General features: G+C 36.5%; 1 long non-coding RNA gene across 1 annotated transcript; it reads left to right on the top strand.

Annotated features, from left to right (window-relative positions):
• Positions 1-26,995: 26,995 nt before the first annotated feature.
• Positions 26,996-37,577, top strand: LOC135153678 (uncharacterized). The gene is made up of 4 exons (XR_010293182.1): positions 26,996-27,195; positions 29,438-29,562; positions 29,985-32,736; positions 37,486-37,577. It is a non-coding gene; the product is annotated as an uncharacterized LOC135153678 (long non-coding RNA).
• The last annotated feature ends 23,371 nt before the right edge of the window (positions 37,578-60,948 follow it).

Raw genomic sequence — 60,948 nt, forward strand, 5'->3', positions numbered from 1 at the left:
CTTATTTTCCAGGTCCGCTCGCTTGGGAACTTCTACAAACTCAATTCTCATTGGTCCACTCCATTTTTCATTTCCCTCCGTCTGTGGCGCAATCGATAAAATCTCGACTAGCAAAGCCGAAGACTTGCTTTGCTTTCACAGGCAGATTTTGATGCCACTTTGTAACCGTGGAAATTAAATCATAATCCACAATTTAATGTCAACGTTCAATCATTGATCTGCCATTTACACGCTACCCGTCAGAGGGCGTAACCATCGATAATTCACTGCTTTATTTCAAATCCTTAATGATATATCACTATATAACTTAACACCTCCAATTTCTTCCTTTGATATTATTTAATTCCAATAACATTCACCGGAATGACTCAACAAACCATAATAGTTGGTTCCCAGTGAATTTGTTCAGTGCATTGCCTGCGATTGTTCGACACCCTCATTACAATCTAAATTGTTTATTTAACTCATGATGTATGTAAACGTCTCACTCCTTCTAACAATAGACAAAATACCCCCATTCAAGTGCAACTTATGTCCACAAAGTACAATATACTTCTTCCCACTTCTCTCTATTGCGTTAACGTATATGGATACGCTGAAAATTAATGCTCGAGTCGAAGGATAGCATACTTTAATCTGGGTAGAATCACTTTTCTTTCTATAACATAATGGCAATTTGGGGTGTCAGTAACCTTTTTCGCGAAACCTTTCCATATTTCATAACATTCTTGCAAAAAAGTAAACGCTGAATACTTCGGTTACACATTTGTGTAAATTTCAATGTCTGAATAAAGGAAGAGGAAAATTGAGAAGAAAAGGGAAATAGACTCATGGAAGATAGAACATCGGAAACAGAGATAGAAAGAGAACTGGACTTGTTGGAAGAAAAATAAGTGAGTGGACAATATAGAGATGACGAGTTTTAGAATGTAAAGTGTTATAAAGGAATGAACAGAGAGAGTGAGAAGACAGAGAGAGAGAGAAAGAAAGAGTGCATGTGGTGTAAAATGAATAGAGGAGTGACCTATATCCTTTCATATTGAAGAGGAGTCAGGTTACCCGATTACCTGATGAAGAGGATACAGGTGTATAACTCACAAGTATTCCAACCATGCTACATTTTTAGCTTCCACCTTCCCGCCAACGGTTTCCATGGTGATAAAGACCATGATTGTGATCCTTGAAACCATTCAAAGCCAGTCGTATGAGGTCAAGAAATCTCAATACTCGGATAATGAAATAATATGACATGTGATTAGATATATCACACCGCAGAAATAAACCATTCAAGTTAGAAATTGGGCAATATATTCGCCAATTATGGACCTTGGATTTACAAATTATCTGTCCGCGAAATCCGAAATGCCATTTTATAAATCTGATTACGAAGATTTCGCGGTTTGGTTTCAGTGTAGAATATGAAGAAAGTTCACGTGACCCCATGACATGAATTATTAGTGATTTTTCTCACCAACAATATCTTGTGTCTAAAGGGATGGGAATTTCATTTACTACAGGGATGGCAGACAAGACTAAAATCTGTATTGGGGTCTGTGACGTCACCCTAAAATTATTTTATATTTCAAATTATGTGTATATGAGGGAGCATAGCGACAGAGCAACAAATTGATACTCATAATATTTGTTGTTTTCAAAGTGGCATTTTGATCATCTCCCTCTGGAAAAATATGATCATGCAAGTTTTTTTTTCTGCCAGAGACTGTATAAAATGAGACTTTTCAAGGGAAGGATTTAGCATTTTGATTTAGTCAGGTTTGTGACACCACCACCATCTTAAAAATAAATTTTGCTGGAAGAAGAGATTTAGTTGCTTGGCTACAAGAAGAAAGCTGTATAAAATCGTGAAAGTAAAAATTGTTTAGCACATATACTGCATATCTAACAGTGTTACTACACTTAATTCTGTGGCTGATTTTGAAACTTAGGTTGGGAGGGGGTATGAGCGCGAATAGCAGATTGCATTACACAAACACTTTTTGCCTCCACCCCCCAGTGGCGTAGCTACGGGGGGGGGGGCATGGGGGGGCACGTGCCCCCCTGAGATTTGGTGTGCCCCCCAGGTGCCCCCCCCCCCCCTGAAAAAAATTGGCGGGCCAAAAAAAAGGGAGAAAGAAGAAAAGAAAAAGAAGGGCAAAGACAGAAGGAAAAAAATAAGAGGAAAATAAGAGGAAGACGAGTGAATAAAATAATTTTTGGGGAAGACTTGTAAAAAAAATATTTCATGTTACTAAATAAAATTTTCTCTCACGCTTCGCGCTCGATATGATTCATATTTTGCTCAATAGGCTGATATGGAGCTTAAAAAATATCAAGTTTTGAAGTCAATGTACAAAACATATTTCAGCTCAGACATCGAGCTTTCAGTATTTTTTTCATTTACAAATTTAATGCACTCTGTAAAAAGTCTGTTAATATGGTCTACATATCAACATTTTAAGCTCACGCTGCATGCGTGGTCGCATTATTTGATTTGCCAAGTTCCTATTGTCTTTGTGTATTCCATAAAGTTTTCAAAATATCAATTTTCAGATGTGACTGTCAAAACTTATGCCTATTTAGCGCTGCGCGCTCGCATTTTGATTGGTGAGTACTTTATATCAATTCTATATAAGCAAACAAAACCCACAGGCCTTTTCATTACATTTTATTTTTTTAAATTCAGCTCGCGATTTTCGCTCGCATTAATGGTTAAAAATGTATTAACCATTGTAATGCGTATTCATAATTTAAAAATGCTTAAAATTTCTAGTTTTCAAGCCTTAAAACCAACAACTTCCACACTGTCATACGCATATTAGATTAACAAATAAGAAAATATCGTTTTCATGAAATTCCTATTAACTAATTTGGGTCTTTTCAGAATGGAATATCGACAAGCTTAGGAATAATAGGAAGATAGTCATTTTCATATGACAAAATCTCCTTAGGAAGTACCGGTCCTTTGTTAAAACAATAACAAAAATATCAGCTTGCGCTTCGCGCTCGCATCATTCATTAAGTGTGATCCACATCCACTTCTCAATTTTCCTACACAGTACTTGAAATAGTGTCTAAATTAACCTTTTTCAGATTGTAATATCAAATGTTTTCAGCTCCTCTTGCATTATTGATCTTCATGATTAAAAAGATGTATTCAGAATGCCCAGATTCTAGGTCTAAATCTAGAAATAAAACGCGCGCACGCATGTTTATTGAGACAGCCTTCATGTTCTTTATTTAAAATATGATTAAATTATCCAGTTGCAGATCAGAATATAAATAGATGTCAGCTCGCGCTTCACGCTCGCATTATTAATGATACCCAATTAACCATATCCTATTCATGATTTACAAAATATGAATAGAGTGTCCCGCTTTTAGGTCTACTAGTATCTCAATTTTCTTCAGGCGCTCGCATTAATTGTTTAATTGCATACCTATCCAATTTATGATTACAGAAAGTGCTTAGAATGTCCTTTTTTTTTAGGTTGGAATGACAAAAAGTTTTAGCTCGAGCTTCGCGCTCCCATTATTGAAATATGCACCGTATTTGTGGGTAGCTGTAAACAGTCCTTAACAGGTCCCTTTCCGATCATGCTAGAACATTTATTAAAAATTGTTCTGCTAGCGCTTGGCGTTCGCAGTAATTATCAAGTTACATACGCATCTTGTTCAGGGTCACAAACATTGCCCAGAATGTTAAATTTTCAGGACAAAATACATGAAAGATAAAAAAAAATTCGCTCGCGCTTCGCGCTCGCACTTTTTTATATTGGGCTTATGAGATTATTTCATATTTATGTTGTTTTATAAGAATAAAGCTAAGAAGCGACTGATCAGGGAAAATATAGGTGAAGATAATTTTGGGCCCCTCCCCTATTGGCGAAAGTCGGATCCGCCCTTGTGACACATACATTAAAAAAATGTGCCCCCCTGAAAAAGCAAGGACCCCCCAGTGCCCCCCCAGGAAAAAAATCCTAGCTACGCCACTGCCACCCATCCTCATCTTATGCATTCTACACGGAAATCTCCGTATTAATTATGTCATTTTGTTATCATTTTCGACTGGCATATTTTTCAAAGAAATACGAATCGTTATGGGAATAGTAATAACCCATCTTTTCCTTTGGCGACAATATATTATTTTCGGCACTGAGAACCCTTTCTTGCTCGTCAGAATGTGTATATTTCCAAACAAAGGCGATAAAATGTTCGTGCCCCAACGGTGAAATTCTGATGCACCTCTGTCTACGACCTCCATGCACCCCCCCCCCTAAAATAAGGAACAGTCATAATTTCCCTCCCCCAACATCTCTCACTGTCTCTCTCATAATTTTGCTCAAAATTAATGCTTATCACTCCAAATGTAGTCATGCATGAATGTTGTCATAATTCCCTTCCAAAATTGAATGAAAAGCGCTTTGTTCTTTAAATTTAGGTGCGAGTCCGAACCCCCGTTGATTATACCATGGACCTATTACAATAATAGGTAATAATAGGTCCATGATTATACACTACAAGGAAAAAATATTTTAGGTACAATAGGACGATCGGACTATAGCCTAAGGACTATTATATCACTGAATAAACTAGCATTAGATTAACGTGATTAAAGGTTTTTTCGACTGTTTCAAAAGGAAATCTGAAGACTAATGTAAATTACGACTTTCATCTTGTTTTTCCTTTTACAAAAAATAAATAAAAAACAAGGATTTAATAAAAGTTAATTGATATAAGGGAAGCACCCCCCCCCCAAAAAAAAAAGTTGACTTAACTGAAATCAAACAATCATAATGCTGAAAATTTCATCTACACCGAATGTGAAATACGAAAGTTATGATATTTTTCAGTTTTGCTTAAGTTTACAAATCAGTTAAGTGCACATCGTGATCAGTCTGCAAATGAGGAAATCGATTACGTCGGCCACCCACTATTTATTTTGCCACCATTATGTAAAATAAATTTACCCTAATTATCACATGAAATAAAGTATAATAATAAGTCCTTGAATAGTAGGGATCATCATATTTGCAACCTTTTATGATTGAATGAAGTAATTTCTTATTATGAAATCTGCAAAACTTGAAATACTGTACAATTCAAACAATAAAACACAAAAGAATTGGTGAATGTTGGACATTATCAAATCTCTCATTTTCATAATGATATGAAATAAAATACAAAAATTAATAATTTTCTTGTTTGGCATCCAATTTGATATTTTCAGTGCTATGCTTGTTGGGTTTTTCCGTATCCACTTTTTAATGCATGCAAAGTAAAAATTTATGAGGTATAAAACCTTTGTCCGAAACAATTAATATACAGATACCATTTTGACAACAGAATAAGTTATGTTTTTGAAGTGGTTTTAAACATGAATAAATACCAACATAACCGGACAGAAATGGATGGGCCTATTTCAAATTCTTCCTCCATAATTAGATGATTTAATGTAACTACTGTGTTTCTAAATCAATACCACACTTATATTATGATGTTCATATTTTATCATATAATCATTTTTAAGCAAGATAGCAATTTAAAAAAAAAAACAATTTCTGCTCTTTAATTAAAATTCATAAAATTATATGAAAGAGATAAACATTCATAAACAGGTTCCGTGTTTATCTTTTTTTCTTTGCAAAAGGGGATCAAAATTACGATTGCCATGATGACAATAGGAGGCATACAGATCAAGTTATATTTACGACTCTGCATCATTGCCTTTGTTATTAGTATCGTTAAACGTTATTATTATTATTATTAATATTATTATCATTATTATCATTATTATTATTAGTAGTAGTATAGTTGTATCATCATTATTATCATTATTATTAGTAGTAGTAGTATAGTTGTAGTAGTAGTACTACTACTACTACTATACTAGTAGTCATGGTAGTAGTAGTAGTAGTATATAATAGTAGTAGTATCATTATTATTATTATTATCATTATTAGTATTATTATTATTATGTAATTGGTACCTATTATCTTGAAGTATTGTAATTATTGATCGTTTTTTATATTTTTAATGTTACGTAGATCATGAAAAAAAAACTTAGTAATGAGAAAAAAAGGAAACGTGGCTAATTTGAGATGGCATTATTCGCTGTATGCTGATGGGTAAAGTTCTCTGCTCGGGTTAGGATTCAGTCACGTGTATGATAAATTTAGGACTTGAAAAATTATAAGTTTAAAAAATCTAGCTTTATAATTTAGACCTAACTGGGGTAGCATACTTTTGAGTTTTTATGAAGAATATCTGGTTAGCGAAATGGTTAGGACCTATCTGTTTTTTTTCTTCTTTTTTTTATGGGGAGGGGGGGGGGAGGTTTGTCAAATAATTGTGATGACCTTATCTTTCTTGTCAGAGAATTTTGTGAAGAAAAATTAAACTTGATTTAGCATGATAAATTTAGGATAATTTGGCATGATTCTGATTTTTAGCTGTGAAATTACTATAGGGTATCGGACTAGAGATCTTTGATTCCCATTTATGCATATTTTTTTCCATCGTAACTTGGCCCCGGGACTTGGCCCTCGTGCAGAGAATTTACTATTTCAGAGAATCAGTAGAAGACACCATGACAAAAGGTAAATGAACTATTCAAAATGTTGTTGCCAACTTTATTCAAGCATTATTTCTCAATATGTTTTGTCAAAGTATTTCAAAAAGGGTTTTTACCAGTTTTTTATTACAATACGGCACCTTTAAAGGCCGACAGTTTACAAGAATTCTCACATGTACAAAGGGATTTTGTTGCTGAGCTCTTTGCGTTGTGACGTTAACGATTGGAGCAAAAGGATTCTTTACACCAACTAGAAGGAACAATCCATCAGTATTTGCATATTTGTAAACCACAATCAAATAAAATAAACATGCTCCCGTTTTTCTGTCTCACAGTCCGTAATGCAGAGAACAACTGCATGGAATGTCTTTCTCGTTCCTCCCATCCCTTACCAATCTCCCTTCCTCCCCCCCCCCCCTCGCCCTCTCTCTCTTCCCATCTCTCTCTCTATCTCTCTCTCTCTCTATCTCTCTCTCTATCTTTCTCTCCATGTAGTCTCATTCACGCTATCTTCCTACCTCCCCCTCTTCCCTGTAGTTTTATTCCCTTCTTTAAAAAATAAAATGTTTTATATTACAGGAACGTTAATCACTGACCTAGGAAGAACAGAGCCATTATATCAATGGCTCTGAATAGAGTAATCCATCCGTATATTTTTAAGTGTTTATTTATTTTTATTCAATCTTTTATCTTGTGAAGTGTATTTTGTTGTGATTTTTATACGGTAATTAAAACCAAATCTAAATCTCTCTTGAACCACAAGAGAAGAACCATGAACATCATGAACATGGTGAGGATACCCCCCCCCCCCCCGTATGACCCCAGTTTATCTTCGGCCATGGTCTAGTCTTAGAATTTCTTACTAAAAAATACTCTGGTCTATAACTCTGTGCTGAAATAATAATGGAAACCCGAAAATGCCAAAATTTGTTATTGTTCCCTTTTTTCAATTATTCATTTTTTCCGAGGAAAAATTTGACAAGCAAAAAAAAAAGAAAAAGGTTTTTAACAACAAATTAATTATATTTCGTCCCCGGAAAAAAAGGTCTTCACTTTAAAAAGGGGGCACACTTCTGTTTTTATGGCATTTTTACATTACAAATTTTAATTTTGCTTTTCAAAAGGGGGGCACGGGCCGGCTGTGCCCCCCCCCCCCCCCTCTTGGATCCGCCAGTGTCTGCGCCTATGTGTAATATGTAATATGGCGCAATATAAATGCTATGGATCATCATCAAATAAATCATGGTGACCACTTTGTCGTGTATTTACATTATGAACTTTAGAAATTTCTTTGAAAACATTTTTAAAACAATCGGCTGATAAATCATTAAGACTTTTATGAATGATTATGCACCTTAAATATTCTACTCTTTTGTAAAAGGTCAAGTCCACCCCTGAAAATTGTAATTGAATAGATACATAAAAATCAAACAAGCATAACGCTGAGAATTTCATCAAAATCGGATGTAAATTAAGAAAGTTATGACATTTTTAATTTTCGCTTATTTTTCACAAAACAGTTATATGCACAACTCAATGAGAGATTCGATGATGTAACATGTTCCTCACTCACTATTTCTTTTATGTTTCATTTTTTAAAAAGATTTTGCAATGGAGACCAACTTGACTTCACCATAAATTGTTAAAATAATGGTAATTCCACAAGTTCAGGGAGGAACACAATTTTATTTCACATGACAATGAAGCTATAAATAAAAATTTTCATATTTCATTTAAAAAAAAAGAAGAAATAGTGAGTTGGTAACGTCATCAGTTTTCCCATTTGCATACCGACCAGGATGTGCATATAACTGTTTTGCGAAATTAAGCGAAACTTTAAAATGTCATAACTTTCTTATTTTACATCGATTTTTTATGAAATGTTTGGTGTTAATGCTCGTTGGATTTTTCTCCTTTTATTCAAATCAAGTTTTTGAAGGGGTGGACATCTTAAACGAGTAAACAATTCATTAGAGGGGAATTTGCTGTCCTCTTTTGCAATTTAGTAAATTTATCAATAGGACCTAAATATCTATTCCCCCAATTTTCACAACAGTAATCCATTTTGTGTTTGAATGAGACATGAATATAATGATTTCATTGATGCTTTATCATTTTATGGTTTGAGTCTTCTGAACATGGCAAGTCCTGCAAATACTTTCTACATACTTAGTCTACATGATTAAACACAAAGACATATAAAACTATTACACTTTTCAATATTAATACTTTCACACTTTATAGAAATTGAAAAATCTTTTAATACGTTAAGTCTTTTTTTACTTCCAGTGATCATATACACAACAAAAAAAGTAAGTCCCCCCTAAATCAAATTGCTGTAACTTTTGAACGGAATTATTTTGAGATATGATATTCCGTAGGTGGTTTTCTATACTCATTAAGCAAATCTTGGGGAAAACTAAGATTGATCGGTTGAGTCATGCATGAGTAATTAAAGATTGAATTAAAAATGACCATTTTTGAAAGTCACAAGAGTCGTTTTTCAGATTGTGCAAATACAAAGTTGGGCAAATGTTGTCTTTAGGTGAATTTTATGGTGTTATGCTGTTTTACTATCCATCATTTAGCCACTCCACACACAATTTTGATATCATATGTTCATGGTTGAGTGAGCACAAGGTATTGCAGGGGCCGCGGAAGCGGGGGGGGGGGGGGCTGGGTGGGGAGCTTATTTTCCCCCCCTCCACTTTTTTCCAAAAGCATGTACAAAAATGTAAAAATGACCATACGATTGTGATTTTTTGCATGGTCAGCCCCCCCCCCCCCCCCTACTTTGTAAACCCTTTCCCGGCCCCAGCCCGGCCCCAGTACTGTGATGTATCATCATAGGGGTTTATGGTAGTATCCTCTACAACTTGTTAGATCATGTTAACATTTGAAAATGTTGGTGGCTCCCCCGATTATAGGCCCCTCCCCCATTTTAAAATTCTGGACCCACCACTGATTTATCCATAAATTAAACTGATCATGAGAAATTGTTAGGAAAAGAATACATTTATGCAGTATAAAGAGTATTCATTCCTAAGTTTTCGAATGTGCTCGCTCAACCATGAAAATGTTTAAAGTTCGGAAAGTGTGTGGTGATAGAAATGATGGATGATAAAAACAATAGCAATTAAAGTCTTATTTGAAACCGAATTTGCCCCCAATATTCACTTTATTACCCTTTAAAATGAGTCTGTGACATTGAAAATACAAATTTTCCCACTTTGATGCGTGCTCACTCATCCATAAATTAACAAATCGATTTCATTTTTGCACAGAATTCTGCCCATAGGTTGATAAACATTACTGCCAAATGACATTGCTAAAGACAGCCATGAAAAAAAGTTCCACCATATTGAATAAGGGGTTACTTATTCTTAAACATGTGCACCCATAATGTACACAAGTCTATGAGAGACGAAGTCAAAATTTTAACAAATATGAAATGAGGGTTTGTTTCATGGACGGTTTTTGTTACTTCTGCCAATAATTATTTCATGAAACTTCGTACATGGCTTCAGAGTAACACTATCCAAAAGGCGCGCACACCAAAATAACCATTCGATACGACACAGAGTGGGGCCAAGGCCTTGAACTTTCTTCTCATTTGCATAATATTCGAATATTGTGTGCTCACTGATGCATTAAACATCGGGATTTTCATAAAAATCAAATCAAATGAACTATGCAAGGAGGTTTGTGACAGATATCCATAGTTACAAATTGCATTTTTTCCAATAACGTAAAAAAGAGCTAATCGCATTCCACATGTTCATAAGCGTGGATATTTAATTAAACGCCTTTGAATCATTGAAGCATGTTAATTGGTCATGAACATAACGAAAAAGTTGAGAAAAGATCATTTTCAGTTCCCAAAATGAACCAATACTTGCCTATGATATTTGAAAATCGTATTTTTTGTTTTTAATAAATGTTCATTGAACCGTGAAACGATGAATATTGTTGAAGAAACTCTTCCAAATATAACTCATCATATTCTATCATTTTTATTGATATAAATGTGTAAAAAATCCAATTATAGCAAATTTGGACTTGTGTTTATTCAACCGTGAAATTTAACCAAAAAAGTTGTATCGTCTTTTAGAGAGTACCTTTTAAAAGCCTTCTGACTATTTTTTATGATGAGAATGTGGAATTAGTTCCAATAAAATGGAATCAAAGTCATGATATTTGGCTTGTGACTTTTGAAAAGTGACATTTTTGCCTTCTGACGGTGCTCACTGAAGCATGAAGTGAAATACGTCCATAACGTTTACTCAGAGGGTAGCTTATGAAATTACCTACACGCTCATGTAAAAATATATTAAAAACTCGCATTGGTTCGGAAATTATTGATGTTTGTTTAAGGGGGGACTTACTTTTTTTGTTGTGTATATATTTCGTTTTATCAACACTTAAACATAGCTTATTTAACCCTTTGCGGGTTGATGTTGCAATCTTGCACATTCAAATTCAACAATCGTGATAATTACTTTTAGCCCCTATCTTCAAATAAGATAAGCTAATAACAGGTAATAGTTCTTAGATAACATCTATATAATAATAATAATAAGTATCAAAGGTGCAATATGGAAATCTTGTATTAAAGAAAATAATATGGAAACCATTTTCATTATTACCCCCCCCCCCCAAAAAAAAAAAATAATAATAATAATAAATCAGCATCATGATGGAAATCCGCTAATCCAAATCGATTAATTCAGCATGCAAATGCTATGGCTAATCCATTTAGCGAAAGCAATAATTCTGAAGTTTTTCTTGAATTTCATAAATAAACGTAGCACTTACATAGAGGGTATAGTATAATCAGCATACATTACTATTTTTCCACGATTCAAAACTTTTATTATCATCAATACAAATTAAAAAAAATAAGGGACCTAATATAGATCACTGTGGAACTCCAAGAGAAAGCATTGATCATTTGATTTAGCATTTTTTATTGCAACATATTGTTTTCTGTTAGTTAGATACGAAACAAACCATGCTAATGACAAATAATCTAAACCAATACTTTTTAATTTATTCAATAAAATAAATGTATCAACAGTATCAAAATCACGTCATAGATCCATGACAAGCGCCCCTGTAATTTGACCTTTGTCTATACACTGTAAAAAATGAAGTGCTAATTTAGCATTAAACTAGAAAATCAGCACTCGTAGTGCAGTCACTATACAAGCACTGTAAGTGCTAAATTACTACTTAATTTTTTATAGTGTAGCATGTAACCAATCATCAGTTAAAACACGGAGTGCCGAAGCTGTAGAATGGCCTGGTCGAAGACCAGGCTATTGTGCTATTGTGCTATGCTAAAAATATTATTGGAAATCAAAGAATTATATAACTGCTATATGAACAATCTTATCAATGATCTTGCTAACCATGCTAACGGACGGTAAAATAGAAATTGGTCGAAAATTGCAAACAAAATTAATGTCACCTTTTTCAAATAATGGAAAAACCTTAGCATATTTCCAGTCATCGGGAAAAACACCGGATGCACGAAAAGACAAAATAACCTCGTAGAAACAATAAAGACTTTGGATTGTTTTTTCTAATATATTACATCAATATCATCGGATCCTTTTGCTTTATTCATATCTAAATTCGAAATTAATTTGTCAACACATTCTTCTTTAACAGGCTCAAAGTTAAAAACAATATTAAAAGTCGGATCAAAAAAAGTATTTATACAATCATTTTTATCCCGGGTTTTTATCTTTTCAAACATGACATGGGCATTCATTTCTTGTTGGGACTTAGCGTTAATTCGAATGAATAAACATTGAATGCATCAGCAATATCATTATCTGAATTAAAAAAAACATTTCATTGTCATATATGATAGATGGAACGGATGAATGCTTAGTAGGCAATAAAGATTTAAGACATTGCCACATTTTATACATATCATTAACACTTTTCTTGTTCTTTTCCCATATGTTTTACTGGTGAAGGCATATATTTTAGTTATCATTCAACAACAAATATAGGGTCTTTATTGGCTGTCCACAGTTAAATCACAACTTTTAACCAGATCAAATAAAACCCTTATTTGATAAAACAGGCCTCTGATTTTTTTAATTGTTATTATTTTTTGTTCCAGAATATGCTTCACAACAATAGAGCACATAGAATTTAGCATTGGATGGGATCGAACTTTAAAAGAACGAAAATTAAACAAAATGATATAGGCATCTCTGTACAACACTGCATAACTTTCGATCCGTATTTATTCATTTTGTGTGGTGTATTTGTGTTATAAAGACGTGTATGAATCAGATGGTACGAAAGACGAGACTATGCCTACTGTCTGTACAGTATAGGCCTCGCTCATAGGCTTAACCCTAAAAGACTGGGGGCTGATCCCCGGCCCCCTCACTCCGGGATTGGAAGGACCGCATGCGTGTTCCCAAAATGTCCGGTAAAGGGGTACTTTTTCGCGGGACAAGTCCGGCCCGCGAATTGTAAAAAAGGGGGATGTATTTGTATTTTCACTCGGAGATTTCTTTAAAAAGGGGGTGTTTTTTTATCTCTCTCTATGGACTCCTGAGAAATTTTAAAAGGGGGTTATAAATATTTTGAATAACATAGAAAAAGTGATCAAATTCCTGAAATTCCTGCTAGTTTTGAAAGCTTATTCGAATGAGCCTGAATAATCCTGAATTCAGGATTATTTCATTTCAAGTAAAGTACGGACCTTTTGTTGGAATGAGAGCTCACCTGAGATAGGGGGTACATTGAGCAGTGTTCCAGATTTAGGGGGTCTCTATGGCAGAAAAAGCCCACAAAAAGCCCGCGAAAAGCCCTCGAAAGGGGGTTCAGAAATTTTGGCCGACCTTCGATAGGGGGGTGCTTTCAAAGGGAGGGAACGAGCATAGGCGTACCCTAAATAACATTGAGTGGGGGGGGGGCCGGGGGATGATTCAGTCCCCCCTCAACATTTTTAGCGCAAATTTTATTTTTCGCTCGCTGAATTTTTTACTTTCAAGTCTCGCGCACCTTTTGAGGCCAAAACTGCGACCCCCAGGTATAGTGGTTCCGAAATTACGCAACATTTGGTAAGTAGATGCAGACTCAAAATTGCTGAAAAACGTAAATTCGTGTACAAATCCAATGCAAATAGTGTTTTTAGCCAAAATTAATAAATATATCATTTTTTTTTTGCTGATAAATATCAATTAATTTCATCTTGTTCAGGTCAAAATAATGTCCCCGACAATTTCCATTGAAAAAATGATAAAAACAAAAGGTCGAAAAACAAAGAAATACATAAGAAATTTAGAAAGCATTAAAATACATTATAAAAATAATGTGATATGTTGAAATCTTTTTTAAAAGTATATTTGATAAGATTCCCATAAAAAGACTGTGAACCGAAAATTAGCATGTTATGGGCATTATTTAGTTAATTAGAGCCAAGGGCCCTGTCCACGGAGGATTAGGCGTACCTGGCATATTTCGTCAGGGGGGGGGGCAAGCGACAAGGATGAGCATGGTGGGAAGTAGTAGGCATGGACGTATATAGGCATACATTTTTCAAGGGGGGCTTATAATAATTGCCCAAATATCAACTTCACAATTCTTAATTTTCGAGCGAGCGAAGCGAGCAAAAATTTTTTTTTCCAATTATTATTTAGCCTTTTTACATGATGTGAAACGTGCAGAAATTATACATTCGGTCATAAAATTACCAATACACGATGATATTTGGGCACCTCGCAGTCCTCGTTGCCCTGCATTTTGCAGCCCACCCCACCCCCTCCCATACACGTTTGGATGTGTAGGTCTGGCCGTGACACTGAAGGTGGGAAAGGTTACCCAGGGGGTGCCCCACAAAACAGTTGGGATCTTGCTACTACTGATATTTGCTATCGGGCGATTGCACTTTATTGTCAAAATTAATTCTTTTTTTTGTATATCATTCCAAAAATTATATGTATTGGATCGTGATCGATATATTTCTAATCAAGTGGTAATTACAATGTTTATATTAAAATACTTCTTTTATTCCCCTTTGAAGGTGTTTACATTATGTTCATTTGGAGACATTATAAAAGAGGTATTTGACATTAAAATCGGTTAAAAATAATAATATAAAAATAGTAATTGCGAGCACGAAGCGCGAGCTGAATTTTTTTCTAAAAATTTAGACCTAAAACGATACATTTTGTGCACTTAATTATGAATGGTGATGGGTATATTACTAAATAAATTATGCGAGCGCGAAGCGCGAGCTAAAAATTTTGATATTCCTAACTGGACACTAGACATTCTAAGCAGTTTTACAGGATGGGTATCTAAACAGTCGTGCGGGCGCGAAGTGTGAGCTAAAACTTTTGATATTCCGACTTAAGAACTTGATATTCTAAGCACTTTTAGTAACCATGAACAAATTGGTTTCTAACTGAATAATAAATTGATACGAGCGCGAAGAGCGAGCTGAAAATTTGAGATATTCCCCCCTGAAAAGTGGACATTCTAAGCACCCTTTTTTTGTTTTACTATGAACAAGATGGTAGTTAAAAACAACGGCAACATTAAACCTGATATTCACATCTCACATGATGGTATCCATCTCAATTGTGCAGGAGTTGAGATTTTTACCCAAAACCTTCTTAACTATCTTGACCCTATCGTTGGAAATGTGAATAGCATTATCCCATCTGTAGAGAATGTGAAGCAATCACCCTCTTTGCCTCATCGATCTCAGACTTATCGAAAAAAGTCTGAATCGATCGCTTATCATCAGGGCGAATCTTATCCAGCGGCCACACCCCCCTATTCCCAAGTTACACAGGATAGTGCATATCGCCCTCTACTGGTTGATCGTAACTTCAGCCTTGATTATCTTCGACACCAACCCTACGGTGGATGTTATAATATTGTGGTGAACTGAAGGTGTCACGCGCGTAAAACATTCCTCATAGACTTGTGTGTTAAAATGGCACTTTTGAAAAATTAATAAGAAATAAAAGTGAAATTAGAGGGTGGAATGTTTACTACCATTGGATAGGATATATATCTGACATTCCATATGTGACCAGGAAAGGGTACCGTAGCCAGCTCATTTTAAAAATAAATCGCCATTTATGAAGATAACTATGGATGGATCAAATTCATCAACTGAAACAGTAAAATAGCCCTAATTCTTCCGCCAGTCAAAAAATAGTTCCAAGTCACTTATATATCTTCCCAATTTGGGCAAAGGAAGTTCGGTAGTTACCATCCCAAGAATCAGTGTTAGATTTTCAATCATAATCATGCACTTTTGTCAATCAGCTATATCAAATTTGAAAAAAATGGTTGGGTTGGGTCGAATGAATATCTTATGCCTTCCTGTTGTAATTAGGCTCATGCAACCTTAACCATAACAGGTTAAACTGTAGCCTCTTGTCGAGGCCCTGGCGGCTGCTTCCCGAGCGAAGCGAGTGATTTCCTAATTCGTGAAGCGAATTAGGCCTGGCGCGAGCCAGGGCCTCTTGACATCTGAGCTGAATATATATTCATGAGGAACGTCTTCCTAATGAATATACATTAGTCATGAATATTACCGATCACCTAGTAAACCATGTCAAAGCTGTTTCGTCCGGGGTTCGGAATACTAATAGTCCACTCCGGGAGTCCGCTATTCTGCAGGGGATTCATTTAAATAACCAGCAAAATGCAACAAGTAGTGGTACTACGGGGACATCCCGATAGTCCGCGGGTCCGATAGTCCGCAGGTCCGATAGTCCGCAGTGTGTGTAAAATTATGATCAGGATATATCAAAATGTAATCAAAAAGGGGTCCAAAGGTCAAATGATACGAGACCATGGGGTTCTATCAGGCGAAGATCCATGGGGCCGAGCCGAGGGGGCATTGCCTCACCCCCACCCACTCAAAAAAGAGCTAGGAGGAAGAGGGGGAAAGAAAGAGAAGAAAACAAAGAGATGAAAAGGGGGAAAAGAGAAGGAAAAGAAGAAAGAGGAAGAGGGGGAAAGGGAGAGAAGAAAAAAGAGAGAGGAAGATGGGCAAAGAAGAGAATAAAAAAGAGAGAGGAAGATGGGGGAAATGCAGAGAAGAAGAAAAAAGAGAAAAGAGAAAAAAGGGGGAAAGGAAACACTGGCGTAAATCCCGGGGGGGGGGATGGGGGGATATATCCCCCCCCCCCCACTTTTCGAGGAGGGGGGGATGGCCTGTACAAACATTCCCCCCCCCCCACTTTTTACGAAAGAAATAAAAAAAAAATCACAAGAGATAATTGTTTTATTGGTGAAAATTCTTCCTAAAATACCGCTTAACAAATAAAACAATATTATTGAATCATAAAATGCAAATAAAGAGCCAGTTCACCATTTCCAAACGAAATACTTATGTCCTTATTATAACATTGAAGAGAAATCCCCGTTTCTTCCAATTCATCAATGTTGGGGTCTTTGGGAAGGGATTAAGATGGAATGTCAATTTTTTTTCAATGTAATCTCTAATAAAACAATTAAACCATCATGGGGTAAAAAGATAATAATATTGGAGGGGTATTTGCCATATGGACATACAGTGGCGTAACTACGGGGGGGGGGGGGCATGGGGGGCACATGCTCCCCCCCCCCCCATCGGCTGACCAAAACTAAAACGGGGAAATGGGGGAAAATAGAAAAGAGGGAGAAAGGAAGAGAAACGTAGTGGGAAAGAAGAAAATATTATTCATTATAATGTTGTATTATAATTTTGTTATGTTACATTACATAAGAAATATTTTTATCATAACTTCATGAAACATAATTTGCCCAGGGCCTACGTCTTCATAGTTCCTGGTGCTCGCATTGTCTGTTCAACGAGATATATAATCCTGTTGTACTAAAACATCCCGTTTTCAAGTCAATATAAACTAAATATATTTCCTAGCACTTGAGTTATCATTGTTTTATGTAGTGACATGAGCTTCTTTTACATGATTAAAAAGGTGATTGCCCAATGTTAAGGTCTTCGTATATATAAAAACATTTCCTTCCGTGATTACGTTCGCATTAGTGGATTGGTGAGATATGTCTGCTCTTCATGAATTCCTAAAATCAGTCCTTGAAATGTCCCTTCTTCTGATCTGAATATCAAAAAATTTCAGCTCGCGCTTCGCGCTCGCATCATTTGGTTAATGAAATACGTATGGTCCTAGTTAATTCCTACCAAGAAACCTTAGAATGCCCCACTTCAGGTCTTAATTATCTAAATTATCTAAATTTTCAGCTCGCGCTTCACGCTCGCAATATTTGATTAGTGAGATGCGTATGATAATCATGATTGCAATGAGTACAAAAAGTGTTTCATGTGTTCAGATGTAATTCTAATAAAATCAGCAAGCGCTTGGCACTTGCATTAGATGACTATGGTGAGATATGCATACTCTTAATGGATTCCTAAAATATATTACTTAAAATCTCGCTGTTTGGGGTCAAAATATACGAAAATTTCAGCTCGCGCTTCGCGCTCGCATTGTTTAGCGAGACAGGTACCTATCATGATTAAACAAATTTGATTATAATGTCCCTTCTTAGGTGTGAATATAAAAAATTCAGCTCGCGCTTCGCGCTCGCATTATTTGATCAGTGAGATACATATCCGTTCAATGAAATTGTCCTTTAAATGTCTCTATTAGGTCAGAATAACTAGCAACCGAGCGCGCTTCGCGCGCTCACTCAGTGATTCGAAAACTTTGCTGGTGCCCCCACAATGCCGTGACCCACGGTATGCCACTGTGGACATATCAATTACAATTCCTTGCATATCTAAAAACATGATAAAAAAAAAAAAAAGCCAAAATATTTCAGTCATCCCCCCCACCCCTCAACACGGATTTACGCCAGTGAAAGGAAAGAAGAAGATAAAGGGAGAAGAAAGGGTGAAAGAAGTGGAAGAGAGGAAAAGAAGTGAGGAAGGAAGAGAAAAAAGGAAAGAGGAAGATGGGAAGAAAGAAAAGAAAAAAAGAGAGAGAGAGGAAGAAGGGAAAAAAGAGATGACAAAAAGAAAGAAGAAGAGGGGAAAGGAAAAGAAGAAAAACAAGAAAAGAGAGAGGAAAAGGGGGAAAGAAAAGAAGAAAAAAGAGAGGAGAAAAGGGGAAAGAAAAGATGAAAAAAGAGGGAGAAAAGGGAGAAAAGAAAAAAGAGAGAGAGTGAAAGGAGGAGAGAAAAGAAGAGTAGAAGAAAAAGAGAGAGGAAGAGGGGGGAGAGAAGGAAAAGTGGAATGAGGAAAAGAGAAAAAAAGAAAAGGAGATGGGATAAGAAAGAGGGAGATGGACCGGGACGTCGATTTGATGTTCAAACTAGGCGACGCCAAAATCGTTCGAACTATGGGACGCTGAAGTGATGTTTGAACAAGGGGGGTGAATTAATGTTCGAACTAGGAGGGGGTGTCAAATTGATGTTCAAACTGGGGGCGCCAAATCGATGTTCGAACTAGGGGGGCGCCGAATCGATGTTCGAACTAGGGGGGCGCCGCATTGATGTTTGAACGAGGTGGGGGCGCCAAATTCATGTTTGAACTATAGCGGGGGGGCGCCAAATTGATGTTCGAACTAGGGGAGCGCCGAATCGATGTTCGAACTAGCGGGGCACCAAACTGATGTTCGAACTAAGGGAGCGCTATTTTGATGTTTGACCATAAGGCGACAAATACATGTTTCAGAGGGGAGGGCAAAGTTATATTTCACATGGGGGCGCCAAATTCATGTGCAACCGAGGGCGCCAAATTGACCTTGAACTGAGGGGGCTCTTCGCAAATTAATGTTCGACTGGGGGTGCAACATTGGTCGTATTGCCTGTTTATAGTGAAATACATGTCCTGCCCATAAGGTTAAATGCGGCTGAATTAAAATATCCCGTTTTTACGATAATAGAGAAAAACAATGTGCTCGAGTTTGAAGTCTGGTTAGCGAGATAGGTATCCTGTTCAGGGTTACAAAAAGGGGTTAATATCAAATTCAGCTCGCGCCACGCGCTACCAATATTTGATTAGTGAGGTGTGTATCCTCTCCATCGATCCCATGTACATAAATCCTTAAAATGTTAGTGTTTTCGGGTAAATATACATAGGCGGATCCAGGGGTCAAAGTTTTTGCCCCCCCCCCCATGGTGGTGCAAAAAAAGAAAGAAAAAAATAAGAAGAAAAAAGGGAAAAACAATTGGAATAGGAATTAGACCTTAAGAGAGTCCTTCTTAAGTCATTATATAAACATTTTCAGCTCGCGCTTCGCGCTCGCATCGATTGTTTATTTATATACGCATCCCGACCTCACAGTTTTTATGCGAACGAGAAGCGCAAGCTAGAAATATTTGATATTCTAACCTGACAACTGAAAATGTCATTTTCATGTCATCATTATAAAAGTTTTCAGCTAGCGCTTCGCGCTCGCATCATTTATTAAATGCTATCCACATCCACTTCACAATTTCCCTATATACACAGTGCTTTAAAATAGTGCTTAAATTGACCCTTTTCATATCGGAATTTCAAATATTATTTTCAGCTTGCGCTCCGCGCTCGCATTATCGATTTTCATGATGAAAAATGAAATGTATTCAGAATGCCCAGATTCTGTCTAACTCTGAAACACGCGCATGCATGTTTATTGAGATACGCAGCTTGATCTTATTCAAAACGTGCTAAAATTATCCAGTTTGAGATCAGAATATGCGCTCGCATTATTAATGTAGGAAGATACCAAATTACCAATCCTTTTTCATGATTGACAATCGAGGCCCAGTGAACGATTTTTTGCTGGGGGTGCTGAAGTAGGCGTAAGTTCAGGGGCGGATCTAGCTTTCGCCAATAAGGGGGGGGGCGAAAAAAAATACCCATATTTTCCCCGATCGGCAACTCAAAAATGATTTTTGTTTGTTTTTTCGTAACAGTCACTTCTTTGCATAATTCTAAGTAATACAACATAGTAATCTCATAAGCCATATTTAAATAGTGCAAGCGCGAAGCGCGAGCTATTTTTTTTTTGGGGGGGGGGGAATTTCATGTCGAACATTCTGGGCAATGTTTGTGATCCTGAACAAAATCCGTATATAACTGCTCGAAAAGGGACCTGTTGAGGACTGCCATAAAGCGATCCATATTCAATAATCAAATAAAGCGAGCACTAATCGCGAGCTGAAAATTGTTGACATTCCAACCTAAAAAATGGAAACTATAAGCATATTTTGTAATCATGGGCGAGCAATGCGAGCGCGAAGCGTGAGCGGAAAAAATGAGATTTAGACCTAAAACGGGTCACTCTATTCATGTTTTGTAAATCATGAAAAGAATGGGTAATTGGGTATCCTGAATCAATAATGTGAGCGCGAAGCGCGATCAGAAAATTTTAGTCTGAAACTGGATAACGTAAGCATGCTTCAGAACAAGCTGTGTATCTCAATAAACATGCGTGCGTGTGTTTAAGATTTATACTTAGTATCTGGGCATTTTAAATATATTTTTAATCATGAAAATCAATAATGTGATTGCAAAGCGCGAGCTGAAATATTTGATATTCCTATTTAAAAAAGGGGTAAATTTAAGCACTAATTCAAGCACTGTGTAGGAAAGTCGTGAAGTGGATATTATGGATCGCTCTTAATATATGATGTGAGCGCGAAGCGCAGGCTGATATTTTTATTTTGACCATTCCAAGGACATTTTGTCATCATATGAAAATAATGACTTTCTTTTATTCCTCTTCCTATTATAAGCGCGAGATATTCCATCTGAAAAAGAGACAATTTAATTATTAGGAATTCATAAAAATGTTAATGTTAATCTAATAAGCCTAATGTCAGCTAAAATGTTTTGTATATTGATTTCAAAACTTGATTAGTTAAGCTCCATATCAGCCTATTGGGGAAGAATCTCATGTAGGCCTATCTCAAACGTGCAATGCAAACGCGAAGCGCGAGCGAAAACTTTATATAGTGACATCAACGTTTTTTATTTTATTTTCCAAGTCGTCCCCTCACCTTCTTTTATTCACTCTTCTTCATCCTCTTATTTTCTCCTCTCTTTTCCCTTCTTTTTTCTTGTTTTAAATGCCTCCCCTTTTTTGCTCCGCCAATAGGGAGTCCCGGGTCCCTTGGGTCCCCTGGATCCGCCTATGTAAATTTGACAAGCAAAACAAGGTTTCACTACAAAATGAAGGTCGTATTGGTGCCAAGAAATTTGATAAGCCAAAAATGGGGTTTCAACACAAGATATTGGTCATTTTCCATACATTTCTCCCATGTGACACACCAACCAGAATTCCAGGGGGTGCTGCCTATAGAAAATAATACATATACACGCAGCACCCCCTAGGAAAATATTTGGGGTGCTCCCCCACTTCCCAGGTCCATGTTGACAAAACATGAATAGAGTGCCCCGTTATGGGTTTGAAATCTCATTTTATTAGGTTGGAATATCAAAAAGTTTCAGCTCGCGCTTCGCTCTCGCATTATTTAATCGTTGAAATGTGTATCGTCTTAATGGCTAACTGCAAAACGTTCTTAACAGGTCCCTTTTTGGCCAGACCAGAGCGCATATTAAAAATTTCTGCTCGTGCTTCGCGCTCGCAGTAATTATCTAGTTACATACGCATCTTGTTCAGGTTCACAAACATTGCCCAGAATGTTCAATTTTCAAGACAAAATACATTTCAATTTTTTTTAGCTCGCATAGGGCTTATGAGATTATTACACATTTATGTTTATAAGAATTAAGCTAGGAAATAACTGTTAGGACATGGGTGTTTGCAACCCCCCCAAAAAAAAAAAAAAAAAAAAAAAAAAAAAAAATATATATATAAAAAATAAAAATTCACGACCAAGAAAAAAAAAGAGAAAAGGAAAGGGATTAGGGAGAAATAAAATATTATTTTCCAAATATTATGTCAAAATCTATCTTAAACTTGGACATTTGTATTAAAAATGTCAGCATTTATGCTTGCTCGCTTCGCTCGCTCGCCATATCGAGCCCCCTCAAAATTATTGGCTCATTACGCCACTGGGACAAACCCTTCAAAGAAACATACAAAAATCAACTTTGAACGGCCGATCGGGGAAAATATGGGTGAAAAAATTCGACCCCCCGATTGGCAGAAGCTGGATCCGCCCCTGACTTAGGCTTTCAGGATAAAATACATGAAAAAAAAATCAGATCGCGATTTGCGTTCGCCATTATTTTTTTCGCATTATTTATGAAGGCCTTGTGAGATACCTCAATGTGTTATTAAGAATAAAATCTCAGATTTTCTTTAACTTCTATCCCCCCAATTTCATATATATTTTTTTATCTTGGTGCCCTCTATAAAAGTTCAAAAAGCCCCCCCCCCCATGCACCCCTGCTGAATAAATCACACCTACGCCACTGATGAGGAGATTGAGTCGATTGCTTCGAGATTGCATTATTTCCATGAGGTTATCATTAATATTATTGAAGGCTATTCTCAAAGAACTAGTCAAGAAATTACAGCTCCCATTCACACAATATTCTAGTAGGGCCTACTTTCGTGAAAAGTTAAACCAATTAAGTTGAAACCCCCCAAATCGCTCGCCCTTCGCGCTCGCATTGATATTACATTATATATTCATGGATTTTGTTTTTAAGAACACATTAAAAAAGTGGTCTTCAATTAAAGTACACAAGGGCACCAAAAATCAGTTCAAATTTGGGCCCCCCTCCCCACGAAATCCTGGATCCGCGCCTGGGCCTCTACATGTATAAAAATAAACCAATTTGGGTAATCACCCCCTGACAACTACTTCAAGTAAAATATTATCCCCATATTTTACCGCCGGGGACTGTTACCCCCCGGAAATTTACCCTCCAGACAATTACCCCTAGTACGGAGCCTTTAAAATGCCATCGACGTGACGACATGGCGGGATAATTTATCTTGCCATGTCTGCTTAATAAGCTTATTACTTCGACATGGCGATATATTCTATCTTGCCAAGTCGATATGTCGACATGGCGACATATGAAGTGTACACGTCCCGGCGAGAATCCAGACATCTCGCCATGTTGACATATAACTTGTTGAGTCGACTTGGAGAGATAAAATGTCTGGCCATGTTGACATATAACTTTTTATAAGTGGACTTGGCAATATTACGTATCTCGCCATGTCGACATAATAAGCTTATTAAGTCGAAATGGCAAGATAAAGTATCTCGCCATGTCGTCAAGTCGATGGCATTTTAAAGGCTCCATATTAGGGGTAATTGACGTCTAGCAGCGGCGTAACAGGGGTCGGTGGCCAGGGGGGGCAAGAGCCAAAAATTTCCCGGTCATATCATGGAACAGGCAATGGCGTCATAAGGCAACAATTTTGAGGGGGCGATATGGCGTATCGGGCAAATATATATATATATATATAAAATTTTGACATTTTTATTGTAAAAATCCAATTTTGTGATATATTTTGACATAATGTTAAAAAGATGATATCATATTTCACCCTCCTATCTTTCCTTTTTTCTCTCTTTTTTTGTACGCCACGGTGAACAGGATTTTTGTTATGATTGTGAGCATCAGGGCGAAGCTCTATATGCTCGAGGGGGCCGAGTATGGCGCTTCTGGCAAGAAGTAGCTTAATATAGGTCCCGAGCGAGCGAAGCGAGCGAGATAAAAAATCACCTTTTCATGAGAATCTAACATGAAGATAGATTTTTACGTGATATTCAGAAAAATATAATACACTTTCCTTTCTTTCCTCATTTTTGTTTGTTTGGTTGTAGAACTTTTGGGGGCCATGGTCCAAACTCATCCATATAACATGCTTTATGGGTGGGGTCCAGGGCAGAGCCCCGGAACCTCTTGATATCAAAGCCATTTTAAACCTTACAGATGGCCACTTATTTAAATCAAATTGCGTGTATATTTATATAGCTTTAACACAACACATAAATTCAAGTGTGTATCGGAATCATCCAAATATTGTGAGGGGCACACCATAGCAAATGTGGGAAAATTTGTAAAAAGTCGCCAGCGAGCGAAGCGAGCCAGAAAAAAAATGGCCTGTTAAAATGAAATTCTAAATATGTGATAGATTTTTACATCATTATAGCAAATATCATGTCATATATTTTTTTCATTCATCTCATTTCGCTGCCTTCTTTATTTTCTTTTATTTCCCCTTGGCTGTGGAACCACCCCCGGTACGCCAGTGATTCAACGTAAAGCTTAATGCAGGAAGGGTCCATATAGGGGCCCGTCATAGAACCCATTAAAGGTTACAGATGAAGAGTCCCCACTGCACGGGGTCTTGACTCTTGGACAGAGCCTTGGGAGATTTAGCAAGTTTTATGATAGACTTTCATACGACATTATGCTATATACCATCAATTTTTCTTCCCGCTCGTTATCTCAATCCTCGGCAGCCCGGTAGTGTACGTTATCTTGTCCCTATTCTTTATTTTCCCATTTAGATTTTGGCTAATTCCATTCTGCCTTTATTTCCCGCTTTTGTTTGCCTTTTTGTCATCTTTAATTTATTTCCCTGTCTTACTAATCATGCTAATGTATTTGTATATCGGGGCGAATTGTTCTTTCTCACTTGTTCTTTTTTCCTTCCTTTTCCCGTTATCTTTCCGTTTTCCCTTTTTTCTGTTTTTTCTTAGTTTTCTTTTCCCTTTTCCTTTCCATTTCCCCTTTTTTCTTTCCTTTCCCTTTCCCTTCCCTCCCCCCTTTTTTTTCTTTTTCCCGTTTTTTTTTTTATTTTCCCGGTGAGCTCCGCCAGGGGGGGCAGCTTGCCCCCCTGTACCCCCGGCCTGTTACGCCACTGATGACGTCTAGAGGGTATATTTCAGGGGGAGGGGGGTAACAGTCCCCGGCGATAAAAATATGGGGATAATATTTTCCTTGAAGTAGTTGTCAGGGGGCGATTGTCCTTTTGGTTATCGTTATAGAACCCCATGGACTCGTATCATTTGACCTCCCGATGACATTTGATCTCACAATACCCTGATCATAATTTTACACACACCGCGGACTAGCGGACCCGCGGACTAACGGACCCGCGGACTATTGGACCCGCGGACTATCGGACCCGCGGACTAACGGCACTGAACTAGAAATAAGTATTTCTAGTTCAGTGACTAACGGACCAGCGGACTAGTATCGGACCCGCGGACTTACGGACCCGCGGACTATCGGACCCGCGGACTAACGGCACTGAACTAGAAATACGTATTTCTAGTTCAGTGACTATATAACGGACCCGCGGACTAGTATCGGACCCGCGGACTAACGGACCCGCGGACTATCGGACCTGCGGACTAACGGACCCGCGGACTATCGAGCTGTAACCGGTACTACTACTACTACTAGTACTAGCCGTAACAGACCATAGGTAACAGACCCATCACCGCCCCGAAACTTCCCGGGAGATCGGCAGGATTGACTATTTTTGCTACAGCTTTTGTTCATTTTTAATAGCTTAATTATTTTTTTTTCTTTTCCATTCCTTTTATTCTTCCTTCTCTCTCTTTTTCTTTAATTTTTTTGTTTTCTTTTCCTTCTCTTTCTTTCCCTTCCTAATTTTCTTTTCTTTTATTTTCCCTTCTTTATTTTTTTTTCTTCTTCTTCTTTCCTATATAGGTTGGCAACCATGCATGCAGTCAGGATTGACTATTTTTGCCACAACTTTTGTTCATTTTCACAGCTTATTATTATTTTTCCTTCTCTTTTCTTGTTATTTTTCTTTTCTATTCTTCTGTTTTCTTTTCTTTTCTTTTCTTTTTATTTTTCTGTTTTTTTCTTTTTTCTCTGTTTTCTATTCTTTTTCTTTTCTTTTCTCTTTTTTCTTTTTTTTCGTTTCTTTTCTTTTGTTCTCTTTTTTCTTTTCTTGTTTCATTTTTTCCTGCATTTTTCTCTTTTATTCTTCTTCTTTTCTTAATTTCTTCTTATATAGACATATTGTTTTTGTCCTTTTAAAATAATAATTATCCTTTTTTTAAAAGCATTTTTTAAAAGCATTCTTTGTATTAAATGTGTGTGTGTATTTGAGTTTTGTCAGACGTGTATCAATCAGATACGATTATTTACGTCTGGACCGACCTTTAACGTCACCATCCGAAAGACGTGACCATTGCATGCGCGCGCGCGAGGGTCCGAGCTAGCTAGCTCGGACCAGACACGGTAGCTCCTCCACATAGATACGATCTTACGTATACGTAAGCTCCCGAAGGGAGCTAGAGAGGGAACTCTTTCCGCGCGTTTTTGATTTTCCATAGGTTTTGTACATAACAAACATGGCTGCCATTTGGCCAATTTGAAGGTTGATTTTGGAAGGTCAATGTTTAATTCATGAGTAATGACGTAAAAATACGCATAATGCACTTGTATGATTGGATAAGACGCTAATGTTTTATTCATGTCCTCATGCATTAAACAATTTTTTCCGTCCCACAATTCCCTACGATATCTGTGCGAAGTGTCGTTCTTTTGGACTCTGCGAAATTCAACATTTGAAATACAATAGCAAGACTAATTATCTGTTTATAGAATTAGTATCCGGAATCATGATTTCTGAGTGAAATTCAGTTGAGCGGAAAATTATGAGGGAACATCTACATCAAAGTAATGGCATTCCATACAAACAAAAGTAAGTTAAGTTCAATTTCGTGCTTTGATCTCGGTTGTAATTGTAATGTGTTTGCTGCTGGGGTTCGGCGTCGCAGTCAGGGCCTTATGTACTTTGTGTAGTTTACTACGGAAACCACAATTTCCATATTTCCATTACTGAGATCTGACTCCGGATCTGACTCCGGATCTGACTGACATATTTTCTCAGAAAATAATAGTTTTTCGGAGAACTAAGTTGGTTAATTAGAATGCTTCATGTCCGTCCTTATTAAATCTGTATTTCAGTACATTGTCATATATCAGGGGTAGATGTGGACTTGTTCAGTAACGGCAAAGCTGCATTAAATCTAAGCCAAATAATATAGTCAGAGCGGGAAATGGGCATTGATACCGCCGGTGCCAGCCGGCTGCGAAATTGCCGATGGCGATGTAGGCTAGGTCATTACTAGGTGTTGGGAATTAATGTCACTGACAAGCTTGAGTTGAAGTTTAAAGTTGGGCCTGAGCCTACTGATTTTTGACACCGCAATTCCATCTTTATATGAATCAATATAATTCTCTGCATTTAAAAAGAAGTTAATTTTAAATCAATTATTTAAATGAACTAAATCTATTTGGAATGATAATTTGATATTGATATCGCATTATCGGTAGATTTGCCACTGCCCACTGGTGGAATGGTTTGAGACAGATTTTAACATTAGTCTTTTTTTACTAAAAAGTAAGGCCCTAGGATAGGTCTAACTTAGATCTTGATTTCTAAAAATGTAATTCTAGATCTGTCTGGTTTGACTTTTTCTATGAAGATTTAGATTAACTTTATTCTAGTCCCTAGTTGGACTTAAATTATATAACGGAGTTAAATGATTCTTATTTTTTGGGGACAACATTTCTTTGTCAGGTTTCAAACTGCTCAGTTATCGTATACCATGAGTGCAATTTTTTATGGGAAGGGGTGACAAAATTTAAAGTGCCCCATTCTGAATTTTATAAGTATAAGTAGAGAGAGGGCTGATCCAATTGATTTATCTTTATTTTCCTCCTCACTTGACCATATTTATGGTGAAAGGCAAAGGGTCATTTAAAATTGCGAGCAAGCTAACTTTTTTTTAAAATCAAAATCAAACTTGAAGAGGAACTCAGATGTAGAGATTCACATGTTTATAGATCTAGACGATAAAAAAAAAAACCATTTGTCTTGCACTGGTGAATGAGCGAGAGCCAAATTATCACACAAATAATAATTATCCTACATCTGTCAAAGCTGGCTTGGTGTATAAGATTGACAAAAGGCCTTGCTATAGTAGGCCACGAATAGCTTGAACCATTTACTGACTCTTATTGACAATGAAGATGGTCAGTGGAAACAGAGCCAGGTAGGCCTATGCCTATTTCATCAGTGGCACATAATACAGAGAGAAGGAAGTTTTCGGTCAAGACCAGCTTTTTTTCTAGTTGGGAATATTCCCCGGAGGGGCCACTTCCATTGATGAGTGGATACCATGCGCGACCACGGGGTCTTGAAAAGCACCCTAAACACGTATTTTCCATATTCTGAAAATGCACCCCTTAACAAGTATTGGCGTTTTAAACCCTACCCTTAACAAGTATTGGAAACAAATACTATTGGTAAGTATTTCCAGAATAATTGAGCCCCTAAACAAGTACAGCGCTGTATTTTCCATATTTTGAAAATGCACCCCTTAACAAGTATTGGAAACAAAACGATACTCTTGGCAAGTATTCCCTGAAATGAACCCCTAAACAAGTACAGCGATATTTTATTGTTATGTCACGGGTCCGTCGGTCGTTTTACCTTTACACACCATTATTTTGGTTCAGTACGGCCCCACCTTCCACACCTCGCGCAAATCGGACTCTAAACACGTAGTATTGGGGCAAAAAGGACATCCTTTATAAAACATTTTGATTTTGTTTCATCATCTCCGCATATTTGACCCTAAACACGTATTTTTTTCTGAGCGAAATAGATACCCTTTTTTCAATATTTTTGTGTTTTTGACACCCTTATCACGTTACGTACGTAACGTGCCCTATCTTGAAAAAGACATCCTTTTTACGTGTTTTTTTGGTCGCGCATGGTATCCACTCGTCAATGTAAGTGGCCCCCCCGGGGAATATTCAGAGGCTTAGGATAGGACTATATATAGCTGGAAATTTTGAAATTATTGTTTTAAAAGGGAGATTTTGTTTATCACCTCTAAAATTCTAAACTGTATTGTGTGTATTTTGAATTGCAGATCCAATGGGATCAAGTTCTTAGCAGTCCCAGTCCAGTCAGAAGTACAAAGTCAACTACCATTTACACATCACCAAGAGTTACAATCTGATGAGGAACAGGATATTTGAACTGAAAACTTGTAAGGTATGCTTGTTTTCGTTAAAAAAAGGCCTCCTATTTCTTTTTTATTTGGGGGGGGGGAGGGCTATAGCAACTTTTTCTGAATCATGTTATCCCATATAGTAAAGCTCCGTTGTGAGTAAATATTCATTTGGATTCAGATTCACCAGTATTTCCATTCTCATCAATGCATACTTATTGTCCATGTCTCTTATCTTATCTACATGAGTCATATGTGATATCACTTTAAAACTCAGTTACTTTGTTGTGATTTATGATTTTTATCTGGCTATATAGATTACTATATGTGCATTATCTAAACAATATTGCATGGAAGATTAGGGCCTAATTAAAAGTTTAAAACTTTGTAATAAACTGAACTAGATGAGTAAGAATAATTTATATCAGCTCATTTTGTTCTTTTCTTTTTTGTGTTTACCATGCAGGTTCCGCAGGCAGTTTGAGTATCACCAGGGCAGATTATAAGAACAAATATGGAGGCCAAGTTCATAACAAGTAGCTACTTCATCACAATTACACATTTAAAAAATTGAATGAATTTGAATAAACATGTCAATACATATTGAATGTTGCTTGCACAACACATCTGTAGAAAAAAATTTGGAGTATTGATATTTAGGTCCATAGGTTTCACACAAGATTGAAATATTTTCCCAAAGGGCACACCTACCCACCCTTTATTAATGTTCTAATCATCTACATGTAGTAGTAGTGAAAGAACTGTTAATGATATAAGTAGTTTGAAAGGGATAAGTTGTATTCTGGTAATATAATCAATCCAGAATGGGTCTTTACTGAGTTCTGGGCTATGTACATGCCTACAGACATACATAAGACAATAAGAAATAATGGATTTTCATTTAAAATGTGCATACTAAAAAAAACAAGGTGACAGAACAAAGGATTAAGAAATCACTCTCCTGGACCCCATTTCATTAAGTCTAACCATTACTCTAACTCTTTGCCATTCTGGTAATTACCATGGAAACATTAAAGTAACATATCAACATTGAGGTTCCCATGCTAGTTGCTAGTTACAATTGGGGCAAATTTACCATAATTGACGTCTTTATGAAACAAGGATCTGTAGTGCTGGACATTAAGCCGTTGAATTTATTTTTTGGGGGAAGTGAAAAGTTACACTGTTTTGTTCGTTTTTAATCTCTTTTTGTTCTTGTAGCACTGTATTGTTCATGTCCTATTATGAACTAAATTAGCTCTTCAAATGAAAAAAAACAATTGTTGGAAATAGAACACAGCTCTAGCAGCACTTCACAACAATAGACAATAAGCAATTTTGTTACTAATTTACTAATGTGCAGATTTGGGAAGGCACTCTTTAGAGAAATGTGGCAATGTGCTCCCTTTTTTGTGAAGTGCCCTCGGTTAGATTAGCATGCTATTTCTTGTCAGCAAATGCTGAAAAAAAATTACTTGATATTTGAGTAACCGACTTTGAGAGAGAGGTATATCGTTAATTTTTTTAATGACATCCTTGATGTCCCCTTATATTGACTAAATAAGGCTTATCAATACCTATGAAAGTAATTTTTTTTAATTTGTTTTCTCTAGATTTTACCAAAAAAATTACATCCCCTCCCTTGTGACAGCCTTGCAATTTCTGTTGCATTCATTATATGCATTTTGCTGATGTAATGTGATGCTTTGGCGAGAAAAAGAGGATAGGAATATCTTGATCACATATTCAGAAATTGATTCCTTAATAAATATTTTAATTTGAAATATACTTTCTAATTTTGATATTCGTGATTTATTTATTCACATTGCGTGAAAGATATGTGATAATGATGTTATTGCTACCAAACTGTGTTGTGATGTAGGTAATGATGATAATGAAGAATACTTCTATATGACTGGAATATGATGGTGCTACTGATTGATTGATTTTGTTTGTCAGGTATCTATGGGTATAATACTAGTACAACAGGTAAGAGTATAACAAAGTATCAAAATACCATGCATGCATGGCAAGATAGCCCATAAAAATATGGCATACTGTGACATTTTGAGATCAGGTGCAGCCAAATTAGATATTCTTCCTAAAGAGATAAATGAGTTTGATACTTTGATTTAAGAGTGGGATAAAAATTATATGAGAATAATTGTTTGCTCACATGATTATGTGGTACATATGTATGTGTGTGTGTGGAAGAGAGGGGGAAAGGTGGGATCGATGGATAGATTTTGGGGCGGGCAGGTACAAATAAAATTTCATCTTGTTTGGAAGTGACCTTTTTAAGATAGCCTTGATGAGAGTGAATTCATGAGGGGGGGGGGGGTACTGGGCTGTCTTAATTTTGCTCCCATCCCAAACTCAGATTTTTTTTTTTTTAATCTTTATAAGATTTGCACCAGATTGTTCATTTCAATTTCAAAATAAAGACAAAATGGCCTTCTAAATTGCTTTGCTCTCTTGCTCAGATTTCTCTGATCATTTTAAGTATTTACCCCCCCCCCCCCTAAAAAAAACCCCAAACATATAAATAATTATGGCTATTAATGATGTGTAATGAAAATAATATGCAGTGATGACTGCATGAATAGATCGAGCAAGCAGATCCCTAAGTTCAATCCTATTAATGAATTCCTTGTAAGCATCCACATTTCTTCAAGGGAAATAGCTATAGCAAATAAATAATTTTATTAATTGATGTAGTAATAATCACGACAGGAAAATATGTAAACAAGGAACGATGAATTAACAACTGAATACCGGGGGGTGAACGGGGGAATGAATGACATCATCTACCTTATTAATATTATTTACCTGAGACGCAACTCTATGAATTCATTTCATAATCAATCACGTCGCGCATTATGCTAATTAGTAACAATATACTTATTTGCATATCTTTACGCTGTGCGCGCAGGCCAATTATGACCACGCCTCCGTTTCGCTGGTGTGCCATGAAGTTGTGGTGTCCATAGGCTTGTACGCGAAAAATGGGAGCAGTGTGCACTTTTGACCTTCCAAAATTTCCCCATGTCTAACCGGATGCAGAAGCGGAGTTTCACCCCCGATCCCGGCGCCCGCACGCGATGTTTTGAAGTCGGCAGCGCATTAATATTTATACGTGTGTGGAACTTCATATTGGCTCTAAATCATCAATTTTGAGACTGATAGAAGCATGGAAAAGAAGTGAAACTTTGTGTAAAGTAAGAATATTAATTGTACTTGTTTTTAAAGATCTTGATGTTGCATGAATTTTGTATTTTCTCCCCATAAAATCCCACCTTTTGTCACTCGGAATATCCGATCGAGTTCATGGTCTCGAAGTTCGGGTAGGTGGAGCGTAGTGTAGCGGTAGTGAAGTGGAGTGGAGCCTGCACGAACTTCGCTCGAGGTAACTACCCCACATGCTGGCTGCGCGCGCTGTTGCATAATTATAAACGAAGATTGTGTGTGCTATGTCTGTCAGATCGGCCCAACTTCATTATAGTTTTGGATATGGTGCATTCTAAAAGTAAGCTACATTTCCTATTAAATTCGATGAAACTGTGGAAAGTTGCCATAAATTGCAACTGATTAAGTCTGAGCTGAGAATATGTTGTTACCGCCGAATACCGGGTAGGCCTAATATTAATTTTTACTAGGTCTAGGGTAGGGAGTCGAGTAGGGGTCTAACTAGACCAAAAAAAAAAAGCTTCAGTCTCTGTAATATCTGTATTTTGGTTGTTCCGCTGAACTACGTTGGCTCCACTCACCATACATAGACTGAAGGGGATGAAGGTAAATGGGGATTACAGTAAAATGTCAGAAATTGTTGAATAAATCCCCAGAAACGACGGTTATTCCTGTCTAGGGTCTAACGCACTCATTCTAGTAATAGTATGAACAAGGTTTATGAATATGAACATGGGGCCTGTTGCATGACGAGATGAGCGATACGTAGGAACGTCCTAGGACCATTCTTCCGAGATAGAAAGATTGGCGACAAATCAGCGCTTTCCGTTTCACGAAGGCAATTTTGTCTTTCAAGTCCGCGACATCGTTTGATATCGATAGTTTCGGAAAAATATTTAGTCTTCACCGTCACCTGAACCTTTTATTTCGGAATGACGACTTTTCATAAAATCATATATTTCAATAAAAGGGGATCAAATAATGTTTCATTTATTACTGATTGTAGAATTGATGTATGGAGCGTACTTTATGAGGTAAAAAGAGAAAAAACTTTCAAGATTCACAAATATAACTGGATAAAATCGAAATTTTCATTATTTCCCTTATTTGGAACACGGTGTCCTTTTAGAGACACCTTTCATTGATATTTCAACGAAAGAGACCCTTGTCCGACATAAAAATTGATTTAACTAAGTCATTTCGACATTTTATTAGTTTAATATACCGATTTTTTTATAGAATACATAGGCCCTATATATAATGATGATTTTGCAAATTATGCGTTAATATGATATCTGTTGAGGTAAAAATAGGGTTAGAATGGAGTAAATAAAATCAACAGTGTCTGATTGTATGAGACTAAAAAGGAAAATATGAGAGGCTGCTTGTGAAAAATCTAATTTATTTATTTTATTTGTCGGATATAACGCAAGAAATGCAAATGTGAGTGTTTAGAGTATAAACATGCCTCAGTTGCATGATGAGTAACCGAAGACAAGGAAAATATGAAAATTGCTGCAAACATGTCCAAGTGGATAAAGTAGTGCTTTGCAGTAACAATTAAAACATAGAAAAAGGTGTGCAATCCGCAATGGAAAAAAATACTATTTACAGAAATAATCCTAAATATTACAATGATCATAAACGTTGGTCATCTTTAAAGTTGATCACTTAATTCATGGAAGCTTATATAAGAATATAAGGTTTAAGAATATAAAAAATATATATGTTCAACATTTCAAAGTTGAGGAGTAGAGACTACATTTGCTTTAACATTTTTCTATATAGGGGCCGAAAGGGGCCTACCATACGATTTAAAATGCGCCTCTTCGTATGGACTTTCCATAATCTTTTCTTTAATGAACTAGCTTATCTTCATTTGTAATAATTGTGATGGATTCGTAATTAGCTATAGGCCTAATCTGTATCTTAAATTCAATTAGCTATTTTGTTACTGCAGATTTTTGTTTTGTTTCACTGTTTCACATCTCAAGTTAGCCCAAATCCGACAATTAATTTTCATTGATTAAAATTAATCTCAGCAACAACAACAAATTATTATAATGAAAATGAAATAAAAATAAATGAATGATTTACCAAGTTTAACATTTTAGTTTTGTATTGTGTTTTTTTTTGCTGAACGTTATAAACACGTTTTTTACCTTAGGGCCTACATAATTTCTTTTAAAGAAATTTGTTTTCATGTTGTTTAATTATCTATAATGAGAAAGCATGAGGGGTCAGAGAGATGGTGCCGCCCATTTCGATATTTCAAAAAAAAATTAATGGAAATGGTGTGGGGATAGGACGGAGAATAAAAGAAAACATATCAAAAAAAATATTTGGGCCTATACATTCCCCCCGGACATAATGCCCGGAGAAGTTAAAATGACATCTGTTTTTGGTCGTCTTGCCGTGCAAAAAGACGACCTGAAATTGATGACAACTAGCCCCTATATAAAAAATAACTTGGCGCCATCCCAGATAAAATGCATCAGTGTGCAACCCCAAAAAATGTTTAAAGATGATATGTCAGTGTACGTGGCTTGCCGTAAACGCATTTTCTCTCAATGCCGACGGTGGCGGGCGGTGTGCAAAGAAGATCATGCCTACGTAGGACATGTCGGGAGGTGTCTTTCCAAGGACCATTCTTCGTATCGCCCGAATCGGCTTTGTGAAACAGTTGAGCGATATCTCGTTCTTACGTAGAATGGTTCTACGAAAGACCCTTTCATGCAACAGGCCCCTTGTTCTCTGTTAGTATTACTCCTCCCTGTGACTATGTGGTGAAATAAGGTTGGCAATGTTTGGCTTATTTTCTCTTTTTCTTTTGGACAAATGCTTGATTTTTTGACACTGTCAGGTTCCATTAAGGCTATTCATCATATAACTTTGCTCTTAAGTAAATTTGATTTTTTAAATTATTTTTTCTTAATTAAAAATAGAGATTGAAAAACTACTAAAAAAAAAGTACAATTGTCTTGCCATATTACTTTCCACCAATAGAGGGCGTACACAAAAATATGCCAAAAATTCAAGTTTTCGAGCGCTCTGGTGAATACAAAAATTACCCCCAAGTTACTAATGAAAAATAAATTGAAACTACGGAAATAAGTATTTTTGGTCACAAAAGTGATATTTTGATGATTGTTTAAAATTGTGTGCTGTGTACAGCATTCGCATACCATAGATATCATCGTCCCTCTCATTTGCATGTCACTGAATTGTATAGTCACGTATTGTATTACCGGACACTATCATGATTCCGGACGTGCATATTACTGCGTACGAAAACAATTTCGTAGCGTAAGTCTTCTGCAGTTCAATTTCACATATCAATACAAAGAACAAGATTGAAAAAACAAGGTGAAAAAATTCAACTTTTACCTTATTTTTCTCTAAAATGACAGAAAATTCTTTAAATATCATATACCGGTAACATAGTTTTGCATTAACAATTGATATATTTTCTGATGGAAATATGGGCCTGATTTGCCAAATTTCAATCTTGTCCGCTCCTTTGATCAGATCGTCGACGGCTAGTTCTTAAGGTACCACGTGCGCGAGGTTTACCGTCTACGATCGACAGCTCATCAATAGCATTTGATGACTGAGCGTCACGATACGGACGAGCATAATATTGGAAAGCGCGATGGAACATGCAGTTAAAGTTAAAGGTCAAGTCCACCCTATAAAAATGTTGATTTGAATCAATAGAAAAAATCAAAAAAGCATAGCACTGAAAATTTCATCAAAATCGGATGTAAAATAAGAAAGTTATGACAATTTAAAGTTTCGCTAATTTTTCACAAAACAGTTATATGCACAATTCAATGACATGCAAATGAGAGAGATGATGATGTCCCTCACTTACTATTTCTTTTGTTTTTTTGTTGTTTGAAATATAGAATATTTCAATTTTTACAGATTTGACAATCAGGACCAACTTGACTGAACCATAAAATGTTAAGGCGATGGTAATTCCACGTGTTCAGGGAGGAATGAAACTTAGTTTCAAGGACAATGAGGAGAAAATGGCAATAAATCATATTTCATATAATGAAATACAAAAGAAATAGTGAGTGAGTGATGTCATCACTCCCCTCATTTGCATACCGAACAGGATGTGCATATAACTGTTTTGTGAAATTAAGTGAAACTTCAAAATGTCATAACTTTCTTATTTTACAACCGATTTTAATGAAATTTTCAGTGTTATACTCGTTGGATTTTTCTCTTTTTATTCAAGTCAACTCTTTGTTGGGGTGGACTTGTCCTTTAAGAAGAAAAAAAATTAGTTAGTGAAAAACAAATTTAATTACGTTGTTACCAACATCTGCTCTAATTCGATATTAAAAAGCAAACAAAAACTTAGAATTTACTCATGATATATGAAGAAGAAAAATCACACCAATTCTTTCTTACATCATTATAATCGAATATTTTTACTCGCGCGTCTGGAATTATGATGTAATTTTTAACGCACGATAATAATTGTTTTTCGTGGAGGGGTTTGCGGCAAGTGCGATGCAAAGGAAACGGTTGTAAAATAGAAAATAATTTTATCTTACCGGTATTCATAATTTTCATAATATTTGGAATAGCAAGTGCTAATTTTTCTCGATTGTATTTCCTCTAGTCGTCATTTTTAAAGCACTGAAAATAAGGTGTCCGGCAATAGGATGACACTGCCATACATTTAACTGTTTTGTGAAAAATAAGCAAAATTTTAAAATGCTATAACTTTTTTATTCTATTTCATATTTTGTTGAAATTTTCAGCAAGGGGGAGGGGACACTTCCATTTGATGAGTGGACACCATGCGTGACCCCCAAAACATGTAAAAAGGATCTCTTTGTCAAGATCAGGCACATTGGGTACGTATATTTCGCTAGGAAAACTGTGTTTACGTTCCAATTTGCGAGGGTATAAAAAGACTAAAATACTTTATTAAAGATGTAATTTTTGCCCCAACACTACGACGTTTAGGGTCCGATATGAGCGAAAAGGTAAAGCCGACGTCCGTGATCATGTCCTTGACTAACAATTAAGATATCGTTGTACAAAGGTTTAGGGTGTCAATTCAGGGAATACTTGTGAAGGTTACCGTTTTGTTTCCAATAGGCCTACTTGTTAAGGTAGAGCTTCATTTTCAGAACATGGAAAATACTTGTTTAGGGTGCTTTTCGAAACCCAATGGTCAAATATGGTATCCACTCGTTAATGGAAGTGCCCCCCCCCCCCCGGGCATTATGCTTGTTTGATTTTTATACCATTTTTAGTTCATCATTAACCGAAAATGGTAACACGGTCGTGATTGGCTGGCGCATTCGACGCTCGATCTGAAACCCAGAAATCAATTGACTTTGTGCACGTAGCGATAGATTCTACAAACTCACAAACACGATGCAATACAAAGCTTCTTCGTAAGATTTCTACTTTCCCTGTAAAAGTTCTAGCCCAAAATCATTTAAATGAGCTAGAACTTCATTCCGACATTTATGCATTATTGATTATATTTTCAAAACAATATGAAAAATTATTATGAGAAGATGGGATGTAACTTACCGATGTTTACTTCGCCATCTTGGCCTCTTTGTAAGTAGCTAAGCTAAGCTACGAAGGCTACGACACACCTATAGAGTGCAGCATGATGTTGCCGCCCTCTATATATGCATGTTGTAGCTTAGCTACTTTCATTTTGCTCTTTAGTAATAACTGGTTACTGAATACCCATACACCCTAGCCTGAGATATCTCATGCACCATCTCTCTACTCTCGCCTCGTAATCAGAGGGTCGTGTGTTCGAATCCCACCATGGCCTAGCGTCCTTTGGCAAGGAGTCAATCCACAATTTGCCACTTTTCACGCAGGTGTTAAATGTGTACGCGGTAGGATGCAAAAGCCTATGTAGTATGCCTAGCAATTGAGTCTTGGCACTCTTGTTGGAATACTCAGGGAGTGGAGAAGGTGCATACATGTACATTGCATGCGGGCATGCAAGGATCCGATGACCGGGGTAATAATATATCTGTAAAGCGCTTTAGAGACGTCGTTTCGATGTGTTAAGCGCTATATAAATCTGGAATATTATCAGTATTATTTACATAAAAGACCAAGATATAAAATGCCAATATTCTCAAGAGTAAATTGCGACATAATTTTTTCTGAAAAATATTGCATTGAATATTCTATTTTAGGCAATTCTGAGGAGTGATCTCGCTTTACTGTCCACAATAATTCCCTTTAAAAAAAGTTTGATTGCAAAGTTGGCACAAGATGTAGTATCGATAACAATACTAATGAAAATGTAGGGTAGGGGATATTTTTAAGGTAGGGCGGGTTACTCCAATACATTTTTTTTTTGCTTTATAGGGCCTCACAAAAATATGCTAAAAAATGTTATTTTTGAGTGCTCTGGTGAATTAAAAAAAGAAAATCCCCAAGATGGATGATCCTAACACATTGAACAGAGAGAAGAGCACCATCATAGAATGTTCCTTTTGAGAAAAGAAGGATTAATGTTTATCAATCTATTGAAAAGGGCAGTGCTCTCTCACTATTGTGCACAGTTGACAACAAATTAAAACTCGGGAGACTTAGGGCCTTTTTACACATGAATCTTGAATCATCATTGTAATAATGTAGACGGGTCAATATATGACCAAAAATACCCTTACCCGGAACAAATTGCAACAAATGATTTTTCAACGGTTTTTTGTACTATTTGACCTCAGGAATAACATAGTAAAAATCTACCCAAATCCGCATCCGGGGAAAGTGGTTATTTTCAAGATGGCGTCCAAGATGGCCGCCATTCACTGAAAATGGATACAACTGACTCACTATCCACCCTTGAATTCTATTTCGGTTCATATTCAATGGTCTAGGGGGTAAAAATTGTTGATGCAGGCTAAAGTGAATTATAAGCCCTCCAGTGTACCTAGCAAATCCAAGATGGTGCCCAAAATGGCTGCCGTAGGCGGAAAATCCACAATTCATCTAAGTGGCTTTAATTTGGTTTTTATTCAATGCTTTTTACGGTGAAGTAGTACATTGGAACAAGTTACAAGGACAGCCAGTGGTCTGGTGTGTCCAAAAATCCAAGATGGTGTCCAAAACTCCAAGATGGCTTCCAAAAATGGAGTTTAAAATGGCTGTTGATAATTAAAGGGTAATTTTTAATTTCACATCCGCCTGGGACATAATGATTTTGGTGTCAAGACCATGTTTTCAATGGTCAAATAAGACATTGGGACAAGTTACAAGGACAGTAAGTGGTCCAATATGTTAATAAATCCAAGATGGCTTCCAAAAATGGAGTCTAAAATTGCTGTTGCTACTTAAAAAACCCCGACATAGTTTGCTCAATATCCAGAAATATGGTTTCTGTCTATAGCATGGTTAAATGGGTCAAATAATAAATTGGGACAAATTACAAGGAAAGCCAGTGGTCTGGTATGTCCAAAAATCCAAGATGGTGTCCAAAACTCCAAGATGGCTTCCAAAAATTGAGTTTAAAATGGCTGTTGATAATTAAAGGGTCATTTTTCATTTCACATCCGCCTGGGACATAATGATTTTGGTGTCAAGACCATGTTTTCAATGGTCAAATAAGACATTGAGACAAGTTACAAGGACAGCCAGTGGTCTGGTATGTCCAAAAATCCAAGATGGTGTCCAAAACTACAAGATGGCTTCCAAAAATGGAGTTTAAAATGGCTGTTGATAATTACAGGGTAATTTTTCATTTCACATCCGCCTGGGACATAATGATTTTGGTGTCAAGACCATGTTTTCAATGGTCAAATAAGACATTGAGACAAGTTACAAGGACAGCCAGTGGTCTGGTGTGTCCAAACTCCAAGATGGCTTCCAAAAATGGAGTTTAAACTGGCTGTTGATAATTAAAAGGGTAATTTTTTCATTTCACGTCCGCCTGGGACATAATGATTTTGGTGTCAAGACCATGTTTTCAATGGTCAAATAAGACATTGGGACAAGTTACAAGGACAGTCAGTGGTCCAATGTGTTAAAAATACAAGATGTCTTCCAAAAATGGAGTCTACAATTGCTGTTGCTACTTAAAAAAAACCCAACATAGTTTGCTCAATATCCAGAAATATGATTTCTGTGTATACCATTGTTAAATGGGTCAAATAATAAATTGGGACAAATTACAAGGAATGCCAGTGGTCTGGTATGTGCAAAAATCCGCGATGGATTCCAAAAATAGATTCTGAAATGGCTGCTAATACTTAAAGCTAACACTTAACCCTAAAAAGACTGGGGGGGGGGGGGCTGATTCAGCCCCCCCCCCACGATATTTTTCGCGATAAATCTGTAACGTGAAAAGCTGGCGCCGCGCTGTTCCATGACTTTTTTTTTGAAATCTTGCGCAACTTTTGAGACCAAATTTGCGACGCCCGGGTATGTGGTTCCAAAATTACGCAACATTTCGTAAGTGCATGTCGACCCAAAATTGCTCAAAAACGCGAATTTGTGTACAAATCCAATGCAAATTGTGTTTTTAGCCAAAATTCATAAATGTATCATTATTTTCAATTTTACTAATCAAACTCAATTAATTTCATCTTGTTTATGGTCAGAATAAGGTCCCGGACAATTTCCATTGAAAAAACAGTATAAAACAAAAAATCGAAAAACAAAGAAATACATAAGAAATTTTAAAAACAATAAAATATATGAGAAAAGAATTGTGATATTGATTTTTTTTAAATATACATTTGATCAGAATCCTACAAAAAGACTCTGAATAAAATATTAGCAGTTTAGAGGCCTTATTAAGTTAATTAGAGCAAATCTTTGATTTTACGCATAAATTAGCATAATTAATGAATTATGAGATTTTTCGGAAAATTTGATCCTACAGTCTTGGAGATTATGCCATGGGTAACGCACGTGCCAATTTTCGTCGCGATCGCGCGGTTGACGGCCGAGATCATAGGGGGGGGGGCTGATTCAGCCCCCCCCCCCCCCCAGTCTTCATAGGCATCAAAATAGCCCAGTCTATTTAGGGTTAAAGCTCATTTCATTTTGGCCTGGGAGAAGTGATTTTGATGTCTAAACCACTGGTTTCAAGGGTCAAATAATATATTACGATAAGTTACAAGGACAGTGCAGTGATCTGATATGTCAAAAAATTGAAGATGGCTTCCAAAAAAATGATCTTAAAAATAGACTGCTGATACCTAAAGCGGACATAGTTCATTTCATATCGGTCTGGGAGATGTGATTTTGGTGTCTAAACCACTGGTTTCAAGGGTAAAAATAATACATTAGGACAAGTTTTAAGGACAGTCAGTAGCCTGGTTTGTCAAAAAATCTAAGTTGGCTTCCAAAAATGGAGTCTAAAATTGCTGTTGCTACTTAAAAAAAAAACGATATAGTTTGCTCAATATCCAGAAATATGATTTCTGTGTCTATACCATGGTTAAATGGGTCAAATAATAAATTGGGACAAATTACAAAGAAAGCCAGTGGTCTGGTATGTGCAAAAATCCGCGATGGATTCCAAAAATAGATTCTGAAATGGCTGCTAATACTTAAAGTGGACATAGCTCATTCCATTTTGGCCTGGGAGAAGTGATTTTGATGTCTAAACCACTGGTTTCAAGGGTCAAATAATATATTACGATAAGTTACAAGGACAGTGCAGTGATCTGATACGTCAAAAAATCGAAGATGGCTTCCAAAAAAATGATCTTAAAAATAGACTGCTGATACCTAAAGCGGACATAGTTCATTTCATATCGGTCTGGGAGATGTGATTTTGGTGTCTAAACCACTGGTTTCAAGGGTCAAAATAATACATTAGGACAAGTTTTAAGGACAGTCGGTAGCCTGGTTTGTCAAAAATTGATTCTAAATTGACTGATGTTACTTAAAGCGGACATAGCTTTATTTTTATATCTGCCTGGGAGATATGATTTTTGGGTCTGAACTATGGTTTCAAGGGTCGAATTATATATTAGGACAAGTTACAATGAGAGTCAGTGATCTAGTATGTCCAAAATTCCAAGATGGCTTCCAAAAATGGAATAAAAAATGTTTGATGTTACTTATAATAGGACATAGTTTGTTCAATATCTGTCTGGGGAATATGAGTTTGGTGTCTAAATCATGGTTTAAAGGGTCAAGTAATACACTAGGGTAAGTTACAAGACCAGTCAGTTGTCTGTATGTAAAAAAAAATCAAGATGACTTCAAAAATGGGGTCTAAATTGACTTTTGTTACTTAAAGGAGAAATATATTGATTATGAATATGGCCTTATTATATATCAGTGGAGAGGCAATGATGTGAGGATTACCATTAGGTCATTCAAAAATAACGAAAATAATACATAAGGTGGAAATCGCCAATTAAAAAGCGCTAAAATGCCTCTCCGAAATATGCCTCGCATCGGTCTCTGAATTGACTCGAATTTGATGACGTCACTGTCTGTACGAGAGGCGTGATTGGCTCTCCCACGTCAAGCTCCACTTGCATGCAAAACCTGTTGCGAGGGTACGTTTTCTCCACACTGACACTGAATACTTCGATCATGAAATGAAAGAAAACCCAGAAGTTTATCTAGATTTGGATTTTCAAATTGATGATTATGCAGATGAAGAGAATGATGATAAAGTTTCTAACTCTAGAAAAACAAAGTGACGTGGATGGTGGTAAATTAAGGGAATTACGCCGGTGATGATGAGTAGGACAATTCAACTTGCAAGCCGATTCGCTACCAACGCATGCAGCTGCTAGCTACACCGCGGGTCAAATCCATGAAAATGAATTCCATGCAGCATGACCACATCCAGACAGAGTCTCTTTCCTCTATCAACAACATAATGAGAAGGAAAATAATAAAATAACTGTACTTACAAATAAGTGAATATATCTGAACCTAGGCTGAAGGTAAATCAACTCAAGGAATAGCAGCAGACGATATGCACCGACGATGAATTTCACGTGGCTGGAATAGATTGTCACTCGTTCTGTTAGATAAAATGTATATCTCATTATTTTGACTAAATTACGAAACTCGGAGAATTAGTATTCTACATAAAAATTAAGTAACACCTGGTACTATTTTTTGAATTACGATAAAATATTTTTGAAGCAAAGAAATTGAGGTAAATTAAAATAAGATATAAAGGATCATCCACTTAGCCGCATGCGATTGTAAACAAACAATCAAAAGCACATGGCCAGCTTGCTCCACTGAACTGAAAATACGTATTTTCAGTTCAGTGGCTTACTCGCCCATAGAGTTGGATAAAGCGTAGCTTTATCCAACTCTATGTGCTCGCCTTGCGTTTGCGTTTTTTCGCCTTGCGTTTACAATCGAATGCGAGCTAGGCGGATGATCTTTTATATCTAATTTTAATTCACCTCATTTTCTTTGCTTCAAAAAGGTTTTATCGTAATTGAAAAAATAGTACCAGGTGTTACTTAATTTTTATGTAGAATACTAATTCTCCGAGTTTCGTAATTTAGTCAAAATAATGAGATAGAAATTTTATCTAACAGAACGAGTGACAATCTCCCAGCCACGTGAAATTCATCGTCGGTGCATATCGTCTGCTGTTATTCCTTTAGTTTATTTACTTTCAGCTTAGGTCTGGATATATTCACTTGTTTGTAAGTACAGTTATATCATTATTTTCATTCTCATTATGTTGTTGATAGAAGAAAGAGACTCTGTCTGGATGTGGTCGTGATGGAATTCATTTTCATGGATTTGGCCGCGGTGCAGCTATCAGCTGCATGTGTTGGTAGCGAATCGGCATGCAAGTTGAATTGTCCGACTCATAATCACCGGCGTAATTCCCCTAATGTATACCTCCACGTACCACGTCCACGTCACTTTGTTTTTCTAGAGCTAGAAACTTCATCATCATTCTCTTCATCTTCATAATCATCAATTTGAAAATCCAAATCTAGTTAAAATTCTGGGTTTTCTTTCATTTCGGGATCGAAGTATTCAGTGACAATGTGGAGAAAACGTACCCTTGCAATAGGTTTTGCATGCAAGTGGAGCTTCACGTTGGAGAGCCAATCACGCCTCTCGTACAGAAAGTGACGTCATAAAAAAATCCCCAATTTCGCGGACGTAATTCTGCGTGTTTGAAGCATTCAGAGAGAGAACTTTAAACTATCAATTAACTGAGTTCCATCGGTCTCCATGATAAATGATTTACACCATCGTGTTCTCCTTATTTTCTCCTTTAATTTGATATATGATTCTCCATTTTTACGATTTTCAATATAGTTCTACTTTAAAAGTATACATCGTTTATTAGAAATATACCTTGGAGGTATGATTTTGCTGTCTACACTAGAGTTTAAAGCGGTAAGTAATACATAGGGTTAAGTTGAAAGGACAGTCAGGTGTCATATATGTCCAAAAATCGAAGATGGCTTTAAAAAAAGGGGTCTTAAGACTCTTAAATGACTGTTGTTAATTAAAAGTGGATATAGAACATTACAAATACACCTTGGGATATTATTTTGGTGTCTACACTAGGGCTTCAAGGGTAAAAAAACACTTTGGGACTGATTACCATTATATGCAGTTATCCATTTTGCCTTAAAATCCAAGTTGGCTTCAAAAATGGGTTCTAAAGTGACTGCTGTTACTTAAAAATTGTTCATACAATAGTTCATACAATATCCACCTGTGAGAAATAATCTTGGTGCCTACACTTAAATGCATGGGGATAAATTATATTGTTTCATGAGCTGGTAACAGCACCCATTTTGATGAAATTTAGAATCCGCCATGGATTTTTTTTGACAAAATGGAATACTAACCATCCTTGTTACTTGTCCCAATGTATTATTTGACCCTTCATACCACAATCTAGTCACCAACATTATTTCTTACAGATAGATGTTGTAGAACTCTGACCATTATTGAGTGATATGAGTCGTTTTCGATGCCTTTTTTGAAAACCCTCTTGGATTTTTAGGCAAAATTGATAACTTCATATTGTATGTAACCAGTCCAAACGTATTCTTTTATACATGAACCATAGTGTGGACACCGAAATCATATCTCATTGGTGGATTTTAAATGAACTATGTCCATTTTTCAAGTAACAGCAGTCATTTTATACTCCGATCTTTTGGAAGCCATCTTGGATTTTCGACATTCTGGACAACTGACTGTCCTTGTAACCGACTTTCTGACTTTTAAAACCATGGTACAGACATCAAAATCATATTCCCTTGACGGATATTACATGAACTATGCCAATTTGTAAATACCAGCGGCTAACTTATACTATTTTTTTAAAGCCACTGTGGACTTTTGGACATACTTGACCACCCATCGTCCTTGTAACTTATCCCAATGTATTATTTGACCCATTTAACCATGGAATAGGCACAAAAATCATATTCCCGGATATTGAACAACCTAGGTTGTTGTTTTTTTAAGTAGCAACAGCATTTTTTTACTCCATTTTTGGAAGCCATCTTGGATTTTTGAACATATTCGACCACTGACTGTCCTTGTAAGTTGTCCCAATGTATTATTCGACCATTGAAACCATGGTCTGAACACCAAAATCATATCTCCCAGGTGGATATGATATGAGCTATGTCAATTTTAAGTATTAAAGGCCATTTTAGACTCAATTTTTTGAAGCCATCTTGGATTTTTTGACACGCCAGACCACTGGCTGTCCTTGTAACTTGTCCTGATGCACTACTTCACCGTTAAAACCATTGAATAAAAACCAAATTAAAGCCTTTTAAGTAAGTAATAGATGAATTTTGGATTTTTTAGCCTACGGCAGCCATTATGGGCGCCATCTTGGAATTTCCTGGTACCCTGGAGTGCTAATATTCACTCTAACTTTTGTCAATAAATTCGTTAACCCACTGGACCATGGAATATGAATCCAAATAGGATTCTAGGGTGGATAATGAGTGAGTTATATCCATTTTCAGTGAATGGCGGCCATCTTGGATGCCATCTTGAAAATAACTAGTTTCCCATGTGCGGATTTTGGTAGATTTTTAGTATGTTATTCCTGAGGTCAAATACTAACAGAAACCGTTGAAAAATAATTTGTTGCAATTTGTTCCGGGTCAAACCATATATTGACCCGTCTAATGATTGCAATTCGTCTTTAGAATCATCAAACCTTTCACACGCTCACTCGAAAACTGTGCATTAAATTTGAATTCCCAAGCAAAGGCGTAATGTGTCCCTGGTGACTTGTCAATCAAAGCACTGCATTGCAAATGCAAACTATGATAAGTGCATGACAATTTGATTATCTACAGAGTGCTTGAAAGGTCATAAAAGCTCCGCCCCAAAAAAGATGATTTGGAGGTCAAGCCTTTCACACGCACAATTTTTACTGAAATTTGAGTGAAACTTCACTGGAATTCACCTCCGGTGTAGAATTTGAATTTGTGATTGTAGCGTGGCATGATTCTAAGCATGTTCTTGTCTGGTTTCACACATGCTAAATATTCATCATTAGCCTTATTTATCACTGGAATCATCATTCAAATTAAGAGTTTTTACCGTGTGAAAGGTTGGCATAATTTTTCCAAAGTTGACACGCTAATCAACTGAAAATCACACATTGTGTATGAGGCGCCGAATGTACCAATATTATATAGAACAATTATTTGTTATATAATCATTATTTATTAAATAATAACTATTATTTATATATAATTTACATTTTATTTGTAAATAACTACTATTATATAAAATATCATTTCTAATTATTTATATATAATTCCAAGTAATACTTCATTATTTGTAAATAATAATAGTTCGACATTCCATTATTTATAAATAATGATTATTTGTTTTTCATTATTTATAAATAATGATTATTTGTTTTTCATTATTTATAAATAATGATTATTTGTTTTTCATTATTTATAAATAATGATAATTGGTTTTTCATTATTTATAAATAATGATTATTTGTTTTTCATTATTTACAAATAATGATTATTTGTTTTTCATTATTTATAAATAATTTGTTGAGTTTTCCATTATTTATAAATAATGATTATTTGTTAAATAATGAAAACGTCTACTTCATTATTTATAAATAATTTTTTCGAGTGCACCATTATTCTCATTATTTATAAATAATCATTATTTAATGTTCGAGTTTTCCATTATTTATAAATAAAGATTATTTGTTAAATCTACTTCATTATTTATAAATAATAATTTTGTTTCAATATCCCATTAATCATTATTTATAAACAATTTTTACAGTTTGCCATTATATACAAATAATCATTATTTATATACAAATAACCATTATTTATTAAATAATGCCATTATTTATTAAATAATGCCATTATTTATTAAATAATGCCATTATTTATTAAATAATGCCATTATTTATTAAATAATGGAAAACTCGCTATAACATGCAAATGTGGGACCGCCCATGATATGAATATTCATGATGCGATTTCCTTTTTCGTGATTTTTCTTCACAAATTTTTGTCCATTTCCTCTTCATAATGACATTTCTTGAAGCAATTTTCTAGGGATATGGTCTGATTGTAATATTCTTCATTTTCTATATAACTTCGTCTTCGTAGAAATATCAAAAAGTGTAATTTTATACGATTTTTCCTACAGTTCACAATCCCCATAGGCGCGCGTGTACGGTAGGGACAATTGAATCGACGGAGTGCTCTTCATCGAAATACTACGTTGGTTGGTCCCCGGAAGTGGCGGGCGGAATTTAGCCCGAATCCTAGATGGAAGTCGATCAAGTGCATATGAGCTGAGAGAGTGAAATATCAGTGTACTTGTACAGGCCCTTCTACTTTTTATAAATATTTCTTGTTGCTTTTTTTGTTAAGTTAATTTTTCCTGGTGTAGAGATAAGTTTCAGTTCTAATAATGCACTTCAAATACATTTTGGAGTGTCTGTTTGAGGCGTTTGGGGCGATTTCACCCTGGCCCCAAAATGCTCGCAACGACAATACGGGGGCATGATGACCCCTAAATTTTCAAAAACTTATTTTTCTATTGAAAATTATCACAAAATTCACCAAAAGTGTGCACGAAAGCCTTCGTATTTCACTTTTAAAACTCCAAAAAGTGCCCAAATGACAAGCTTGGTCGCTTCGCTGTGTCGCTTTCAACTTGAGAACGTTTACGCGTCTGCTTCGATATATCCCCCCCCCCCTCCTCCGAAAGAAATTCTGTATACGGCCATGCTCTAAAGAGCCTGGCACATTGATTTATGTATACTTTCATTTTCATTATTTTTATCTCATTATCAACATGGCCTTACGCATAATTTTTTCCAGGGGGGCCGGGGCCGGAGCATGACGCGCGTAAACTTTCTCAAAAAAATCTTGAAAGCGAGACAGCCACGGGACCAAGCCCAAATGACAAGCTTGGTCGCTTCGCTGTCTCGCTTTCAACTTGAGAACGTTTACGCGCGTCTGCCCCCACCCCCCGAAAGAAATTCTGTGAACGGCCATGCTCATAAGAGCATATGGCACATTGATTTATATGTACTTTTCATTTTCATTATTTTTATCACATTATCATCATGGCCTTACACAGAATTTTTACGGGGGGGGGGGGGGAGCAGCTAGGACACGCGTAAAGTTTCTCAAAAAAATCTTGAAAGCGAGACAGCGACGCGACCAAGCTCAAATGACAAGCTTGGTCGCTTCGCTTTTTCAAGATTTTTATGAGAAAGTTTACGCGCGTCATGCTCCGGCCCCGGCCCCCCTGGAAAAAAATTATGCGTAAGGCCATGTTGATAATGAGATAAAAATAATGAAAATGAAAGTATACATAAATCAATGTGCCAGGCTCTTTAGAGCATGGCCGTATACAGAATTTCTTTCGGAGGAGGGGGGGGGGGGGATATATCGAAGCAGACGCGTAAACGTTCTCAAGTTGAAAGCGACACAGCGAAGCGACCAAGCTTGTCATTTGGGCACTTTTTGGAGTTTTAAAAGTGAAATACGAAGGCTTTCGTGCACACTTTTGGTGAATTTTGTGATAATTTTCAATAGAAAAATAAGTTTTTGAAAATTTAGGGGTCATCATGCCCCCGTATTGTCGTTGCGAGCATTTTGGGGCCAGGGTGAAATCGCCCCAAACGCCTCAAACAGACACTCCAAAATGTATTTGAAGTGCATTATTAGAACTGAAACTTATCTCTACACCAGGAAAAATTAACTTAACAAAAAAAGCAACAAGAAATATTTATAAAAAGTAGAAGGGCCTGTACAAGTACACTGATATTTCACTCTCTCAGCTCATATGCACTTGATCGACTTCCATCGAGGATTCGGGCTAAATTCCGCCCGCCACTTCCGGGGACCAACCAACGTAGTATTTCGATGAAGAGCACTCCGTCGATTCAATTGTCCCTACCGTACACGCGCGCCTATGGGGATTGTGAACTGTAGGAAAAATCGTATAAAATTACACTTTTTGATATTTCTACGAAGACGAAGTTATATAGAAAATGAAGAATATTACAATCAGACCATATCCCTAGAAAATTGCTTCAAGAAATGTCATTATGAAGAGGAAATGGACAAAAATTTGTGAAGAAAAATCACGAAAAAGGAAATCGCATCATGAATATTCATATCATGGGCGGTCCCACATTTGCATGTTATAGCGAGTTTTCCATTATTTAATAAATAATGGCATTATTTAATAAATAATGGCATTATTTAATAAATAATGGCATTATTTAATAAATAATGGCATTATTTAATAAATAATGGTTATTTGTATATAAATAATGATTATTTGTATATAATGGCAAACTGTAAAAATTGTTTATAAATAATGATTAATGGGATATTGAAACAAAATTATTATTTATAAATAATGAAGTAGATTTAACAAATAATCTTTATTTATAAATAATGGAAAACTCGAACATTAAATAATGATTATTTATAAATAATGAGAATAATGGTGCACTCGAAAAAATTATTTATAAATAATGAAGTAGACGTTTTCATTATTTAACAAATAATCATTATTTATAAATAATGAAAAACAAATAATCATTATTTGTAAATAATGAAAAAACAAATAATCATTATTCATAAATAATGAAAAACCAATGATCATTATTTATAAATAATGAAAAACAAATAATCATTATTTATAAATAATGAAAAACAAATAATCATTATTTATAAATAATGAAAAACAAATAATCATTATTTATAAATAATGGAATGTCGAACTATTATTATTTACAAATAATGAAGTATTACTTGGAATTATATATAAATAATTAGAAATGATATTTTATATAATAGTAGTTATTTACAAATAAAATGTAAATTATATATAAATAATAGTTATTATTTAATAAATAATGATTATATAACAAATAATTGTTCTATATAATATTGGTACATTCGGCGCCTCATAATTGTGACTTCTTTTGTGCAATGCCAAATTTGGTTGAAAGTATTCTGAGCCATTTCTCTGATATTTTACTTTCACTCTTTCAGGTTAACAGAAGAGAATAGATCAGTCATGAGAGGACAAGATGTAATCAGGCTTTTAGGCTTTGTTTTTCTTGGTGTTCTGCTATCACTGTTGTATCAGGAATGGACATCTAATGCTGATGGCCATTGGTTGCCATACTGGTGTAGAGGTAAATACAGATGCACCACTCATTTTTGAACAAGTTTCAATCAGGCCATTATCAGTAAAATGATTCTAAAATAAGTATGTTTTACCACTTGCCACAAAAATAAAATGACACTGCTATTAATCCTGTAGAAAACTATTGGGTCTTTTTTTTTTTGCAAATTACAAGAGATTTAGGATATTTTGGGGGTATCTCTGTTTTCTCCATGAATCCTTTGCCTGGTCTCTATTTATGATGATTATAAACCCCTCAAAAAATTCTGCAACCCAAGTTTGAGAGATGATATATTTTTAAAGGTGAAACGGTATTATTGGAAAGCTTCTTTGTTCCTCTTTACAATGATTTACCATTGTTGTGATCATGTAGACATGAAATGTGCAATTACCCTGAATAAAGGGCAAAGTCAGAAGTGAAATGTTGCAAAATGCATTGTTTTCTTACCAGTCTCAATTTCTTTAGAATTTTGCCCAGGATGCAGATGACAGTGAATGTTTGGGTGTCTTCATTAGTGTGTAATGAAAGGGTAATCCAGCCTTGGCCATAAAATGTTGTGTTGGGAAGGAAAAAAAAATTAAACAGAATGGTGAAAGTTTAAAAGAAATCGGACAAGCAATAAAAAAGTTATAGCTGTTTAAAATTGAGATCACTATAAGTTCATAAAGTTCATAAAAATTTATTTCCACATTCGTATACATAAAAAGATGTCAAAGACACCAGTACATAGAAAACTTACATAATACATCAGAATACAAAGCAGAAAAATGAACAAACAAAAAAAATAGTAATATATGTCTAGAATGTGGGGGAGCAACAAAGGTCAAATACCTATCGAGGTCGCTCCCAAGGTCATATGGTTAAAAAAGATAGATATAAACAAAGACAAAACAAAATAAAAACAAATCACAAATAAATACTAAGATTATGTAGATTTCAAATTGGCAACTGGGTAAGAAAATTATGACAAGGAACAAGGACAACTTTCCCATAGCCCATGTACTTAAAGGAAAATGAAACCTTTGGAACAAGATACATGTAGCTTGTGTGAAAACAGAAAAATTAAAGAAACAGATCAACGGAAGTTTGAGAAAAATTGAATGAATAATAAGAAAGTTATGAGCATTTGAAGTTAAGATCATTATTGTAATGTAGATCCTCCCATTGGCAATGCGACAAAGATGTGTGATATCACATGTGAACAACTTTCCCATTGCTTTTGTATATATTTCACTTAAAATGCCCATTTTATCACATCTATCAGTAGATCATTCTTTCTATAGGAAGGCTTGTATACAGATTTTCAAAGAATATATTAAGGATAAAGAGTTTGTATGTCCTTAAAGAAGGCAGTTTATAATCACTCGCGTCGCGTGCGGGTTCGTAATCACTCACTTGCGGCCATTGCATGCAGGCATGTCCGCATATGGGAATGATACGATGTAATATCGATGTGGCAGATATGGCAAGTTCCGACTCGGAGTCCTCGTATAAGACACAGTAGAAGTCCGGATCTATTCTAAGTTAGTTGAGCCACATGGCTGATTTGCTTGTTTGTTATGTTAAAACAGTAGTCGAGTACATCGATATTATTTAAGGCACTTGCCGGCTTAAAACGAAACTCGAATTTCAATTTCATTTTATTTTCCCAGCGTGTTTGTCCTATTGAAGACACCGTTAGAAAAAAAATCGCACCGAAATGAAAAAAAATCGCCAAAAATAAAAAACGCGTGTGATTACTAACGCGACGCGAGTGATTACGAACGCGAGTGAATATAATAAGCCTTAAAGAAAGAGCAAAAAGAGACATTTTGTGGGTATTTTATAGTCCATCAAAGGGAAAGTTGTTCACATGTGACATCACCACTGATCTCTCCCCTATCTGGATGGGAACAATAACGCTGATTGGCCTATTCCGTGTTGAAGCACTGGAAGTTGGTACCTACGCACGCAGAGTTCCCCCAAAAAAGCCCAAATCGAAGTAGAGTCTGGTTCATGGCAATAGTGTCAATTCTTAATTATACTTACCAGATCAACTCTTATTACATCACTTTTCAATGTGAATTTATACCTGATACAAAGTTAAAGATGCCGTCCTGTGCCGCGTATGATTGCACTAATCGGGACGACCGTGGAAACAGAGAAAAGGGGATTACTTTTCACAGATAAGACAAGCTGGTGAACTGCATAGTTGTAGACTTTATGTAGTCCCATGTGCTCAAATACATGTGTGGTAATTCTAAATTACCAGAGCAAGTTTCCAAAACTTTAAAACTCCAGGGGGGGGGGTTATCGCCCGGGGGTTATCGATTGTTGTGATTTCTCTGGAAGCGTGATGAATTTAAACAATGATTCAAATAAATATTCAGTTTATTAATATTCATAACTGTCACCAAGTTTTATGAGTTTATCAGTCATGTTTGTTCACCAGTGACGCTGACAAAGCTGAAGCTCTTGCAAATCAATTTCACAGCATATTTATTAGAGAAAACACAGCCCCAGACTCTATGCCAACTCTGCCAAATAGTCCATATCCAGACATGCCGGAAATTCAAATTAAAAACGAAGGTGTAGAGAAACTTCTTACCTCCATCAAGGTCTCCAAGGCAATAGGGCCAGATGAGATAAAGAACCAGGCTTTGAAATTAGCAGCCCACGAGCTGGCACCTATATTGACATTCATCTTTCAACAATCCTTGGATACTGGTACTCTGCCTCTTGATTGGAGAAGAGCAAATATTTGCCCCATCTTCAAAAAAGGAGCTACCACTGATCCCGCTAACTATAGAACTGTGTCCTTGACATGCACATGTTGCAAACTTCTCGAACACATAGTAGATAGTCAGGTGATGAGTCATTTGAGTAAGTTCAACATCATTGCAGACAATCAACATGCATTCCGCAAAGGTAGATCGTGTGAAACACAACTTATCCTGACCACACACGACTTGCTTCAGAGCATTGATGTGGGAGTACTTGACTTCTCAAAAGCCTTTGATGTAATGCCACACCATCGACTTCTTCTCAAGTTAGAATATTATGGAATCAGGAATAAATCCAAGGACTGGATAGCCTCCTTCTTGATGAATCGCTTTCAGAGGGTGGTCATCAATGGTATCCCTTCTGAATGGACACCTTTCCTGAGCGGAGCCCCGCAAGGGACCGTTCTCGGCCCCCATCTTTTCTTGATGTTTATCAACGATATCCATGAAAACGTCTCCAGTACAACTCGTCTATTTGCAGATGACTGCCTTGTGTATAATACCATCAAGTCGCCTGGCGATGAGCAGCAATTACAAATAGACTTGGATAAGATGGTTGACTGGTCCAAAGCTTGGGGGATGAGGTTTAATCCATCGAAATGTAATACCATGAGGATCACTCAGAAGAGGAAGCCTGACCCTACCAAATACACAATGTTGGGAATTAGACTGGAAGAAAAAGAAAATGTCCAGTACTTGGGAATCCAGCTCCAGCGCGACCTTCGCTGGAACAAACAAACACAACATGCTACAACAAAAGCAACAAGGGTGCTGAACTTCATTAAGAGAAATTTCTACCATTGTGCCCCCTCCATCAAAGAAAAGCTATACACTTCCCTCGTTAGACCCCACCTTGAGTACGCTGTTGCATCATGGGACCCCTACACAAAGAAGAATATAGATAGTATAGAGAGAGTCCAAAACAGAGCGGCTAGATTTGTCTCTTACACGTACGGACGTGACACTAGCATCAGTGCCATTCTTAAGGACTTAGAGTGGGCCATACTCCATGAAAGAAGGAAGTGTCATCGCCTAACTTGCCTCTACAAAATCCTGAATGGCCAACTGGACATAGATCATAAAAATTTCATCAAGCCCAAGCCATCAAGAGGCAGAAGAGGACACACTCGACAATTCCAACAGCAGTACACAAACTCAGACTCATTTGCCAATTCCTTCTTCATCTGAACTATCAACCAGTGGAATGGCCTTCTACCAGAAACTGTAGACCAGCCATCAACGACAACTTTAAAAAATGCCCTTACTAAAGACCCAATAATTTACAAAAACTAGATCACACTCTCCGGCACACCTCCAGTTAAAACTCTTCTTGGAGTATTTCGGAGGAACATCATACCAAGTACCAAGTACCAAGAATATCACGAGACACGAAAATACTGACCGTGTAGCCTGTATTCTGAAACTTGACTTAAGTTAAGACTGAAAAATCTGCCGTTTCGGAGGAGCTAAAAAAAATTGATTTTTTGCGAAGCACAGATCCTGACCGAAATAGACTGATTTTTCGGTCAAGGACTAGATCTACAAGGTATTCTGAAAATTATTTTATCTTTTATTTGTGTTAATTTCCTTGGAAAGGACAATAAAATTAACAAGCTAGAGGTACATGTATGGTAGGACTTTAGGAGGCTAATGTAACTTGTGGCATGTGAATTTGTGATATTTCTCTGTCAACAATAGATCTAGTTATTTTTTCCAAGAACTTTTTTTTTTAAAGTACGTAAAACATTATATAGGCTACAGAGACGGATTTACAGACTTCAGAAATTTCACAGAACTTATTTTGAGATGATGAATGTCTTCAAAGAAAAAAATGTCTCGGTGGAGCAAAAAAGGGGGGTTATCAACCAAAAATTTGGGGGGGGGGTGATGCAAGAAAAATAATCTGACAAGCAAAAAAAAAAGGTTATCAACCCAAAATTTAGGGAGGGATGCAAAACAAAAGAAATAATCTGACAAGCAAAAAAAAGGTTATCAACCAGAATTTTAGGGCGGACCACAACAATTTTAGGGGGATCCACCTGAATTTAGGGGGGATGCAGGAAACAAAATTGACAAGCAAAAAGAACAAAAAAGGTTATCAACATAAATTTTTTGGGGTCTGTCCCCCCACCTAAAATTTAGGGGGACAGGACCCCCAGCCCCCTACCCCCCCCCCCCCCCCCCCCCCGCTTCCGCTGCCTATATGAACAAACTGGGGAGAGGATAATTGAAGAGGGTCGATCGATGTGACGGAGGGAGAGAGAGAGAGAGACACTCTTAAAGGGCGAGTCCACCTCATGGAAAAGATTATTTGAATAGAGAGAAAAACCACACAATAATGCTGAAAATTTAATCAAAATCAGAAGTAAAATATGAAAGTTATGATATTTTAATTTAAGCGATGAATTTTTTAGTGTTATGCTTGTTTGATTTTTTTGGGGGGTGGACTTAAATAAAAGGGGGTTTCAAGCCCAGTGTTATAAGCCTGCATAACCTAGAAAGTCCTCAATCCCTAAGATGTTATTTGGCAAACCTCCAATTTCGGTTCCATGACAATTGCTCCGCCGACATTTGCTCCCCCGACAATTGCTACGCAAAATACGACAACTGCTCCGTCGACAATTGCTCCGGACAGTTGCTCCGCCGACAGCTGCTCCGTCGACACTTGCTCCGCCGATATGTGCTCCGTCGACACTTGCTCCGCCGATATTTGCTCCGCCGATATTTGCTCCGCCGACATCTGCTCCGCCGACATCTGCTCCGCCGAAAATTGCTCCGCCGACAATTGCTCCGCCGATAATTGCTCCGCCGACATCTGCTCCGATTATACGACAATTGCTCCGCCGATATTTGCTCCGCCGAAAATTGCTCCAATTATACGACAATTGCTCCGCCGATAATTCCTCCGCCGACATCTGCTCCGCCGTAAATTGCTCCGATAATGCGACAATTATTTTTTTTTTTTTTATTCGTACTTTCATACGCATAACAATTGTAGCACAGGCTGAAGGCGTCAATTTACCATGGAGCATAGCTCCATGAATTTACAAAGTAAACTTAAACTATGCTTGCATGATATATTACATGTCATACACAGGGGCCGCGGAACGGTTTTCAAAGTGAGGGCTGAGTCAAAAGTGGGGGGCTGTCCATGCTAAAAATCACAATCATATGGTCATTCTTACGTTTTTTGTACACGGCTTTGGAAAATTGGGGGGCTAAAGCCCCCCGGCTCCGCGGCCCCTGATACATGCATATAGAAAGAAATAGAAAAAAAGGGGTAAGCACAAAGGAGGGATAGATATTCTTAATGCTTATTCATGGTGGGGGGGGGGGAGCATTTGTGTAAGTTTTATTACGTGCCTGGAGATTAAAATGAAAAAAAAAAAGCGTTTTCATGTAATTATTATAACCATATAGCTCCATGTTATAACAGTAGAAACAAATTAGACATACCCCATTCTTAGCGTCAAAATCGCTCAGACTGGGGAAATATGCTCCGAAGTGGAGACATTTGCTCCAGGTGAAATTCAACGGTATACCCCACCTTATTTTGTCGAAAACCTGTATTGTAGTCACGCAAAATGTTTACTGTCGGCAAATTTTGTGCCACACAAACATGACCAAGACATTCAGTAAGTAAAAATTAATATTCAAGAAAATACCAACTTGTGAAAGGCTACAAGTCGTGTCTCCTTCTCGGCACACCCCTCCACTATATATATATTATTGTCTTTTAAAAATAACATTATTTGTTTAGACGTAATGAGAGAGATACATACATATATTCATTTATTATAATATATTTATATTGTCGCTTTGCACAGAATAGAACAAAAATACAACCGAAGTCTAGTTTTATAGTAACTCACCAGTAGCGTAATGAGCCAACAACAAAAAATGGAGGGGGCGAGACAAGGATGACATTTATTTTCCTTTCCTTTATTCTTTTTTTTTCATTGGTAGGGAGAATGGGGGGATCCGTGACCCCTAGCACGCCCCTCCCCCATCTGTACGCCAGTGATGATCATACTTTCGTTTGAAACAAATTGAAGGAAAAAAAGTGCAAGGGTAGATAAGGCCGAAGACGTAAATAAAAATTATTGATACAAATATTAATAATTATAATACTGATAAATATACAATAAATCAAACGGTCACCAATAAAAATAAACAACGTGAAAGAACAAAACGAGAAAGAGAGAGAGAGAGAGCCCGCGCGAATGTATGGTGTATAAGTTGCTGGAAAGCAGAAGAGATATTGTGTCCAGCACCCCCCCCCCCCCATTCTCTCCCCGCTCAAGACCGGAGTGAAACCAATGATAATAATATATGAACAAAAATCCAGATTCACAATTTCAATGGGGAGTGTGTCATTCCCCTTCTCCGTTACAATTTGTCAAGTGGCAGCGGCAGGGAGAATAATTTGTTTTGTTTTTTAAGCAGAAAGCTGTGATGATAGGGGGAGAATAAAATAAATAAAACATTAACGAATAACAAGAACAAAACAACGACAAAACAATTTGTATCAGGATGAATTTCTTATCAATTAACATACCCAACTTGGAGAAATAAGATGTTCATGCAATTGTCGTATAATCGGAGCAGATGTCGGCGGAGCAAATATCGGCGGAGCAATTGTCGCGGAGCAATTGTCGTATAATCGGAGCAGATGTCGGCGGAGCAATTATCGGCGGAGCAATTGTCGGTGGAGCAATTTTCGGCGGAGCACATGTCGGCGGAGCACATGTCGGCGGAGCAAATATCGGCGGAGCAAATATCGGCGGAGCAAGTGTCGACGGAGCACATATCGGCGGAGCAAGTGTCGACGGAGCAACTGTCGGCGGAGCAATTGTCCGGAGCAATTGTCGGCGGAGCAACTGTCTTATTTTGCGTAGCAATTGTCGGCGGAGCAGATGTCGGCGGAGCAATTGTCGGGTCACCCCAATTTCATCCACTCTTCCTTATAGATGCAAATACCCCCAACATGGCTAAAGTTCATTGACCTTAAATGACCTTTGACCTTGATCATGTGACCTGAAACTAGCACAGAATGTTCAGTGATACTTGATTACTCTTATGTCCAAGTTTCATGAATCAGATCCATAAACTTTCAAAGTTATGATGGTAATTCAACAGATACCCCCAACTTGGCCAAAGTTCATTGACCCTACATGACCTTTGACCTTGGTCATGTGACTTGAAACTCTGGCCGGATGTTCAGTAATACTTGAATAACCTTACATGTATGTTCAAGTTTCAAGAACTAGGTCCATATATTTTCTAAGTTATGATGACATTTCAAAAACTTAACCTTAGGTTAAGATTTTGATGTCGATTCACCCAACATGGTCTAAGTTCATTGACCCTAAATGACCTTTAACCTTGGTCATGTGACCTGAAACTCAGGTAGGATGTTCAGTAATACTTGATTGACCTTATGTCCAAGTTTCATGAACTAGGTCTATATACTTTTTAAGTTATGATGTCATTTCAAAAACTCAACCTTCGGTTAAGATTTGGTGTCGCCGCCGCCGCTGCCGTCCGAAAATCGGCGCCTATAGTCTCACTCTGCTATGCAGGTGAGACAAAAACTCGATTTTATAGGAAAAAGAAAGTTCAAACAAGTTGATAGGTGAAAGTTTGAATATCTGACAAAGAATAATAAAGTTAGGAATTTTCAAAAGTTGTAAATATTGGTAACCATTATACCCATGGAGACTCCAAATTGGTTGTAAATGTGATGTCACAGTGATGTAATTAAAGCAGGGACTGCTCTTCCATGTACTCCAATACATGAAATGGCTAAAATAAAAAGTAATTTTCCAAAAAGTTTTATTTCAAATTATATTTTTCTCTCATGAGGACATAAAACAATATACTACCTGGGTTATATTTACATTACTACCCCAGGGGAATGGGTAGGGAGATTGGGGTTAGTTGGAACATTTTTGACAAAAATTGCTGTTAAGTCCAAATATATCTTATTCAAGAAACAATCGATACATCAGCTTAAAACATATATCTTAGGGCTACAAATGTACCCATAAATTTTTTAAAACTCTATGATGGTTACTGAAAAAATCCACCTGAACAAGACCATCTCAACTGTTCCAACATAGCCCATATATGGGGGGTAAGTTGGAACATGGTATGGGGTAAGTTGGAACACTGCATGGTCAATTAAGAATTATACTAAACCTACTACCGGTACATGGTTTTGGCTTATTTGCTTATTTTTCAAGTTCAAAATATAAAAGGTGTGTATTCTAATTTGTTGAACTTTATGTTTTCTATTACACATGATATACAGCAACTCATCACGCAAACCAACTGTATAGTAGAATTCTGCATATTTGTGTGCATTTGATTTTACAAGCAATTAAGTGTGTCATAATTTCATGTAGTTCTGCAACACAAATTGACATGACATTGATCGGATAATTATATCAATGTAGTTTTTTTAACTGTAACTCAGTAATAAAATGGATATGGAGGCTGACACTGTATATATGAAGTATAAATAGTGGTCTTCATGACAAATGTATGATGCCAAATCTCATTACTCATTAGGTAGGGGCAAAGTTGAGGATGATGATAGGTACTTTAAACTATTTAATTATACCATACAATAAACTGAACTGAATGAATGAAAAGGTAAATTATGCTAAGAACGAATGAACATTGTTGTCAAACTTGAGATACAAACAAAGTGTGGTACCGTACCCTCTAAAATGCACCTAGCATGAAAAACAAAAATACATTAGGTAATTAATTTGGCAACTAACTACTAAATATATTGCATTTAAGATTTTAAACCAACA

Source organism: Lytechinus pictus, chromosome 3, assembly GCF_037042905.1.
Source record: "Lytechinus pictus isolate F3 Inbred chromosome 3, Lp3.0, whole genome shotgun sequence".
Classification (NCBI taxonomy): domain Eukaryota; kingdom Metazoa; phylum Echinodermata; class Echinoidea; order Temnopleuroida; family Toxopneustidae; genus Lytechinus; species Lytechinus pictus.